The 51,080-nt window shown below is 36.0% G+C and overlaps 3 protein-coding genes, 1 non-coding gene and 1 pseudogene across 11 annotated transcripts; 2 read left to right on the top strand and 3 right to left on the bottom strand.

The window, feature by feature from the left end:
- The first annotated feature begins 1,478 nt into the window (after positions 1 to 1,478).
- On the top strand, positions 1,479 to 6,845 carry LOC103988982 (zinc finger protein VAR3, chloroplastic-like; annotated as a pseudogene).
- A 2,451-nt stretch (positions 6,846 to 9,296) lies between these two features.
- Positions 9,297 to 12,050, bottom strand: LOC135640902 (uncharacterized). Of its 2 annotated transcripts, XM_065155742.1 has the most exons (5): positions 11,525 to 12,050; positions 11,351 to 11,451; positions 11,106 to 11,277; positions 10,905 to 11,024; positions 9,297 to 10,832 (listed from the first exon to the last, which is right to left on the bottom strand). In XM_065155742.1, exons 1-5 carry the CDS (start codon positions 11,711 to 11,713, stop codon positions 9,945 to 9,947), a joined length of 1,470 nt encoding a protein of 489 aa, XP_065011814.1. In that variant the 5' UTR covers positions 11,714 to 12,050; the 3' UTR covers positions 9,297 to 9,944. The 2 variants fall into 2 exon arrangements, with proteins under 2 accessions (XP_065011814.1, XP_065011813.1); XM_065155741.1 differs by having other exon boundaries at positions 10,905 to 11,277; positions 11,525 to 11,970.
- A 16,742-nt stretch (positions 12,051 to 28,792) lies between these two features.
- TRNAI-AAU (transfer RNA isoleucine (anticodon AAU)) lies at positions 28,793 to 28,866 on the bottom strand. Its single transcript has one exon. It is a non-coding gene; the product is annotated as a tRNA-Ile (tRNA).
- A 3,078-nt stretch (positions 28,867 to 31,944) lies between these two features.
- LOC103988931 (probable strigolactone esterase DAD2) lies at positions 31,945 to 33,299 on the bottom strand. The gene is made up of 2 exons (XM_009407621.3): positions 32,719 to 33,299; positions 31,945 to 32,636 (listed from the first exon to the last, which is right to left on the bottom strand). Exons 1-2 carry the CDS (start codon positions 33,135 to 33,137, stop codon positions 32,201 to 32,203), a joined length of 855 nt encoding a protein of 284 aa, XP_009405896.1. The 5' UTR covers positions 33,138 to 33,299; the 3' UTR covers positions 31,945 to 32,200.
- A 12,276-nt stretch (positions 33,300 to 45,575) lies between these two features.
- On the top strand, positions 45,576 to 50,804 carry LOC135585228 (uncharacterized). Of its 7 annotated transcripts, XR_010497240.1 has the most exons (14): positions 45,576 to 45,915; positions 46,119 to 46,284; positions 47,243 to 47,323; positions 47,940 to 48,022; positions 48,106 to 48,221; positions 48,324 to 48,434; positions 48,539 to 48,651; positions 48,736 to 49,036; positions 49,129 to 49,212; positions 49,290 to 49,340; positions 49,466 to 49,537; positions 50,232 to 50,300; positions 50,389 to 50,521; positions 50,593 to 50,804. XR_010497240.1 is itself a non-coding variant. In XM_065154537.1 (13 exons), the coding sequence occupies exons 1-13, from the start codon at positions 45,906 to 45,908 to the stop codon at positions 50,629 to 50,631; spliced, it is 1,296 nt and encodes a 431-aa protein (XP_065010609.1). In that variant the 5' UTR covers positions 45,576 to 45,905; the 3' UTR covers positions 50,632 to 50,804. The 7 variants fall into 7 exon arrangements, 5 of the variants coding, with proteins under 5 accessions (XP_065010609.1, XP_065010608.1, XP_065010612.1 ...); XR_010497241.1 differs by lacking the exon at positions 50,389 to 50,521 and having other exon boundaries at positions 49,466 to 49,526; positions 50,593 to 50,742; XM_065154537.1 differs by lacking the exon at positions 50,389 to 50,521.
- The last annotated feature ends 276 nt before the right edge of the window (positions 50,805 to 51,080 follow it).

The following is a 51,080-nucleotide window of genomic DNA, read 5'->3' as shown; positions in this document are numbered from 1 at the left end:
TTTTTTTTTTTTTGTTCTATGATGATTTATGGATATTTTATATTGAACCTGACATGTTATCAATTTGAATATATTGTTTATTGAAGTTTCTCCAAACCACCTAAAAGTTTTACTATATGACTCAAATGTGATATTAATACTTTAATTTGTTTTATTTTAGGATGATTTTATGGGTATTATTTATCGAGTGTCCTTTATTTTTTTTCCGAGTATGATGACATAAATTTCTCTAAACCACTTGAAACATTCACCATTTGAGTCAAATATGACACTAATATTCTTTTCAATATTTTTTCGATTTTAGAATACATTTTATGTCAAATTTATTGTATTTTTAGGTTGAATATATAGTTGAGTGTATTTCAACCTATCTTCATGTGTAATGACAGAAACTCTCTGTAAACAAAGGTAAAATTTTTACCAAAATAGTCAAGTATAATACCAATATTTATTTCATTATGTTTTACATTTTAGGATGATTTTATGGGTATTTTATGTCAAATTTGTTACTTTTTCAAGTTAAAATGTATAGTCAAGCATATTCCATTTTATTTTCGTGTGTAACTTTTACCATATGAGTCAAATATGATGTTAATGTTACATCCAATATTTTTGGATCATTTTAATGGATATTTTATGTTGATTTTTGTATATTTTCTGATTGAATCTATAGAAGTCCGAGATTACATTCTTGCACTCGATAAGAGTTTGTGAAAATATTATGCTTTTGAATCCATTGTTCTCATCTGAAAGATGAACTTTTTGAAGACTTTCGATTCAAGATCTAAGAACTAAGGAAAAAACAAATCCAACAACTATGCCTTCAAATCTTAAAAATCAAGATTGACATTTTTGACACACTGCCTTGACTCCATTTTGGGCTTCTTGATGGTGGATTGAGGATTTCAGTGATCGACAACGATGGCTAATGGCTAAGAGGAGAAAGAAGAACAAATTATAGTTTTGGAATATGAATTTTTTTTAATGAGATTATAAATAGTAAAGAGAGGATAATAATTTTTTTTAAAAAAATCATATATAGGAAATTAAAATCATATACGACAAATTCTTAAAAGTGTATTAGAATATTTATTTTAGGGGAGTTGATCCTTAAATCACGTACCAAAATACTTAAACTAGAATCAATATAATATACTGGCTATATAAATCAATCATAATCATTGTCTATTTTCGATGTAGAATTAAATGAATTGTTACGTTATCCCCCACTCAATTAGTTTGCCCTCGTCCATACCCAATATAATTCTGATCGAACCCTAGCATAGTACATGTGAGGCTTAACTTAATGGTAGTTTGTGATGAGTTCTCTGACTCTATTCATGGGTAGTCCTTTTCTACTCAAACCTTCTTATCCTGTCCAAATATTAGATCGACTGAAATATTAAATATCTAAAAAAAATCTTAACCAAAAAAAATAATAATAAATAATAAAAACGAAATCTCGACACCCACGAGAGCGGCATAAACCCTACACACCGCTTCCGCTATCCTCTTGGCCGAAGTGTCATGATGGCTCCCGCGTCGCGGCTCCTCCACCTGAGCTCCTCTCCCCTCATCCGTAGTTGCAGGTTCGGTGCCCGCTCCATCTCTCCTTCTCTTCTCCTCCCCTCCCCCTACTACCACCGCCGCTTCCCTTTCTTCCTCCCCCTCGCGCAACCCCCCTCCCTGCGATCCCACGCCACCTGCTCCGCCGCGGCCATCGCGGCCGACGGCCCCGTTGCGAGCGTCGATGAGCCGCCCGCTTCCTCCCATCCGTGGCCCGAGTGGGACCGGTTCCTCGACAAGTTGAGGGGAAAGGGTTACTTTGCGGTGCCCACCTCCACGATTCCGGCTGGAAGCGTGGAGGGTGAGGGCGCAAGCGTGTCGTCGGAGCACGATGACGCGTCCGTGGAGCTCAACCGCGTGAAGAATGCTTGCCTCAAGTTCTCTCGCGAGCGGTTCGACATCTTCAGGTCCTTTTTCTTTTCTTCAACAGCAGAATCCTTCTTTTCCCCGTTTCCCTAAACAGCTAGCTTGGATATTGATGAATAGCATAATCTTGAGTATCTACGAGTTGAATATGAATGTGATTTTGGTGTGTGATATTGTTTGTTGATTTTCTATTGTAATTTCTCGTACTTGTGCTTAATATCAAGGCCATGATTTTGTTGGTTAAAATATGAGTTATGATTTGGTCATCGATTGGGAATTGGTTCTTACTGACTTGTAGGAGAGAATTAATACTTAAGATGTTGTTCTTTCTGGTCTTTATAAATTTCCAATCAGTGAACCTAAACCTCTCAGTTGTTAGACCAATGATGTGAGAAGTGAGGAATCTATTAAAGGAATAAAGTGACAAGATGAATTGTTAGTGATGATTCAATCGGTTGATATTTCCAGTTGGCATTCAATACATCGACTAGATCTTATAACACTTCTATTGATAGCAAAGAACCTTCCATCCATATTCACTAACTGGTGCACCTCTGCCTAGCTTGATCTTGGTGCTTTTCATAATCCGTAAATAGCTTCTCAATATTTCCTTTAGTGTGCTGATCATGTATTTAACTTCCTACCGATTGATTGCATCCTTCTTCTTGACAATAATCGAGTTTGCTTTAAGTTATTTTACCAAGAACTTAATTAAATTATCGTATCTCTTGGGTTCTGCTCTCATTTGATCTCTCTGTGTGAACCTGCATTCTCCTTGTTGAGGCCACCATTACCTATTGACATTAATATTGTGAATTAAGATAAGATGTTCTGATTTTGTTGCATCATGCTCTATGAGATATCTTGAAGTTCTTGAATTCGATAACAGAGTGAAAAGACTGATTGTATACTTAGTCAACCGATGTTGGGATTCACCAGGGACACTTTAGTAGGAAATGAAGTGACAAATACACCCCATTGCCAAATAGTCTATGCCAAAAAGCCTTCTTAGACTAAGATCGGTATCTTTTTGAATTCTTGTTGAAACTTTATAGCAAGATTCGCTGTACCGCGATATACGGCCCGGTACGGATGGTACATATCAGTCTGATAGGAGATCGGTATGTGCAGTATATACTGATCTATCGGTATGTCCTATCATACCAGGGACACTTTAGTAGGAAATGAAGTGACAAATACACCCCATTGCCAAATAGTCTATGCCAAAAAGCCTTCTTAGACTAAGATCGGTATCTTTTTGAATTCTTGTTGAAACTTTATAGCAAGATTCGCTGTACCGCGATATATCGCCCGGTACGGATGGTACATATCAGTCTAATAGGAGATCGGTATGTGCAGTATATACTGATCTATCGGTATGCCCTATCATACCATGTGTCGGTATGTATGTACATACTGTATCGACAGTCGGTTGGTACATCAGTGCGGACTAATAAAGCGAACCATGCTTTATAGAATAAGATCTAACAGATTAAAGGGTAGATACAGGCAGTTCTCTTTCTCATTAAACTTAATTCACATGTTTATCTACTGAACTCACACATTTTGTATCAGCATAAAGAATAGAATTCTTACTTGGATTGGAAGGTCCGAAATTAAGTATAAGAAGGCTTCTTCTTACCACTGTAACCATTATCTTTCCCACTTCCTAATAAACAACAACAGGTTTTTTTTCATATCTTGGCTGGTATGATCTTAACATACATGTGTGTTTTGTTTTCATAAACACTGATAGGATAGCTAAAGACTTATGATTTATCATCAAACTTGTTGGTCCCTTCCTCTCACTTTTGTGCACTGCAGGCCATCTCTGGTGTATCCTGCATCATATGCTGTACTGGTACACGGTGTAATTTAGTCCTTTGATTGTGTAGTTGCAATAATAATATACATACAAAGTGTGATAAGAACGTGCCTAGCACCTTCTAGATAGGCACAATAAACAGGTTTCATGCCATTGTGAGGGTGTAACAATATTTGTGGGCTCTTGCAGAGAGCTTCTGCAGGCTCACAAATCCCATGCTGATTGGTCTCCTTTTGGAAGTATCATGCTCATACTTGATTGCACTTGTGCCAATAAATTTTTAAAATTGGATAAGCATATTGCGTTTCCAAGGTGTGCCTTTGTGTGTTTATGGCTTTTAACTACTAAAGATCTTTTTATGCTGAACTTACAATAAGATCAACTGCATTTTCATGTTGATGTTTTTTTTTTCTAAGTTTTGTTTGATCACTTAATGGTGCAGCTCTCTTCCCAGAGAAGATATTCAGGCTGTTGTTGAGTATGGGTGCCCTAATGTGTTCCGGAAAGCTGTCAACTCAGCAAAAAGGTTGAGAGCTTATCTGCAGCTTGATGAAGGAGATGTATGTCTATCTATCGACACGGTCACTGCAGTAATTCAGAAAATCTAATGAGGGATGAAATTTGGAAAGATATCTATTGTTGACCAACCTTTGCTGAAGTATTAATGTTTGATGATGAATGCAGAATTTAAATTATATTTAGTCAAGAAATAAGACTAGATACCAAACCATTTACTAGTCCAACTGAAGTAACATGGCTTTGATACAAATGTCATTTGAAATTCAGGTTTGCGGTGCCTGCAATCTAAGAGGAGCATGTGACAAGGCATACATAATACCAAAGGAAGATGAGGGACCCCGCACAGTGGATATAATGCGTATTTTGTTGAGCTATGCAGTAAATCTGAAGCAGCTTTCTGGGGGGGCAAATTCTGCTGTCAAAGAGCAAGTTCAAAAATCTGCTCGAAATTTACTCTCTGAGCTAATTAAGCTCAGTGATACAATCATCGATCCAACTGTACCCGGGCCTGTAATGAAGTCTCCTAGTCCAAAAGAACCATCTCAGAAGGTCAGAAGCGGTAAGGATAGCAGAGCATCTAATGTTGAAATGAAGAGAGGTGACTGGCTGTGTCCAAAGTAAGTTCGTCGTACTGAAAACTCTTACATCTTTGATGTCATATTTGATCTTAATTTAGTTTTGATTGAACTGGCCATTGAAATCCTGGTTATTTAGGTGTCTGACAGGAGTGTAGTTAGCAGATATCTGTGGTGTTCTAAGCAAGAAGTTGATTCGGGTGCATTACCTTTTTTGCTTTGTGTTGTCTATTTACCTTCATAAAAGTAACCACTGTTCGGAGTTTTGTGTTTCATCTTGTTGAGCAGACAAGGTGACCAGAACAGACAAGATTGTATGGTATTAACAAAGGATAGTGTGATAAATATTAGAGGCTTTTCCACAAAATGAAGAACCAATAAAATGTCACTATGCTATGTGTAATAAAGATTTTTTAAGATAGTGGCGATTTTCCATAGAGGAAGGCTTGTGAGAGCACGGAGGGCAGCGTTGGAATTTCAAAAGTGGGTTTGCAGTTGTAGCATATAGTTATTTCCACTAATTACTGCTACTATTCTGAAAAGAATCACTACCTGGCATAGCAAAGGGTATATTAAATAATCATGTCAACGCTGACTCAGTGAAATGAGCACTCTCATTTTAGTCAAGACCACAAAGTGAACTAACCTCTTTAATTGGAACTGGCTGGTTGACTTCTCTTACTTAACCAGGAATATTGCTTTCCAGAGTTCATGGGAAAAGATCCATATAGTTGGAACATTATGACTTCTACTTTAGGTTGGTTGACTTCTTCGTAATTTTTTTAGGGAAAAAAAGTATTGATTGACTTATCCATAGCTCATATGCTCAACCAGACCTTGTAAATTCATGTCCAGTTTGTTTTCTGTTCCCCAGTCCTGTCATGTTTTGCCAGCTGACTCCAACAACATTAGTGAGAAAGGATATGATGACTCTTGGAACTTTTGGAGGTACATTTTTAAATGGAGGGCAAGCGTTCGTGTATTGGTTTCAAAATAGTGTAATAGGTATCGTTCATTCTGTTGCTGATAAGCATTCTGTTATTGGTACAATGTGATGTTGCAACAACAAAATGAGTTCTTTAGAATATTCCGTCCGAATTTGTTAATAAGCAAATCGATCTGAAAAGTTCTGATGCATCTCTCTCATGCAGCTGCAACTTCCTCAATTTCGCTCGAAATCTTCGCTGTCTGGAGTGCAAAGAAGATGGGCCAAAGAAAGTACACTTGGGCAGTGCTGAAATGAAAGTAGGAGATTGGACTTGTCCAGAGTAATAGTCCTTTTGAAGTTTTGTTTCCCTTTCTTTTAACTGGAATCAGCATTGTGACATCCTGACACAATTCGACAAATTCTTATGCGGGCTGGCAGGTGTGAGTTTATGAACTTTGCTCGCAACAGGGAGTGCTTTCGTTGCCAGGGAGCGCGACCAAAGAGAGTGTTAAATCCAGGAGAGTGGGAATGCCCCTTGTGAGTCTCTTGCATCCATCCAGATGTTTACCTTTTGCCTTTCAAATTTCTCTCTTCTTATATGAGAATAACCTACCATCAATTGCTGACCCAACAGTTTTTGTTTAGATGTTATTACCTGAACTTCAGGAGAAACAGGGTGTGCAAAAAATGCGATGGGGACCGCCCTGTAGATGAAGGCAATCAGCTTGAAGACCATTCATGGAGGTCACCGAAAGATTCAAAGAAAAACAACCCCATAAAATTTGGAGACAGATAATGGTGAAGTCGTCGATCATGATGACGGCACATTGCCCTATCGGGAGAAAATAAATTTTTAGTGAGCAAAAGGGCAACACCAGGTAAGAAGAGATTTACCTCTGTGAGAAACCGAAGCTATCAATAGGCTGATCAATGTATGTATCATGATAGTGCCACATCTAAATTGTTGCTAGAAGTATATTATTTGGAGAACTTTCTCTCATACTACATTTATTTTGAAATTCAAATGTAGGTTTGGCCAGTAGAAAGTATTTTGACCTTTTTTTCATTTTCCCTCTCATTTTGGAAGCTGGAGAAGTGGAGGAAAAGGATTAGAGTAAATCCATTGCATTACCACATGACATTATCCTCGTCTCCACTAGCAGAACGAAGACTCTATTTGATGACTAAATTGTTTCTCATGCTATGCTATGTATCACTTGGTTTCATGCGTCTTGTTATTATCAGGTGGCAGCCATTCATGTCGGACCAGTGGAGACGATGATCGCGAGACTCCCTCCTGGGATCGAGGTGAGTGCCCCTTTCCTCAACCATCGCTGCTGCTTGAAAGATCCAACAACCGATAAAGAGCGGTGGTAGCATCCATAATTATGCGACCATTGATCGGTTTGTTCCTTTTGTAAGAAAAATGAAACGAACAGATTGATCCGGTCAAATCAAATCTGCCTAATTTTGAAAATAGTTGTTAATATTATGTAAGTATCATCCATTTAATCCTTTTTTTTTATTGTTTATTCTTAAAGATGCTTAATGCCAACTTTAAATCAGGGTTAAGGGGAGACGAAAGGAGCCGATCACTTCTCTTCTTCTCCGTTAGTCTTTCTTCTCCACCTCCTTTTTCTCCCCCTCGCTCGTCTCCTATATCGTCTTTCTCTGTCTCATTTTTCTCCGACTACCCATTTTCTTTAGTCTTTCATCATCTTCTATCCACTTATTTTTCCTTTGACAACTCTTGTAGCACCGACCACTACGATCATGTGTCTCTTCCGTCCATTGCTCTTCCTTCAATTATCGGCCAACAACTTAGGAGAACATGTGGTCCAATCAATCCACGGCCCGACCGAGTCACTCTCCGATTCGATCGAGTCGCCGTCTAGTCGCTCGGCTCTTTATGAGGGTAAATTGACACCATCAGCCGACAACCCCACTCATAATTTTGGAACAGCCGACAACTGAGGGCTTTCGTTGGCCCGATATGTTCTTCGGCATAGGGCTACACCGCACTGCACGGCCCAAGACAGACGGAGGGAACTGAAACAGAGACAGTGCAGAAAAAGAAGACGAGAATTCAGATGCCGCTCGTATCTAATGGCGCTGAAGGTACGCGATCTATTCGTCAACAGCTCTTCTCCACTTTGTTATCTCGCGATCGTTCATCTACTGCGGAAAGGCGAAAATTTTCGATGAATTTTTCTATACTTGCGCAGGTATCGGTCATCTTCCTCGACGAGGTAAGCGAAAGCTTCCATCAACGTTCACGTTTGGGAAATTTTATATGTTGTATTGCTCTTCTTCCGTTTCTTTTACTTCTGGTTGGTTGATCTTAGGGTCTTGTTGGTTGATGCAGTGTCCCGTTTCAGATGCTTTATTAATGCGCGTGCGGCCATCATCGGGTATGCTCGTTGTCCAACTTGGTGAACTTTTCATGTTTCTGCTACACTTGATCAGAATTTGCCACAGCTTAGTTAGAGTGTGCAATTAGCCATATTACAGATCACATTCTTTATTTACAATTTGGCTTGAGAACCTGCTGATCAGTATCACCGATTCCTATTTTGGTTATAGAATCGGAGAACTAAGGCATAATGAACAGTGAAGGATGGTTCCTCCTTCAGAAACCTCTTTCGAGGTCTGCCCGTAAGACCATACTGGCCCAACCCAAAGCGTACAATTCCTCATGGCTTAGAGAGTTCGCACCAGTGTGGATCTTGTTCCTATGTCAAGTTTAGCTTCTTTCAGAGTTCGCACCAGACTTGCTTCTTGCATGAAAGAATTGTGTAGCTTCTTTCAGAGCTTGAGCCCTCAACCGACCAATCATTTCCCAAATGCAAGTTGCCAATGAGTAACATGTCAAAATCTTATACTTTCCATGACCAAATCCAAAAAGTCAGTTACTATTGACATACCTTGCCATCTTTGGCTATTATTGAATTTCGGAAAATTATAAGACTCATCCGCACCAGATTATCGAGCATCTTCCGAGTGCACGGGACACCTGTTCTTGATTGAGGCCCTCCCTGGATTTTCTTTTAAACTACTATTGCTTGGAAGAGAGGGATTCTATGCAAACACAGGAAATTTATTCTGTGAGAGAATTTATAATTAAACAAAAGAAACAGTAAATTACTTTTTTACTTGCAATGTGTATGCGCAATATACTAAGTTTCAAGTGTGATTCACTCGTCAGAATGGTATGCTGTACTGGTGCCATCCAGTATGGAATAAAACTGAAATTGACATCTTCAAGTGCCGTAGATAGACTTGATACAACTCTTTTGCCCCTTGTATTTGACCTTTTTTTCTTGTATTGTCCATTTGACAAGTTCCTTTTGATAGTTATGATTGTTATATCTTTATGAAACCTCATCTTTTGGTCTTTATAAATGAGCGTGAGTCTTGGTTTAGCTGATCATGTATAAAGCCTCTCCATGATCTTCTATGATACCAAACAATCAAGACCTTGATCAAATGACACCTTGAACAAATGATGAACCATACATAGAAAATTACAAAATGGACTTCAAGTACAAATGCTACAATTCCTTTCTGTAACTGTGAAAAATAGTGATTTTGAACTTTACAGTTGAACACAGTTATTTACCATGTGTTGCCTGTCAAACACATCATGCAGAAGGCTCTGGATTGTGCCACAATTTGAATATGCACATTCTGACTGCAGAAATTTGAGTTCTGCAGTTGAAAGACAAACCAGACTGACATTCTTGTTACAGTTGCTCATAGCTTGAAATATCCAAATGTGAGTTAGATCAGAAACTGTTTCATTTTCCAGGTTGACAAAATGAAAGAGAAACTAAGTTGTGCTGTGGAGGTGTTTTGGTAAAACCGGAAAACAACTAGGTTAACTGAAGAAACCTATGAAGATCAGCCAGTAGAGAACTAAATGCCGTAACTGCAACCAATCACACCTTTATTTTTGCATAAGATGACATACATGAGCAAAATTTTACTGCAATTCACAGACTCTCAGCTTGATTTTTCTACAATCCACACCCACTCTAGATTTCAGTTGCCACTAAAACAAAGTCAAAGATGGAGTTTACATTCTCAGATTGTCCAAAGAAAAGAGCCTACTACTTAAATTTTATTTAAAGCTCATTTCTTGTCCTTCAAACCCAAGTGCTTGCACCTAAAGTCCTCTTCGGGTCCTCACTGAGATGGGTTTTTTTCCTGAACTCAAATTCAATGGGCGCATTGTACTTGAGGAATCCAGGTAAGTTTTCTCTGCATTGTTATACGTTGAATAATTGCTCTCAGTTCCTGATCTTGATCCCACTTTGTGCGTCTCTTCATGCAATGAATTGTTGTTCATTTCACTGTTTCTTGTTTCATTTCTTCTGTAGTATATTTGATGCTTGCCAGGTTTGCTGTCATCCAAGGATGCATCAAACTGCCGCTGTGCTTGGACAACATAGCCGATTCTTCCTGCTGGACTCAGTTCTTCATGGCTTGCATATGGTAAATTCGTTCCTAAACCCCTATCCTTCTCTTCCTCATTGTCACTTTCATCAAACAAAATATTCTTTCCTCTGAATCCTGCTGAGTGCTGCTCACTCGAACCTGCATTATCTTCGTCACTGGCATCTGAGATCGACGAAGATGATCTCTGTAGCTGCATCTCGAACCTCTCCCTGATTCTTTCCTTGTGAAGCAAATCATCCTGTTTTGCTTTCATTCCCTCATCTGAATCCGAGCCAGAGTTCTGATCATGGTGGATCTTCTCAAAGTTTTTGCTGTCAGCAGAATTCTCAATCTCAACACTCTCGGATCCGTTGATATCACTTCTCTTCTGGCTACCAGCTTTACTCTCATCAGCAGAGCCTTTTTCTTGGGACTCCGATCGACAGAGTTCCACTGCAGCCCTTGCAGCTGCCGCAGCAAAAGCAGCTGACTCAAAGGCAGCCTGTGCTGCACTGGCCACATCATCATACTTCTGATGGCTCCTAAATGCAGGATTATCATCCGATTCAAGTTGCTCCAGGTTGAGATGAGTTGGTGGGCTGACCATCGAATTCCCCTGAATCAAAGGTGCCATTTTTTTTTTAGTTCGCTTCATTTTGTGCACTCGACACAAAACAAGAATACAAACCTCTGCAGTTTCAGAAGACTCGGAGAATTCCAGCTTGATGCCTATCTCAGCGGCAATCTCCTTTATCACCCTGTGCCTAATTTCCAAGCTTGGTTGCCTGGTTGACAGTTTCTGAATCATCTGCAGGAGATCCAAAAGCAACAAGATGAGATGGGACTGCACAACACCTGAAGAAGTGCGAAGTGTTTGAACCAGAGCTACCTTAGGATCGACACAGCAATTGTTTCGCAGCTCGACGGCAGCAGACACGAGTTCCTTCCCATACCTGGAGGAGAAGATGCCACGGGCCTTATCGAGCTCCGGCAGTTCCGCGCATCTCGACGCGGCGAAGACCAGGCTCGAGATCGCCTCCCGCAGCTCCTCCGGGCACTCCCTGCAGGACATATAGAACCACCTCAACGAAGAATATGGTTTGATCAGCGAGCTGAGATGTAGAGAACACTCACTTGCGATCCAGGAGCGGGGCCCTCTCTGTGAGAAGATGGCAGTAGTGTTCTATCATCACGAACACATCCAACATGTTCTGCTCCTTGATCACATGCTCCACCTGGGACGACAGCAGTGTACGATTACAAAGCAATCAAAAGGGGAGGGGAGGGAACAGGTGTTTGGTTGCGTACTCGGAGGAGGGCGCGGTCGACATGGCCGAGCTGGAGGAGCTGGACGACGTCGCCGCGCGCCTGGTCCCGCCGGACCTGCCGGTGGTTGCGGAGGACGGCGAGGCGGGAGACGGTGAGACCCAGGAAGGTCTTCAGCTTGGACGTCTGCCTCGATGTCCTCCCGAGAAGAATGTCCAGCTTCCTTCCCATCTCGTTGCTTGTCCTCCTCGGCTGGCCAAAGAGGTGACGGGTCGGTTTTGGCCTTCTTGGTTGCGTCTCAGTATATGAACGACGCAGTGATTAAGCTCTTTTCATGTGGAAGGGCGCAAATGGAGATGGGATGACTAAGAGCGATTGCTTTAGGTGGAAGGCTTCGGGATCACGCGGTGGCGAAGGTGAGAGGTCGGCGGCAGAGTGCAGCGTTGCAAGCTGGCTTCGTCTGGATGCGATAAGGTAATTCCACCAGAACCTGCATTTTATCGCAATCATTTATCTAATTTATCGATTTTTATTTAAATTATACCTGCGAGTAATACTGCTTTGTTAGAATTAATTATTACAATAATTTTTATTCAAAATAGTCATAGGTAAAACAAAGAAAAACATAAAAGACAATGACCGCTTGTCGCCACAAGGATGGTATGGCCCAACCATCGGTATATATATATATATATATATATATATATATATATATATATATATATATATATATATATGACCACGGGGTGGATGCTTATGACTAATAACTCTTTGCACTTAAAGTGGTTGTTGGAATCCATCAATCATAGATGAGGCTGATGTCAAATAAGGGTTTGGTGGGTAGCATAGATCAGTTTCAATTACATATAAACTAAAGGAGGATCTGCATCACTTGCAATTAGACTTTGATTGGGTCGAGATTGTGAGGTTTTGTTGTTTGTGTTATGGTAAATTAGCATAATAAGACAGTGGTTATAAGCTAGTTAATGCTAGATGAAATTCTGTCACTTGGTGATCAAAATCACATCTACAACAAATTTGAAAGAGTTATGCTTATCGAATTTATGAGACTGTGACATCATTCTTGATAATTTTTAGGATAAATGATCTTAAGGTATATAATAATCTTTGTTGTCATGTCAAAATCTGTCAAATTGTTGTAATATACATAAATATTTAAATATTTTATTCAATATCAACATCATGTGAATTGACAAGTGATATGAATTATATGATAAAAAATAACTCGATTATAACATTGGCGTTTAGAGTAAGGGTTGAGGCAATGGTTTACCCTAGGGCGGATCTCAGCAGTTGAAGACTTAACCCCTCTGTAAACATCATAAATGTTGATTTAAGAAAAAGAAAAGAGATCAATCTTTCAACTCAATGCAATGGCTCATCTACAGATCACATGAGAAATAAATAAGATCACTTGATGTCATTCTTATTTTTAAGCATTTTGAGGACAGTAATTATGTCTATTGATGTTGATTTTTCATTTAAACAATCTGTTGTTGACTTAAAATGGGACATATTAGAGGCCTTTTTATATCAGGCAGATTTGCACACACAGACTATATATATATATATATATATATATATATATATATATATATATATATATATATATATATATATATATATATATATATATATAACAGTTCATTATTAGAATAATAACGTTAAAACTGTTGGCGTCTAATTTAAGTTTGTGCTGATAAAAGAAAAGGCATTTATTGAGAACTCTGTTTGCGTCTAATTTATCATTCTTCATTGCCTTGACTTAAAATGGGAACAAAACCAAAGTAATCGCTTTCAATGAGTTGGCTACTGGTCAGACAGAACTACTCACGACATATGCTCTCTTGGTCCAATCTTAAGACTAATTTAATTAGAACCTCTTCACTGGTTATCAACCTTAGCTCAAAAAATCCATTTCATAATTGTACCGTGAGTGCAAAATAACAATACAAAACCATCATCATTATCATCGGTGCTAATTATATATTATTTCCTATAATTATTTATGTTTAACATCTTGATTTTTATATTTTAAAAAGTAGTATTAGAATCTTTATATTTACGAAAGTAAAATATTTAATCTCGATCGTCATCAATTTCATTAATGGAAAAATGAATGAAAGGGGTAAAAAATAATTTTATTATTTTATAAATTCTTAATTTCATATAAATTTTTTTTAGTGTGGAACAGAAATTTCTCATCGCTTTCCTCCCCTTCCATTACACTGCTGATAATAGACCAAGGCGTCGACTTGAAGCATTGCCCTCGTCATCCTTGCCTTGGTTGGTTGTGGCCTCGTATGGACTCCATTGGGGCTTATATTTTCTACGTTGGAGGAAGGAATGGTTGGGTGTTGCATCCCTCTGAGAGTTATGGTGATCGAGCTATGAGGAATAAGTTTTACGTTGTTGACACAATTGGTATGTGTTGATCAAAGAATGTTGGTTGTTGTCTATGGGAAGAGTCCTCAAAAGTCTCTTTCCTTCAACTATAACGTACTTCTGTGAATGCTAAGTTGATCCCACAACACTTACATCTACCGAGCTCTATAATTAATTAAGGTATGTCATGCTCCCAATTTGATAAGTATATCGTTCCTTAGCACACTCGATCATTAAGGAACATAGTTTTTCGTTAGCATTTTCATTTTTAAGTTCAATTATATAAGTATAAGTTTAATTCACTACAAAATAGTGATTATATAAAGTATCATATTCATAATATATTTAGAAAATATATTTTGAATGATATAATTATCATGAGCTAAATGTGAATGTATGTATTTTATGTTAGGATCGAGAGCACTAAGAGGGGGGGGGGGTGAATTAGTGCAGCGGAAAACTTTCTACGATTAAAACCGAAAGATGCGTTCGAACGATAAAAACAATTTCTGTGTGAAAGTCGATTCTAAGCAAGATTAAAGTCAATCTATGCAGGCAGTTTGCAGCTATGATGAAAACCAGAATATAGGCGCAAACTGAAATCCGACATTCGTACGAAGAAACTGATTTACGTCTAAATGCTTATTCGTAAATCACTTGATTAGGCAAGACACAGTTTAAGCAAGAGTATAAAGGCAATTTGCAGTTATGGTAAAGCTCAAAACGTAAACGCAATCTACAATATGATGATCGTACGAAAAAGCAGATTTACGTCTAAACGCTGATTCGGAAAGTAAAAGGCTTGAAACCCGACCGTAAAAGCGCAGAAGGCAGTAAGCTTCAGAGGAGGTTTGCAGTAAAGATAATATGCTCAAAGTAAATGCAAACCGAGATTTAGAGTGGTTCGGTCAATCTTGACCTACTCCACTTTTGGCTTCCTCCACCGACGAGGTCACCGACGTCAACTAGAGGCCTTCCTTCAATAGGCGAAGGCCAACCACCCTTTTACAGTTTCACTCCTTTTGATGGGCTTAGGAGACAACCCTTACAGAAATTTTCTTTCCTCTCTTTACAACTCAAAACTTTGAAGAAAAGAGGGAGAAGAACTTTTGGCCTTTACAACAATTTTGAGCTCTAAAAATCACTGAAAAAGATCAAGATTTCGGGTAAGTTCTTACTCTTTCAGTGCTGAATGGGTGGGGTATTTATAGGCCCCAACCCATTTCAAATTTGGAGCTCAAAATTGTCAATTCTCGGAATTCCGGGATCAGGCGGTTGCACCTCTTGACTGGAATGGTTGCACCGCCTGGCAGAGCTCGAAGACTGAGCCTCTGGGCGGTGCTACCTCCTGTCAGGGGCGGTTGCACCTCCTGCCAGAGCTCGAAGACTGAGCTCAGGCGGTTGCACCTCCTGACTGAGGCGGTTGCACCGCCTGGCAGAGCTCGAAGACTGAGCTCAGGCGGTGCTACCTCTTGTCAGGGGAGGTTGCACCGCCCAGTCTCGCTCGGAGACTGAGCCCAGGCGGTGCTACCTCCTGGCTGGGGCGGTTGCACCGCCTAGTCTCGCTCAGAGACTGCCTCCTGGGCGGTGCTACCTCCTACCCTGGCGGTGCTACCTCCTAGCACTATTTCAGGTCCAAATGGGTTGATTCATTCGGCCCAATTTGGGTCTTTCAGGGGCCCGATTGCCCTAAGATTAAGTTAATGGGATCACCTCCCATTTCTAACTTAATCATTGTGCTAACTACGATTATTTCCTAAGACATTTACTGCAACTTGCTCCGGTACGTCAATCGCTTCTTCCGGCGAGCTTCCGGCTAACTTTCGTCGATCATCCGATGAACCCTCGGTGATGCTCCTACGGACTTCCGGCAAACTCCTGGACTTGCGACGATCCACTTGGCGAGTTCCGACAAGCTTCTTTGGCAAGCTCCTGGACTTCTCGGATTTGTTCCCATAGAACCTCCGACGACCGTCCGAACTTTCGTAGAACTCTCGAACTCCCAACGTGATCATTGTCTTGACTCCGGCGCAACTCCTGCTGTATGTCTTTCTTCCATCGTAGTTAATCCTGCACACTCAAAACAAAAACTTTGATCGAGACAATTAATCCTAAGCAATTAACCAAGTTGTCCGGCATGTCATTGGTCCCTCGACGCTTCGTCTGATTCTTCGGCGCATCGTCCTTTCCTGCAGTCTATTGCCCAATCGGTCAGTTGACTCCGCAACTCCGATATCCTTGGCACAATACCCGCTCTTCTTGGCCCGATGCCCGAGTCCACGACCCGAAGCCTTCTGTCGATACGTCGACCGATCCACCGGCCCGACGTCCAATCTTCTGACATGTTCCTCCAGCACAACATGATTTTCTTGCTTTAATTGTCTCATCCTGATCGAAGTATCCTGCGTTACTCAAAACGCAAATTAAATCATAAACATATATCAAGTGGTTTCATAATCAAAATACGAGATTCAACATTTTATAAGCATAAAAATATCTTGTATGCATGGATATATGATGATGTGTAGTGTGTAAGTGCATGTGTTTTCAATGGCATGCGGTATGAGAGTACACGAATATGTTACGATGTGCAATGCATGTATATGCTATGACATGAGGTACGGGAGTGTATGTATGTATTATGACGTGCAATATGAAGTTATACGCATATATTATGACGTGCAGTGTCCGAGTGCACGTATATATTATGACATATGATATAGGAGTGCACGTATATATTATACCGTATAGTGTGAGAGTACATGCATATATTACAATGACGTACGGTATGGGAGTGCACGTATACGTAATGATATGGAGTATATAAATCCATGAATTTGTTATGTTTTCTATATGTACATATAAGTATTTTAAATTATTTTGACATACAATTTTATCTCTTTATTTTACATATGTTATTTTGTAGGGTTATGATTGCTAAAGAAGTCATTTGGATGAGGTGTTTATCATTAGTTATCTTATGTCGATGATTTTGAAATATGATATACATGGTACATACATAAATAAAGTAATGAATGCTTATATTTATTGAGTCATTACTCATTATATACTATATTTTGTAGGTAAAGATAGTAGTACCCCACCCAAGTGATTAGGTAGGGAAGTAAGCATATAAAAGCTCATATCAATAAAGATGTAGACGATGACCTATAAGCATTTTAGGTATATAAATTTTGGATATATTATGTTTGTGTTTCTCTTTGATTAAATGTTATAATTATGTACAGGTGTCAAAGACAATATATAGAAAGAAAACTCTATTATTCTATTTAATAAATTAACATGTTTTAATTTTAAGATTGTCTACTTTCTGTTGCACCATTATCAATAAAAATTAAAATTTAATCATGCATATAGGGTAGGGTATGAGTATAACTAGGAGTAGGATGGTATACTTATTCACCTAGTTAAGTTTTTATATGTAATGCTATTGATGAAAAACTTGATATTAGAGAGAGGGAGATTTTGAATAACATTCACATGTTGCATTGAGTCATATGCCATTCAGACAGTAATAGTGGCCTTAAACGTATGAAATCTTCAAAGTCGCAAATTCTATTACGTGTGAGCATACAAGTGTGAATATCATAACTTAATTCTTTAATAAGATTTTCTTATGTTGCATTGAAATCAAAACCTTCAACAAAAGATTCAATATTTTTGTTTCACTCTTTTTTTAAACAAAAAAAATGCTACTCTTAATATTAGATGATGACATGTTTGTTCCATTCGTATTCAAAGCATGTTAGAAGATTCATAGTTTTTTATTTTTGTTTAATACTAATACTTGAAAATTTATGATAGGATGAGCATTTTCAAATGAATCATTTAATATTTTTGATGAAATGGAGAGTTTCAATTAAAAAACATTTGTCTCTTTGGAATCAAAAGTATTTTTCGAAAATAATTACGATATACAAGACTAAATTGAATGAACTACTCATGTAAAACTTCAAACTCCTAACTTTATTTGAATTCTAGACATTCATATTGAATGTAAATAAAGATAGTTATTATATGTTTGGACATGAATGAGACGAGCAAAGAATAAGTGAAAAAGTTGAATAAGATGATGATTTTAATGTATATACTACCAATTATGTTGTTGATGATATAAATATGTATAAAAATCTCTTGGAGGATATGTTTCGATGACTTTATGCTTAATATTTTAGTTTTATATTTGGATAAAAATGAATTTATCATCATTGAGCTATACTATGAAAATATATAATTTTTAAATGTTAAATTGATGTGATATGATAATGTTACATTATAATAAATTAAATTATTGGTGATATTTTACATATACATGTATTGATGATTTGTAGATATTTTAAGATGTTTTGGAGTTTCAAAGTATTGTACTAGCAAGCTTATAGTTGGATAACATCAAAACATAAATTCTCATGAGTAAACAATATGCTCCCCTAAGATGTTCACCGTAGATATTCGAAGAATGTTTGAAGTAATTGTTTCGTATTGAAAAGCATATTTGGAATGGAAAATATGTAAAATTCGATAAATAATTATTATGTGATGGATATATTCTAAAATAATCTTAAAATATAAACAATATTAAAATTGGTGTTAGAATAGTAATGTAAAAGTTTAAGGTTGTTTAGAGGAAGTTGACTTACAATTGTAAATGAACTGAAATATATTCTATTATGAAATCTACTTTCAAATATGTCAAAATTGATAAATATTTTTTAAAAAAAATAAAATAAACATTACAATTGGTGTTAGAATCATACTCAAGTAGTAATGTGAAAGCTTGATTGAGTTTGGTTGAAGTTCATCTAGTCACATTTAAAAATAAATTTGATGAGATACAACTCAAAACGTGTCAAATTCTATCAATAATTATCCTAATATCATTATAAATAATAAAAAAAATACGACAATCGGTGTTGCAAACATATTTGAGTAATAATGTGAGAGTTTGAGGTTATTTGAAAAAAGTTGATGCCGTTATACTCGAAATTAAACTAAAATATATTCATTTATAAATATATTTCAAAACATATTAAATTTGATAAATAATTATCGTAAATCATCCTAAGATGGAAATATATATATATATATATATATATATATATATATATATATATATATATATATGATAAGTAGATAAGATTTCCTTAAGGCAGTTGAGGAAATCTCTAAGCAGTTGAGAAAAATCCTCCATGCTGAATGTGTATAACCTCCCTACTGAGTGTGTATAAATAGCTATCAAGAGCTCACTATCAAAATGAACTAGACAATTACATCTTATACATTTCATAGTTTCTTCTACAACTTCTATCTTTCTATATTCTTCGTTTAATTTTTATCATGGTATCAAAGTCTTCTTCCTTGCGGATGTAGGCAGCTTTGTCGAAGCCTTCTCTTTTCTCTTCAGTTGGAAAGGGTAGTGCTGCTGCTTACCTCTCCTCCGGTGTCGCGGCCACCTCCTACCCTCACAAGAACCTCGCCTACATTATCGTGGTGGCCGTCGTCCTTGCAACTATTCTTCGGCCAGTGACCTCTCCTCCTTGTTCCCACATCTCACTCGAGCGAGAAGTGCTACTGTCGCCATCCTTACCGCCACAACCATCACTGCCGCAGCAATTTCTCTACAACTGTAATTACTGTAGATTTTTTTTTCTTTCTTTCTTTTCACCTAATCGCTGTAGATTTCTTGCTCATCGCCATTCACTCAAGCTCAAAAATCTTCTCATTGGCGTAAAGTCATGTGTGACGAATATGATGCTCTCCTCCATAACTCTACATGGACCTTAGTACCCTTTCATCACACACAAAATATCATCGGGTGTAAATGGGTCTTTCGAATTAAGCGGAACCTAGACGGATCTATTGCCAGATATAAAGCATGTCTAGTCGCCAAAGAGTTTCATCAACGACCTGGTGTCGACTTCACAGAGACATTTAGTCCCGTTGTTAAACCTACAACAATCTGTCTTATCTTGAGTTTGGCCATCTCAAAGGGCTGGCACATACGACAATTGGATGTTAACAATGCCTTTTTACAGGGGATACTTACTGAAGATGTCTTTATGCAGCAACCTCCTGGTTTCGTTCATCCTCAATATCCGAGGCATGTCTGCAAACTTCAAAAAGCTATTTATGGACTTCGTCAAGCTCCAAGGGCTTGGTATAACGAGCTTGGATCGTTTTTTACCTCAATTGGCTTCATCAATTCCAAGTCTGATACCTCGTTATTCATTTGCCAACACAATGAAAGCATAATATATCTTTTAGTATATGTGGATGATATTATTGTCACATGAAATGATCCTTTGAAGACTCAGGCATTTCTAAAGCACTTGGCCGATCGATTCTCCCTCAAAGATCTAGGAACTTTAAGCTACTTTGGGAGTGGAAGCAACATTTACACCTTCAGGTCTCTTCCTGTCACAAAGAAAGTATATTCAAGATTTATTATCAAAAACAAACATGCAGGATGCGAAAGAGGTTACAACTTCTCTCTCTACCAGTGAATCATTTAAATTATGTGATGGAAGTCCTACTACAGATTCGACTCAATATCGACAAGTCCTTGGCTTCTTACAGTACTTGGCTCTCACCCGTCCAGATATTTCATTTGCCGTCAATAAATTATCGTAATTCATGCATCGACCATCTACTACGCATTGGTCTGCGGTCAAACGAATTTTGCGATATCTTAAAGGGACTCTTAATCATGGCATTTTTCTTCGCAAAAATACTTCACTCCATCTCCATGCTTTTGCTGATGCTGATTGGGCAGGGAACTTTGATGACAGAACTTCTACGTCCGGATACATTGTTTTCCTTGGAGCTATTCCAATCAGTTGGAGTTCAAAAAAACAAAAGACGGTTGCACGATCTACAACTGAAGCTGAATATCGTGCCATCGCCACCGCGGCTGCTGAACTTAATTGGGTCACAAATCTGCTCAAGGAACTCAACGTCAACTCCACAGTTATTCCTACAATATATTGTGATAATATTGGAGCTACCTACTTATGTACTAATCCAGTGTTCTATTCCCACATGAAACACATAGCCATTGGCTTCCACTTCGTGCGAGATCAAGTTGTCAGACATCAACTTCGTGTTTCTCACGTACATACAGCTATACAGTTGATCAACTAGCAGACTCACTCACAAAGCCTCTGCTGAATGTGTATAACCTCCCTGCTGAGTGTGTATAAATAGCTATCAAGAGCTCACTATCAAAATGAACGAGACAATTACATCTTATACATTTCATAGTTTCTTCTACAACTTCTATCTTTCTATATTCTTCGTTTAATTTTTATCAATATATACTACAATTGATGTTAGAATCATATTCTCGTAGTTATGGAAAAATTTGAGGTCATATGGAGGAAGTTTGACTATGTTATAAAAAATGGAACTTAAACATAATTGTGTGTTCGAATCCGAATATCATGGGATCATTAATGACTCTGTCAATTCAGATGTCCCCTTTATTATGTGTTATTGAGATATTGGGATCATTAATGCATATTGTTGAGGTGAGCTGAGATGTCGACAACCAACCTGCAAGATATTATAGGCCGTATGCCTTTGAATTCATCAACTTTTTATCTGTCTGAAAGCCCCCAACAGAAAGAAAGCGGGTTGAAATTTTTAACGGTTGTCGACAGGTTGAAGGAACAATTATTGGATGGTCGAAGACTGCTTCTCAAAGTCTTTTCAGTAGCACTATCGTAGGGTCTCCTCAAATGGTGGTGGCGGTGGTGGTGGTGGGAGCGGAGCGCACCGCTGCACAGGTATTTGGGTGCAAAAGGGGCACTTCTATGGGGGGGCCCTGACGATGTTGTTGTAGATAAGAGAGGACAAATAGGGTCTCGGTGGTATTGCTATAGGGTCTCGGTAACACTGCTGCGAGTGGAAGGAGGCCGCACGAGATTGTCCAGAGAAAGGCTTTGGGCCCTGTTAGAGATTCCAAGGGGACGAGGGAGGAGGAGTTGTCACCTGAAGGCTTCACCCAGGAGACTTCGCTTAGGCTTCACCGCTACCGGCGACATTTTAATTGAACTAGTTCACATTGAACCACTTCGATTTCGATCGTTTACGAACAAATGTGCCCTTGATAGTTTCTAAACAGATAAAATCAATAGTGAATTGATAGAACAAAATCTTTAAAGGAAGAAAACATAAACAAATTAAAAGCTAAAACAAGCAAAACAGAAAGAAAAAAAAAAGGGTTAATTAATTAATTCACTAGTGATTTTTTACTTTAAAATTAATTCCTTGTTTTAATGATTTTGTACAATAATTTGTCATAGTAACTACTTCATGACTGATGATGCACAAAAAAAATCTTTATAGCAAGAAAATATTAATAAAAAGCTAACAGAAAAAGATTAATTCACTAAATCACTAGTGATTTTTGTTATAAGCCATTACTGTCACATCCCGAATTTATAAAAATAATAATAAATCAATAATTTATTATTCATAATTTACATGATAATTTTTTTTTTCATCTCTGAATTCAAATCCTTATCTTTACAATAGTAAATATTTTATTAATTAAAAAAATGATTACATCTTTTTCGTAGGGTCATAAGTTTCTTCCACCCAAGCTTCAGATCTATTACAAAGTAGTAGATTACTCTGAAAATAAACCTAAGATAAAAACATATCAGCAACTACACATAGGAACCTCAAAAAATCAAAACAATAATCTTCAATGTTCATTAAATAAAAATAAATATTAATAATTCAATAAGAAATTATAATATATCGATTCATCATAAAACTTATGTATAAAAAAAAACGATGATAATTTCTTACATAATAAACAAAATCATGCATCAGCCATATGTAACACATACATAATAACAAAGGCGTACATCACCCGATGGTGCACTCTCCCAACAACGGATGGAAAGGCATATTTCACGGGATGGATTCCTCCCAATAGCGGATGGAGTGGTATCTCTCACTTGCCCAAATGGAGATACGTTACTCCCAACAACGGATGGAGGAACCGTCTAACCATCATGTCTGACGATCCACTAATCCCTGAAATGAATCGTCATACCTGCCCTCGATAGGGACACATAAACATCTATGATAATTCATTTACACTCATCCATTCACTCACGCATGCATCAAGAAATCAATATGATTAAATATTATGAGAGATCATACTTGACGTAAATATGCTAAACTATATTCATTAGTAGCTCTGCACTATGATGGGCCTGCAACTCCTTTCACATGTTACACTTTCAATGTGAACTACTAGCCCAGCTACTACATGATAATAATCATATCAGTAGAGAAAGTAAAAAATCAATAATCATTTTCAAATGATATCTCTAGATAAATCCTTTAAATTCATCAAATCATAAAGGCATGAAACACTGATCTCTTAATAGTCCTCAATCAAACAAAACTCTAATTAGAATATCTCAATTGACTTAAATCAAACTCAATTTGATTATTATCTAACGAAACCAACCTCAAATCCTTATAGAACCAATCTAGAATCATTCTAGACTAGTTTAATTTAGATTTGATTGATCTCGATTAAGTCAAGTAGGTTTGAACTAGTCAAGTTAGTTTAGAATCACCCTAAACCGGCTTTAACCGATCAAACCTGTTTGATTTAGTAAATTAACGAGCTCAAACCAATAAAGGGAAAAGAAATTAAACTATGTCGTATAGTGCTAGCCCGGATCGAACCAGCCCACTTGAGTCTTGGGCGGGTCACATGCGCTGCACATGCTTGTTCTAAGTAATAAGTTGAGTTGAGGTACAACGGGCTAAATAGAAGAGTGACGATGTGTCTAATGCTAATCGCATAGTTGGACAGGTTTACCTTCATGGACTAGGTTGAGTCTCACTTATAAGTTAGGCTGAGTCTTACCATTGAACTAGGTTATACTTGGCTCGCGAGTTGGTTGTACTTAGACACATAAGTTGGGGTCATATCTAACAACATGTATTGGGTCGTACCTAATCGCATGAGCTGGCTTATGCCTGGCCACGTGGTTGGGTCGTACCTTGCCACATGGCTGGGTCATGCCTAGTCACACGGGCTAGGTTGTACTTCGACATATGTACTAGGTTGTACATGACCATATGGGCTAAGTTGATCAGATCTGACATATCAACCTGACTCAAGTCGGACCTCAATTAGACTTCTCTTGTCAAATTAAATTTTAATATTTAAAATTATTAAAGAATAACTCAAATCAATTAACTAAAAATTTAAATTCATGATCTTAAATTTAAAACTAATTATATTATAGAATTTCACACATAATTCTTAAAATAGAGATATATCTAATGAAATAAATTAGAACTATAATGCTAATTCAAAAATAAAAAAAATTTAATAATTAAATCAATATCAAAATTCACATAAGCTTAATAGATCAATATAAATCAAATAATCATTCTAACATCGCAAATCAATTATTATTGTTTACTAATCATGAAATTTTGAAATTAAAACATTATAATACATTATAAAATTATAATAATCTTAATGTAAGATTTCAAAACATAAATCAAAACTAACTAAAAGGAAAAGATCCTACCTCTCCTCGACTATCCTTTCCTCGATAAAAAATTCTCTCTTCAATCCTCTCATTGTTAGTCCCCTTTATATAAGAGAAGATGAGATCTTCCCAGATGATAAGTAATAATTTAATTCTTATTTTTAATTTATTTTATTTTTTTTCACACACAAAGAGAGAAATATAATATTAATTTCTTATAGTTCACATACGAAAATGAAATGTAAATTATTTAATCAAATCACTCATTAAGAAATAAATCAATTAATAATTTAATTGATTAATAGAATTCCTAACTTATTCACATGATTAAAGAAATCAAATTTAATCATTTCCTTAACAATAGTACACAAACATAGAAATTAATAATAAATCAATACATCTAGTAATCTAGTAATTAATTTATGTTAAAAAATTATCGATGATTACAATTACACATTTAAAACTAAAAAACCAATTAATTTAATGACTCATTCAAATCTTGAACTATAATCTTAACAATATTAGCAGCTAATGCTCTAACCAATTGAACTAATAAACTATATGATTATTCATTCTTGCAAGACTAATCTTAAACATAGTTTAAAAAATTAACTCAAACAAAAATAACATGTGACCTAAGATCCAAGTGCAAGTTGACAAATGGATAAAACCACAGGACAGGAGATGGACAAACGGTTCCTTAAGGATCACAAAGGGACAAGATTAAGATTTGTTGAAGAGAAGGCTTAAGTTACCTGTGTAACCATGGAAAGTAATGACATTACAAAGAGTAAGAAGAGATCGTCAGTTCCGAAGCTTTCAGAAAGTTCCCAGGTAACAAATATGGTAGACTTTGAATATGTTAATGGAAGAGAAACCAAATCTGCAGCCTTCCTGCATTGAGTATGTCTGCAACCACATGTGAACTTTTTCCAACCCACCAGCCCAAGTTGGCAAATATAAAGTGAATCAATTAAGGTGAGTTCGAGACAGACAGGTCATAGTAATCCCAAGTTTCCTCGTCCTCAAAGAAAGTTTTGGGATGCAGGGAGGAGAAGATATTTAGTTATGCAAGTCACCAACATTATACATTTCTTCCTTTCATTTATACAAATTTTGTGTAGTTCAAGAACATATACATAAATTCAAGTTGCCGATGGTTTTAGTTAACAGTGTATCCCAATTTAATCACTAATATAGAATTCAGTAAACAAAATCAGTCATGAACTTAATTATTATTGTAGAAGCTGTTACACAAAATCACTATAATCAGAGAGAAAGAATAACAATTTAAAATCTAAAAAGCTGATGCTAAATAATTTGAAAGAAATAAAGGCTGGTGAACCAGCCATCACACAAAATCAATGCTAAACTTTTAGTCACTAGTTAGAATGTTATTGACTGTAATCACTGAAACAAGAACAGAAACAATTTAAGACAAAAACACACTAATACAAGAAAAGGTTAAACGATTAAAACTGGTCATGAAGTCAATTACTTGTGAAAAAGAAGATTGAACAAGTGAAAATGAGTCATGGAGTTGTTTACTAGAGAACAAGCATTTACACAGAATTAGTGAAACAAGGAAGAAAAAGGTAAATGCTGAAAAATAAAGATATAATATAATAGAAAAAAAATTTCACTTAAAATTTTTAAAAAATCAAACAAGAAAAGATTAAATAACGAAATTTAGTCATGAAGTTTATTACTAGTGACCAAGTTATTGCACAACAAGACCAAAGCAAGAAAAGAAAGACCATGCTAAATATCTAAAAGACTATTTCCTAAATTGCTAACAGCATCAAACAAGAACAAGTTACGCAATCAAAAATCAGTCACCAAATTCATTATTAGTGAACAAGCTATTACTAATTTAAGGTTAAATACAATTAAATTTCAGCCATGAATTTAAATATGAGTGAAAAAGCTAATATGCAAACAAAGTAAAAGAAAATGTTAAAAAATTAGAATCAGTCAGGAAACTATATACGAGTGAATAAGCTATTAAACGAAAATAGTAAAACATATAACAATCTATCACATGAAAAATACTAAAATAGAAGATTAAACAAATACAAGTAAACATGAAAGTAATAAAATTAAAGGTTAAACAAAACTGAGCAAACAATTTATTAAACAAAAATATTAAAACATAGAAATAATCTATTACAGGAAAATAGTTAAATAGAAAAGAATCTGTAGCCCATGCAAATAACAAGCTATCACAAGAAAGTAATAAAATGAAATGTTAAACAAATACAACTGAACATGACAATAGTAAAATGAATGGTTAAACAAATATCAAGAGACAATTTATTAAATGAAAATAGTAAACCATAGAAAGAAACAATATCTATGTTTTCAACTTTTTCCCAGATTGTGCTCCTGTTTCACTTTTTCCCAAACGATGCCCCCTACTTTTTCTTGTAATACCAGTAATGACTTTTATTATTGCCCGTCGCCTCCACTCTCACCCTCGTTTGTCACTGTCGTCATGCCCTCATCCGCTGCCTACACCCTCACCCTCGAACACACCCTCGCCCTCGTCCAATGTTGTCATTGCTAAGGACCTTCTCTGTCATACTCGCCTCCACTCTCGCCCTTGTTTGCTACTATCACCCTTGCCCTAGGTTAAAAAATTAAAATCAGTAGGGAAACTATATACGAGTGAATAAGCTATTAAACGAAAATAGTAAAACATATAACAAGCTATCACATGAAAAATACTAAAATAGAAGGTTAAACAAATACAAGTAAACATGAAAGTAATAAAATAAAAGGTTAAACAAAACTGAGCAAACAATTTATTAAACAAAAATATTAAAACATAGAAATAATCTATTACAGGAAAATAGTTAAATAGGAAAAAATCTGTAGCCCATGCAAATAACAAGCTATCACAAGAAAGTAATAAAATGAAATGTTAAACAAATACAACTGAACATGATAATAGTAAAATGAATGGTTAAACAAATATCAAGAAACAATTTATTAAATGAAAATAGTAAAACATAGAAAGAAACTATATCTATGTTTTCAACTTTTTCCCAGATTGTGCCCCTGTTTTCACTTTTTCCCAAACAATGCCCCCTACTTTTTCTTGTAATACCTGTAATGCCCCTTATTGTTACTCGTTGCCTCCACTCTCACCCTCGTTTGCCACTGTCGTCATGCCCTCGTCCGCCGCCTACACCCTCACCCTCAAACACACCCTCGCCCTCATCCAATGTTGTCATTGCTAAGGACCTTCTCTATCACACTCTTATTCGCCGCCTCCGCTCTCGCCCTTGTTTGCCACTATCACCCTTGCCCTAGTTTGTCCCTGTCGAGATGCCACCAAGGCCTTATTGCGAGATCCTCACCCTCCATCTCCACCACAGCTTATGCCCATTCTATCGTTTCCCTCCTCGCCTCCACCTTAGACGCCTTCCATCACACTATCTTCAAGGTGGGTGTCCTCGACCCCCTCCTTCGTCTTTTGGATTCCGAGCTCCCTGCACTAAAGGAGCTTCCATAATATGGGAAAAATGAAAACAATGGTATCTTCCAGAAAAAAAAGCCCAAAAAGATATGCTTTTTCAAGAAAATCGTCTAAGAAACTATATCACATAAAAATAAATGCCCCTATTTTTAGTTTTCCCCAAATGGTACACCTTACTTTTTCGTGTAATACCTATAATGCTCCTTGTTGTCACCCATCACCTCCACCCTCGCCCTTGTTTGCCACTACTGTCGTGCCCTCGTCCGCCACCTCCTCGCTCACCCTCGAACGCGCCCTCGCCCTCATCCGATGTTGTCGTCGCTAAGGACCTTCCTTTTCTATCACGCTCTCGTATGTCACCTCTCTCACCCTTGCTCGACACTCTCCCCCCTGCCCTCGTCTGTCGCTATTGAGATGTCACTAAGGCCCTCACCCTTGTCGTCCATCTCCACCACAGCTTACGCCACCACTATTGTTGTTTCCCTCCTTGCGTCACCTTAGATGTCTTTCATCGCACCATCTTAGAGAGGGTGTCCTCAACCCCCTCCTCGCCCTTATTCGCCACTCTCACCCTTGCCCTTGTTTATCGCTATCGAGATGTCATCAAGGCCCTCACCTTCCATCTCCACCACAGCTTGTGCCACTTCTGTCGTTTCCCCCCTCGCCTTCACCTTAGACACCTTCCATTACACCATTTACAAGGGGGGTGTCCTCGATCCCCTCCTTTATCTTTTGATTCAGAGCTCCCCACGCTAAAGAAGCATGCATAATATGGGAAAAATGAAAACAAGGATACCTTCCAGAAAAAGCCCAAAAAAGATAGGTTTTCCAAGCTGTATTACATAAAAATAGATAAATAAAAAAATTTAATGGCCCATGCAGGTTTCGAACCTGCGACCTTCGCGTTATTAGCACGACGCTCTAACCAACTGAGCTAATAGGCCATCTGATATTTAAATTAAATTATAACATATTATTGAATAATCAGAAATAGTTCCAAGGTTTCCCATGAAAGACAAAGATTTATTTTAACACCTAAAAGCTTTTGAGGTATCCAAAATTATCAGAGCAATGGAGAGAATCAAACACTATACTAATAAAAATAGAAACGTGCAGTCACATCAAAATTTCCAACCACAACAATCACTATCCAGATCAGGATACTTGTTACAAAGCCAACCAACAGAGCCATGGACAATCATTAATAATTAATATCAAAACATGGTTTTCAAGGTAACTATGGGCAGATCTAGTCAGAAAAAGCCAAAATACAAAACTTAATATAGAAGGATATGCACCAACGAAAATAAATGTCACAGTATCCAAATTGACAAATGAAACCACAGAAGATGGATAAGAAGATCAATAAGAAACAAAAAAGGACAAATCATGATTTATGTGAAAATTAATCTGCAAGTTACTTGTATTACTATGGAAAATAATAACAGAGACTAAACAGAGTAAGAAACCAGTTCCCAAGCTCTAGGATAGTTTCAATGTAATAAGTGCGACAAAATGTAAACGCATTAAAGGAAGAGAAACCAAATCTCCAATTTTTGTCTTTTGAGTATATCTGCAGCATAATTGAAAATGTTACATCCAACCAGCCCAAGCTTGCAAAGATAAAGTGTATTAACTAAAGATGAGTTCAATGCACATCATAACAATCTCAAATTTTCACTGCTGATCTACAGATTCTTCAAAGAATGTTTTGAAACACAGGAAGATTGTCAGTTATGGAAGAAGCAAATATTTACCAACATTAAATATTCCTGTCTTTCTACTTATACCTAGTTTTGGTATGTCAAATGTATATTCGTCATTGGTGGTTTTTGCATAAATATTCCCTAACAGCCTCAGAGTGGTTTTAGTACAAAACAAATATAGCAAACTTAATTGGCTGCTTTTGGCCACATAAATGAGTTTGACCATGATGACAACAAGTCAAATGACAGCAGTTCATATGTACATAAAATGAAGCACACAGAACTGTAGAAAAGCCCAACATACAATTTGCAACGATATTCAAGTGTTAATTGCAAAATTTTAAATTTTCATCAATCTTGGTTTATAATTAATGCCAATAAAATGATATGTTGAGCTACAATGAGAAAATAGTAAACAATAACTATAATCTCCACAGCATCTTGTAATTTACCTTCTTAGAAGTGGCAAGTACATTCAAGAAGAAAATATATACCATATCATTCCTCAAAAAAACCATTAAAATCAGTGAACAATCTTAAAATATAATTTGAAGTACTGCAAAACAGAAAAGGAAACTTATATTTGTTGAATCATTTATCCTTGATGATTTCCATTAATCATTCATCATAGGAACCACCTGCAAACACAGACCTCCAAAAGGATGAGCTTAAGTGAATCATCACACTTCCAATATGCTTTGACTAAGGTTGATCGGACACTTCACCCTGACAAAAGAAAGCCCAATATACTGAATCAGTACACTTTTTGAATGCAACAGTCTTCAAAAGTTGTCTCCTACAAGGATCCTAATGTCTAATGTATCACTTTTGGTCCAAAAGAGGTTCGATAAGGCAGTAATTACTGGTTGTTCTCTAGTCAAACATCTCGATTATCTCTCTTGGACAGAAAGCACGGATATGCTCCAACTCACTTGTTCCCATGTAGTCAACTGCAAAACCAAGATTCAGTACCACCAAGTTGAATTCTTAGCCGCAATATAAACATCCCAGAAAGAACTAAGTGGGGCATTAGGTATCCAGTTTTGAGTGCTTCAACCGAGTTCTACAACATCCTATAGAGATATCGTCAAAGAGAAAGGTAATTTCAACTTTCGTCATCTAGCATTGAGATTTAGAGGCTTTCCTTGCGGACAATAAAATTGTTCAGCAGAAATGATTTCCTATAAACAGATATCATAATGTCACAACGTATCCACTAGGCAATCATAAACCCTAGTGGATACCGCCGTATCGAGGCCAAACGTGAAGGACCCAAAACCCTAATCTGCAAGAAGACATCCATAAGCAAAAAGAAGCTGTCATTCATGTCAATTACTATAAAAACTTCGCCGGAAACGAAAATGAGGACATATATCGAGAGTCTGTCGGTCAGTGGGACCCTAGGATCGGCATCAAATCACCAGAGAAGAGCTCAATAACTCAAATTGCAGCGTCTAGCTATAATTTGAGAGGACGAGAAGACGGGGTAACCTGGGCTCCCTTTCCTTTCCGACCGGGAGTACAGGCGCCCGCCATTGAGATCGGGTGGGCATCGATCTGCCTTCCCTTCGCCTTAGCCCTCGCTCCATCGGCACTTCGGCCCGCTAGCGGGAACCAAGGAACAGCTTACTGGTTTATATGGCGGCAATTGGTGCGTCGGACTGCAACCGGGTGGCGCCGGACCGGTTCGAGCGCGAACCGTCTCGGACCGGAGTGAGGTGTATGTTGGACCCAAGGGGTCAGTTCGGCTTGTGTGGTGCGCTTTCGGGTTCGCGCGTTGCGTAGGTGTATATTGCCTTTGTGGACGGAAGATAACAGATCACAGCAACAGATTATTACAGCGACACGGTTCATCAATGGCTTTGCCTTCTCTACGTTCTGGCCCACCTATGAGAGGACGCCACATCACATGGGTCCCATGGACATTCTGTATCATGCAACACGACTGCTTCTCACGTAAGAGCATCATCATCCATCGACTTTTATTTACGCCCACCTTCGGTAACTCTGACTGAGTTACCCACACTGCGGGGGCCAGCAGAACAACTATGGCCCCGAGGAGCGGGACCTACAAAAAGCTAAGCCTCACGTCAATGTTGGCCCCTTTTTCCGTCCGGTCGCCATTCATCTCAAATCCAGGCTCGTTTTAACCCTTCTCCAAGAGAAGAGACCCAAATATGCCTTTGGCCAACTCTTATCCAGTTTGGCCTGTCAAAATCACAAACAAAATGATGCGCACATACATACATACCACACCCCCGCGTAGTTATCGATCGATAGTGGAAGCAAACAGTGCGTGCACTATAATGAAGAGGATGGACCGTAAAGCCTCGATTCGTTTGCCCCGTTTGCCCACTTTATTTGACAGTTTCGTGGTACAAAGGTAGGTACACAGAACAAGGAAGATGAGATCACGTGACCTCCACGTGGAATTCACTTGGCTATCCTCGATGGATAGAGACGAGTGACCAGATTTTGATGTCCACGTGTCATAAGCCATACATGAAACCGGGACTCGATCCAATTGTAGTGGGCAGCGGGAGATGGTGGGCTCCCTCGGCAGCGGTGGCGGTCAGCGGTGAGAGGCGAGGGCGCGGCGGAGCACCGGGACGAGGGCGGCGGGGGCGCTGAGGTGAGGGAGGTGGCCCTCGATGGGGAGGAGCTCGACGGTAGTGCGGCCGCCCAGGTGGGCCTTGAGGTAGGCGGCGACGGAGACGGGAACGGAGACGTCCTTGGCGGTCTGGATGACGACGCAGGGGGCGCGGACGAGGCCAAGCACGCCGCGGAGGTCGCTGTTGAACACCGTCCGCGACACGAACAGCGAGATGTCTGGCCGCATGTTGAACAGCGTTCGGCTGAACTCCCGGACAGCCGCGGGCACGTCAGCCCCCACCGCCAGCGGCGCGAACCCCCGCACCCACGCGTCGTAGTTCGCCTCCATCGCCGCGAACACTTTCTCGATCTCACCCCTCTCGAATCCCCCGTGGTAGTCTCTGTCGTTTAAGAACCTGATCGATCGCGACGAGCTCACTCCTATCAGTCGCAAGAACAGGATGGCATACATGCATATGGAGGTGCATACAAACAAACCTGGGGGAGGCGCCAACGAGGATGAGCTTGAGGAAGAGCTCAGGGCGGCGGATGGCGGCGAGGATACCGATCATGGCGGAGACGGAGTGACCGACGAAGAAGCAGCGGTCGACGCGGAGGGCGTCAAGGATGGCGAGGAGGTCGTCGACGTAGGCGTCGAGGGTGGTGTAGCGGCGGAAGTCGAAGTGATCGGGGTTGACGCTGCCGGCGCAGACCAGGTCGTAGAGTACGACCCGGTAGTCGCGCTGGAAGTAGGGGAGGACGCGGTTCCACGCCGACTGGTCCGTGCCGAAGCCGTGCGACAGCACCAGCACCCGCTCGCCACCGCCCACCACCCTCACGTTCAGAATCTCTAGCAGCTTCCCGCTGCCGCTCCCGTTGCCTGCCGCCGCTGCTCTGACATTGCTGTTGCCACCCATGCCTGGCCTCACCTCGCGCCCTCCCTTTTACCTAATAATAATGTGTCCCTTAGACCAAGTAATACTTATGTATGATTGGCATTCATATCGCTGAGAATAGAGAGAGAGGAAGATGGTCTATATACACACACTTGGAGATATAATACGGTACATATGTGTTTCTCAAGTGCTTTGGTTTCTATGTATATATAGACAAGTGGGGTTAGCGATGGAGAGGGAGAGACAGAGAGAGAGAGAGGTTGGAAAAGGATGCTTCACCCTCTTCTTCTACTCCATGGATTCTGAGGGGATGATGACGGTAATTATGGTCACATCACAAGTAACTTGACTCTTATTTGTCCAAGGAAAATATGTTACCACTGTATCATACAAATTTATACTTAAACAAGTAGTCTCATAATAGTTTATTTTATTGTTCTTAGTTGGAGCTTTTGAATCCTCCTCGGTCTATAATTTTTTTCATAAATATCATTTAGTACATAACAGCTTAGATTATATCCAATCTTTATATATGTCAATCATGATTAATTTGATTCTAACTTTCAATAAATATAAAATACTCATGTGTGAGATGAAGGTTGATCGAAGATAAAAGAAATAATCTCGCAATCAAGGTGTAACAGGTTTACCCAAATCAGTAAAAATATTAGAGTGGAAGTCACATTCAGACCACATATACACCAAATAAATGTGCAACACTGGCATTTTCCAATCAAAATTGCAGCACATATCCACCATAAGCAGCTACAGGAAAAACCACAATTCTGCAATTAGCTTCTGAGCTCTTGCATCACAGTTGTCTCTGACCGCAAACAAGCAGAAAACAGAGGAAGAAGAAGGGAGATCATATTGTCTTGCTCTCACAGTTGTCGTCCCTGACTGTAAACAAATACAAAACAGAGGAGGAGAAGAAGAAGGAGGATCACATTGTCTTGTTTCCAACGTTCTACATTATTATATATGTTTGTCAGTTTCTAGTTTTGGTCTCAGATTTGTTTGAATGATTATTTGAGCTAAGTTTGCTGATGTTAGCTGGGATTTGTTGTGCGCTATGTGTCCCAGCTCTACATTGTCCCAGCTCTTGATTGCTCCCATCTTTTCTGATGCAACTGTTGCTGGTGAGCTATGTGTGCCATGAATTTTGTTGGCAAGCGAAGCCCGGGATGACACTGCTGATCGATATCTGGCAAGAGAGCAATGATGGTTTGTGGTAGCAGAAGTGGATAACTTCACCAAGAATCTGATTCATAGCCTATCTCTGTTCTCCACTGTAGTGCTGCTGCTGCTGCTGCTGCTTTTGGTCCCTCACTATCTTGCAGCCGCATCCACCTAATTCCTCCCCACATGCAGCCGGGCCCACCCTAACCTTTGCTCAATTTCTTCCCCCATTTATCTCTAAGAAATTGGATGGGGATTGACCAACACCTCATTTTCTATTCCTATTTATCCACCCCCTGTACATGATTTGTGTTTTGAGTAAGGATACAAACCCGGCAAAATTGTTTTTTATGGTAGAGAAATGATGAGATGAAGAAAGTAGCAAAATAAGTGGCATAAAAAAGAATAATAATCTATAAGTTTGATAGCCAGTCGTCAATTTGAATTATAAAGATGATCTAATCTGACTTATATGAAATTATACTGCACTCTAAAAAAAGATCGATTTGATAGCACAAATCTATGGCAGGTGTGATTCATTCATGATGTCTATTTTCCCTACCATCATCACATTTCAATATAAAAAGAGTATGCCAGATGTTAGATGGTTATTATCTGAGATCTTAAAGAGTTGTAGAGCGAAGAAGAATATGTCATTGCTCCAATCTTTCATGTCAAAGCTTTTCATTTCTTCATCTGCACTGAGCTATTACATCTTTTTTATCTTTGCCCTTTCCTTTTCCTCTCCTGCTTTGGCTGGGGTGGGGTGTCACATGGACCAGATTCCCAGGACAACATCTTTCACCCTTTCGAGCTCCAATAGCACTCTTTCTTTTTCCCCTTCTCCTGACAAGGGATACATAGCACCATTGCTTCGTGGCTCAATTGTTGGAGTAAGGACAGGAGAACATCCTTTTCCTGCATCCAATTCATGATCTGTGGTCCTCCTTGTAGTGAGTTTCTAAAAGGTAGATCAACACCATGCATATGTTTTACTTGGAGAAACAATGACGTCAGTTTCTGAGACAAGTTTTGTTCATGTATTTTGATGGTAATAGTGCTTAAGGGCTCATTCATTTCAAATTAAGATGAACAAGTAGACAATCCTTGCATTCGTAAATATTATTCTTTTCCTATTATAAGGTCCTGTATTGACGAAAGTGTGATCGACTAATCCGTCCTAGTAATCAAAGAATGACAATTGATCTATTAGGATAATGTAATGACAAAAATAAAAATTATTGTGTATGAAAAAACTTAAAAATTATATATTTTTCTCAATCTTTTATCACCTAAATCGAATAAACAAATCTTATAACGATTGTCTAGATCAAAAATGGATGATGAGACCCTCATTAAATTCGAAAAAACTCATTCCAATTCAAATCACCTGACATTATGATTTGAGCATCCTATATGAACTTCTAAGTTAGATCTTAGAATTAACTATGAATCATATGTCTGTTAGATAAGGTTTTGGCACCCACAAGGGAGGAATTTGTGAAGGTAGATGAAAAGAAAGGTTGTGACAGATGCTGCAGTGAAGTGGCCATACTGAAACCAAAAACCTTGATGTAAAATTCAGTCTTTCTTTAGGTCCAGTGCCTTTGAAAACAATGCAAGAAATAGACAGCTATCTTAATATTCTTGTGGCCATGATCTCTGGGTCCCTTTCACCATTTCTGCTCATCTTTCTTGACAATGACTTTGTTTGAGGGAGAAAGAGATGTGTCTTTATACAAGGTGCAAGAAATTGGTAGTGGGATGATCGGATGACTCGTTGGCCTTATCCTCTACGCAAGTGCAGGTTCTGAGTGTACCAAGTATTATGCTCGGGCTCAGGGAAGAACACTCCTTGAATGATCACTGGAAATGGCTCTCTTGTTTCTTGGGATCTTTTACCTTACCTTTTTCCCTGACATCTTCTAAATGAGTGAGTCCCTGGCCATCTCAGAAAGGATTCCAAGACCTAACACTGATGAATGCACTGAACCTATGGTTCAGTCATGGACACCATGATTTCAACCACCACCTTTATATGGAGATATTTATGTAGTGTGTGTGTGTGTGTGTGTGGATCAAGAGAATCCTTTGCTCGAGGTCCCATTGGTAGGATATTTCATGTTTATTTGGCTAGGATTCTCATGAGAAATGGAATTGGATGGAGTAATGTGTTAACTCTTGATATGTAAGATTTCAATCAAATATTATGTGGCTCCAACCCAAAACCTCTTTAAACTCATAATTCATGATCGATCGGGACTCCATACGTGGAGCTCGGTCGACCCAAAAACGATGATGTGCCAGATATATCATACTAAGATATTACATAAGATGAATGCTTTCTCATTGGTTCACTTACTGGTTGAACATTTTAACTATGAAAGAAACCTGCAAAGTGTATGATAAGCTGCTATCATAGTAAAGGTGCTGATCTCAATAAAAAAAGCTAAAAACTTCTTCCTTTGTCACTGTTCTTCTTGTCCATTTCATTCTTACTTAGTCTTCTTGGTTGCTGTTGTTTTTCTTGCTCATCTCCTTATTCTTTTATTTTTTTCATTTCTTCTTGAATCAATAAAATAAAAAAAATCATATAAGTATATTGATGTCTTTTAAACAAATATTCGTTTCATATAGTACTTTTATGAAAGGCAATGTGTTATAACCTATTTTATTGTTATCTTAGTTCATTGATTCTAAAAATAATTTTTTTAATTCTAATAATCCCGGAGGATTCTATTCTCGCTAAAGTATTTTTAGTTTGTGATGATATTGATAGATAGGCATTAGGTGAGACATTAAGTCAAAGTGAAAATCATTTGCTAAATAATATATGTTTTGAGACTCTTTTCATAGACTTGAATAAATAGTAGTGATATCTTCGAAAATTAATTGGCTGAAGAAAGATTGTAAGAAAAGATTAAATGTGACTTAAACCATAATATTTATGATGCATTAGATGTTGTTACTCAGAATAAATAAATATGGTTGTAGCCAAGATGATGGTGTGTTGAAGATAATAATTGTTCATACAATGATTTGTTTATTGGTCAAGTATGGTATTTGAATGATATTAGAGTTATTTTATTATATATATTATTGTATAATCTAAATAATGTCTTTATACAAGTGTTTTAAGATAGGACTAAATTTTAAAAAGCCTCAGAAGACTAGGTTATTTAAAGAAATTTTAAGATTAAACATGTTATAACTAAAAGTTATAAGATAAAAGTAAAATGCAAGTTTCCGATTGCCAAGTGCATGATAGTAATTTGCTAAGATTGAATAGGGGTCATAAGGAATGCAATAGTTCTTTCATCAAATAATAAGTTATGATAAATATTGATTATTCTCCAAAGATGATTATTACTAATATAAAAAAAATTAAGAATTATTGTTTTATACAAAAAAAAAACTTATGTTACATTGGAGATTGCACTTAATAAGGTTTGTGGTAACTTTGACCAATCAAATATAATTCTATTTTTAAGGGAGTTAAAATTGTATAATTACGAGACTCGTGTCCAAATGATAGTTTCATTAGGAAATTATTTTTAAAAAATATTTTTAGACTTTCAGAGTTTGTTTTAGAAGTTTCAAATTATAAACGTGACTTATTTTTTATATTGATGTTGCATCTATTATGCAAATATCTCGGTGTTTTGAAAACCAGTGAGACATATCCATTCAGGTCCGATGTAAATTTTTTCTAAAAATTTCAGGTCATTTTGACTAGTTCCACTATGCAATGCATTATTTTTAGGCTTGAGGCAAAATAAATGCATCACATAGGAATTATTTTCTATGATCTAAATTTTTACTAGGTTTTGGACCAATTTAGAATCTTATATGTGAAAAAAAATTGCATGGACCCATGATATTTCTATGAAAAAAGAAAATAAAAAATAACACATAGTTCATAAGCTAAATAATTTATAAATATAAAAAAATTAAATGAAAAACCAGTGACAATTGTCGATTTGGATCTAATCGGAGTGTTTCCAAATATTTTCAGGTTCGTTGAACCTGTCCTTCTTCCTGATTCCATAATATAAAATTTTACTAAGTATTTTGGATCAATTTAGAAGATCAAATGTCAAAAAACATTATATAGATTTATGATATTTTCATGGAAATAGAAAAAAAATTAACCAAAAATTTAAAAAGCACATAGTTTATAAGCTAAATAATTCATAAAAATATCTTTAAAAATTTAAAACAGAATATCAATGACATATGTCTATTTGTATCCAATGCAAACTTTTTTTAAAAATTTTTAGATTTATCGCACCAATCCTTCTATAAGATGCACTATTTTTTTGAATTTTGAGCAAAAATAATGCATCACATATTAGAAATTATTTTCTCTATTCTGGATTCTTACCAAGTGTTTTGGTCTAATTTAGAAGATCTAATGTCAAAAAACATTGTATGGATCCATGATGTTTTATGAAAATAAAAAAATAGCTAAAAATAAAAATTAGCACATAGTTCATAATCTAAATAATTTATAAAAATATCAAAAAAATTAAAATAGAGAACTAGTAACCTACATTCCTTTGGGTTGAAGTCTTTCTAAAATTTTCAAGTCTATTATATCAGTCCTTCTATTGGATGCACTGTTTTTGGATTTTAAGCTAAAATAGTATATCTATCACATATTAGAAATTAGCTCAAACTTTTCCAAAGTATTCTAGACTAATTTAGAAACTCAAATATTAAGAAACATTACATGGATAAATGATATTTCCATGGAAATAAAAAAAAATTTGGCCAAAAATAAAAAAAGAAAACATATTTAACAAGTTAAATAATTCATAAAAATAAAATATTTTTTTAAATGGAAAAACAGGGACATATGTCCATATTGGTCTAATTGAAGTTTTTTCTAAAATTTTCATATCTATTGAGTTTACTCTTTTTGAATCTTAGGAAAAAAATAATACATTGCATATTGGGACTATTGTCTTTGTTTCAAATTTTTGCTAGGTATTTTGAACTAATTTAAAAAATTAAATATCAAAAAAATTATATGGATCCATGATATTTCTGTAGAAATTGAGAAAAAGTTGGCTAAAAATTAAAAAATGATGCACAGTTCGTAATCTGAATAATTCATAAAAAGATTAAAAAAAATAAAATAAAAAACTAATGACATATGTTCATCTGAGTCAAATGCAAACCTATTCTAAAAATTTTAGGTCTATTGGAATAATCTTTCTATTTGATACACTATTTTTAGGTTTTAGGTAAAAATAGTATATCACATTTTAGATTATTTTTTTTCTCAAATCTAGATTTTTACTAGCTGTTTTGGTACAATTTAGAAGCTCAAGCGTTAAAAAATATTATATGGATTCATGATATTTCTATGAAAATAAAAAATCACACATAGTTCATAAGCTGAATAATTCATAAAAATATCAAAAAAAATTATAAAATGGAAAACCAGTGACATATGTTTATCTGAGTCCAATGCAAAACTTTCTTAAAACTTTTAGATCATTTAGACTTGTCCAATTATGTAATGCATTATTTTTTAGTTTGTGACAAAAATAATGCATCGCATATTATGAATCATTTTCTCTGACCTAAAGTTTTATTAAGTATTTTGAATTAATTTAGAAGCTCAAATGTCAAAAAAATATTGTATGAAATGACAATATTTCTCTGAAAATGAGAAAAAGTTAATCAAAGGTAAAAAAAAAAAAACATATAGTTCACATGTTGAATAATTTATAAATTTATTAAAAAAATTTTAAAATAGAAAACCAGTGACATATATCCATCTAAGTCAAATGCAAATCTTTTCTAGAAATTTTAGGTTATTTGGATGTACTATTTTTAGATTTTGGAAAAAAGAATATATCTCATCTCATTTTGAGAGCCAAAGTTTTACCACGTGTTTGAGATATAAGTAAAGGTTAAATATCAAAAAACATTGCATGAGTATAATATGTTTAGACACACATTACAGCTGAAAACATAAATATAGAATTGCTCTTTATTTCTTAAAACACTAGAATATGTCTATGATTTCTACAATACTAGGATACACATTACTGAAATGCTACCAAAATTTTAATAATGTATATAATTTTAAAATATAAATTCTTTTAAAGAATCATATTTCTTCATAAAATCGAACTTATACACTAACATTCTATATCATATAGGATTTGCAAGACTATATATATAATTATGACTAGATACATACAATTCTGATGAAAAACTAAAAAGTAAATTGTCCAAAAAAATATTTGTCATCCAAAAACCCCATCATTTTTCTTTAGAAGAATAGCACAGAAAATCTATGATGTACTTCATACCGAATACATAATAATCATTTGTGGAACATGCAAAAGTTATTAATTGGTTAATTAATCAACGACATACTATTTATGATATTTCATAATGTTTATAATAACTTATGATGCAACTTGCTTTAGATAACTATATTTTTCCTATAACCATCCCTTTACTTTGATGATTAGTGTAATTCTGGGATACAATAATTTTGTATTTGCATCACTCAGATTCTTAAATATGTTCACCTGCAACATTGGAAACAAGCTTCATTAAATTTATTTATTAAAATAAAAATATTTAAAAGGACTCTACTGAACATTTACTGCTTTATAATATTTTAATCTTATATTTTACATTAGATATTGAATTATAGTGTGCCCAAATCATCCTATATATATTGATAAGTGTCAATGCTTCATTTTCTTACTATACAATGACATGAAAATATATTTAATCAGCTCTTTATGAGTCTTGCTATACTATTTAAATAATACAAGGCCATGTACATTGAAATGTTTCTAAAATAATAAGAAAAAGTTAGTAATCTATAAATACTATTCTAAATAAGAAAAATATTAATAATACTAAATACTAAATATATTTTGAATCTGGAATACATTACTATTGATGGCATAAAAAAGAATTCAAGTGATGCCATTGCACATGCCTTTCTAATTAGAATGTCGGCATATATATATATATATATATATATATATATATATATATATATATACATATATATATATATACATACATATATATATATACATACATATATATATATATACATATATATATATATATATACATACATATATATATATATATACATACATATATATATACATACATATATATACATACATATATATATACATACATATATATATATACATATATATATATATATTACATCTTCGTTTATTGAAATCGATAACTTTATAAAGCAATGCAAGTTGAGGTGACGTACATCATCTCTTTATATTATGTCAGTTGATAAACTATAACACCAAAGAAATCAAATAATTTGATCAATTGTCTTATATTTAATAGACAAATGGAAAAATAATTATATATAATAAAACTTTAAGTAAAAACGAATATTAACTAATGATAAGTGCTTCAGCTTGCATTAGATTATTGTTGCTTCTTCATCTGAATTAATTTTATTTTTCTCAATACTCTAAAAGATAAAAAAAAATTCAATACAAACACATTAGATTATTGTTGCTTCTTCATCTAGACTAATTTTATTTTTCTCAATACTCTAGAAGATGAAAAAAAAATCAATACAAACATCCTCTTTACTAGTATCTTTGATATCTTATAAAAAAATATTAAAAACTTTCTTTTAAGATGGCAACTATCTACTTATTCCAAGTTTAACCTTCAATTGGTCTTTATTACATTCAAGTTTAACCTTATTCTTCTCTAATTTCTCATCTAATTTCTTCTCAATGTTCATCTTCAATGTTTCTTGTGGATTACATATTTGAATTATCGATGCAAATGTCTTTTAAGTTTCTTGGGCATCATTTTAAGAACTGCATAGCCAAACCATGTTCCCACAATAAACACTATGAATATCCTAATAATCTTGAGATGTCTCACAGATTTTACATTCAAACTGTTGAGGCTCACGTTACTTCAATTGTTCTTCTGTGATATCATCCATACATTGCTTACTTTATTATCTAATTATCTAAAAAAATTACAATTAATGTAGTTTATGAAAGAAATATAGGTAAGTAGTCATGACTCCTCAACTGCTAGTACCTTAACATTTAGTACCTCAACTATTAGTATCTCAGCTATCTATTGGTATCTCAACATCTGGTACCTTAACTGTTGGTACCTCAATATCTAATACCTCAACATTTGGTGTCTCATAAGAATATAACCATGCCTCATTTGACAGAGGATTTAACTCTTTCATTATCTATAAATAATAAAAAGCGATCATTATGCTATTTTTCAATAGAATTTATAATAATAAATTTATATTTGATTTCAAAACAAGGTACTTACTTTATCATATGATAATGTTGATATCATTCTATTAATTATTTTTAAATACAATGTGGAAATAGATCATTTCTATAATATTGGAGATTCTACTTTATTTGATGGCTTAAAGCATGGAACATGCTCACGAAACCACCCTTATCAAATTTTAAATATATGTTAAGATCAAATCATATTATACAATAATAGAATACAATAATGTGTAAACTATATACCTACACATAAGTTATGTAATATGAATAGATATTCTTTTAAACAGCTGACAGTCTCTCTCCCACTATTGCACCAATTATACTTGTTCAAAAATTTTAAATTGTCAATAGTTGATGCTGAGGACCACTGCAATCTGTAGGTGATTTGACAAAATAATATACAAACAAAAGTATATAACATATATATTCGACAAAAGTCCTGATCCATTATCACTTGAATGTAAATTTATTGTCAATATTTTTAAATCGTTAGTCATTTAGATTAAATAATACTTTTGTATAAGATATACCCTATGGATCCAAATGTCTTTAGATCAATAACTTCTTTCATAATTATCAATATTAATCCACTAGATACGAAAATACCAAAGATATTTAAGAAATAACCAGATATAATACTTCTTATAACATGCAAGTGACACTGATAATGAGATTAATTTTGCTGGACTATACATTATATGTGTTTGAAAAAAGTGACCAAAATTATCTACAAAGCTTTATCCTAAATTATTCAACTATAATAGCTTTTTCACCTCTCTTCATCATAAGAATGGCATGATCTACGGGAACAAACAAATAAAACTGTAAAGCTAAAATTTAAAAAATATCAATGATAATTAAATATAAATTAAATAGAAATTTACATAAACAAAAATATACCTATGCTTAAATCAACATTCTTGCAATGACAGACATTCTACACATATGACAAGCGTTTTATGAAATAATTATTTCCTATTTAAAGCCAAAAGGTATTATAGTTAATAATTCAATGAAAAATTATCTAACTAGAAAAAACAAGAAAAAAATGACACACTATGCATATGCTCAGAAATCTATAAAAATACAAAAAAAAATTCTAAAATAAAAAACCAATAACATACGTTAAGTGTCCTATTCAAAGTTGTTTTAAAAAATTTAAGATCATTTTAAATAGTACATATTTGTGATGAACTGTTTTTTTTTTTATTTTTTTCACAAAAACAGGGCATTACCTATTAAGAATTTTTTTTCTAGATATAATTTTTTATATATTGTTGACCTATTTAGAAGCACAAATATGAAAATTTATTACATGGATGTATTATAATTCAACCGAAGTGATTACCAGATCACTTTAAAATACTGATAAAAATATCATTAAAATACATGAAAAAACAAGCTTAAATGTTCATTAATTATTGTAGGATGGCTCTGATAACAATTGTTGGGTTCTTTTAACGTATCAAATATGGATCAAACAATTGTTTTATAGAATCATAACTGAATTTTGGTCCAAAAATAAACTTAATAGATCCAAAACAATGGATTAAGAATGTTTCCATAAAACTTATTAAATCCATTATAATATACATAAAATCCTATAATAATTAAGAAACATATTAACACGGAAGCATACTTGATAAATCCATTAGAGTATTTTCTGAATTAATTGGTGACTTAGTCTTCCAATTGCAAGTATCCTTAAGAACTTTAGATTTCTCCTTAACGGGTGAAGAGAAACTTCATTCAATACTGCAACCGGGGACCATAACCTTATTTATAGTCATAACTGATGAATCTACAATTATGATTATATTCATAATTGATGAATATACAATTATGCTTCAAGAGTTTCATATTCCTAACTTATCTCGTCATTAAGTTAGAAATATGACTGATGGTATCCACATAATTAATTTTCATAATAATAATTATGTCCCTTAGCCAAATAATTTTACTTTAATTGGATCACTTTAATTTTTGGCTAATAAAAATAATAACTTAACATATTTAATTATACATGTGTGACCCTTAAAATTCTAACACTTATTGCTCCCTCGATGTTGGCTATAACATCTACGGCGTAGATTTGTGGTGAGTCTACCTCCTCTACGCTTCCAACTATCCCAATCATGTTGGCTCCCCTTCGCACTCTATAGTCTTCTTGTCCTCTAGATCTCGTCTCTCCACCTCAAGTTCACGATGACACCTTAGGTGAAGAAGCTCATAGATCCTTAATGGGAGGCTATAAAGCAATAGCGTGGGTGGATGAGGAGATGGTGGAGGTCATCCTACCAAGTTGGAACCGGAGGATGGGGTTGCAGAGCGAACAATGATATGTGAAAGCAACAACTTGTATGGTTGGCCGGAAACAACTACGACCCTGCCACTACTAAGTGAACCTCGCAACTATGTTGTGGTTCGCCATCAAGCTTTAGGAGCAAGACGCAACAATAGAAAAGGGGTAATTGGGCAATGCTCTAACGATTAGAGGGGTGCTCCAGAGTGCTTGTGAGGCTAATCATTGCCATCATATCATGAGTCGCATAGGTCACCAAGCACGAAGCTCGAGTCGCCAATGCATTTACCGAGCGATATTGATATAGTTGCAGAGTGTCGACATATGTGTCGTTCTCTTTCACCTTTTCATTTTGTCTTAATTCTCGTCACCACCCTCCCTCCTCATCCACAACAATCAGCCACGATTCATCGTGGCATTGTTGTTTGTCAACATCGAAAATATAATTGAGACGTTAAAATTATTTTTTTTATCCATCGAAAATTATTTTTTTCCCATCATTTCATACTTCTATCATTAAAATCGATACCATTAAAATAAATAAAGTTAGATATTTTACTCTCATAATTATAAAAGATTCTAATATAAAATTTTTAAATCTGATCAAAAATAAAAAAAACGTCTAACAACAACACGTGGTTAGCCTCCGAATCGAACGCTTACAAACTAGGGCTTTGTTTGTCTCTTCACCGCACCGCTTCTACAGTGAAATCCATCCCCTACTCTTGTCTGTCTCTCGTTTTCGTCCCTCCGTCGTCGGTTTTCCCCGTTCGCCAAAGGATTTCTTGTGCAAACTGCCTTCCCTAGCCGAGCAGCTTCAATCCTCACATGGCTCTACCCTTATGCCATCGAGTTGATCCCGTGGGTTGCAGCTGCTTTCTCGCAAGTCATTCCTCCGAGTCATCTATAGCCTCCGATTCCCGCTGTTGTTTTGGTTTTCGCTCCGCTTCGATTCGGATTCGTCGCTAGAAGCGCTGGTTCTGACGCTTTAGAGCTTCCGCCATGGGGAAGAGTAAGCTGCTGCGTCAAATATTATGTCATATGTTCGGCCTTTACCTCGTTAATTGTTGATTTGTGAAAAAGATCGAATCATGTGGTTGGTGCTTCGCCAAAGTCGCATTTTTTAATTGGAATTCGGCGGTTGATTTGCCTGAATCTCCACTATTAAAGATTAAAAATAAAAGAATTGTTTTGATAGATATCTTGATCATGCAGGTCACCGGCGCAAAGCAGGTGGTGATCAGTTTGATAGCAGCGATGCTGACAGCGTGAGCTCCGTCTCAACGGGCTTCTCGGAGCTAACGCTGGCTAACGACACTGAGTACGTGAACTCCCAGGAGTTCGAGCTAGAGAAGTACATCGATGCTCTCTATGAAAAGAGGTACCTTTGTATCTCTTATTGTATATAGAACACAAGAAAACAAATCCCTGGACTCTGAGTGCCTTCGTTTCTATATGCAGAGTTTTTACCTACTTTACTTTGAAAAAGTTGTTTGAAACTGCCAATCAGTACATCAATACTTCAAATTAGCCGATATGAACTTAATCTTTAAGGATTTCTCTAAAAGAATATTTCTAAGGGAATTTATTCTTTTGATAAAGATTTTTGGTTTACATCAATCAATAGAAAAAAATAGAGAAGCAGACTGAAAGTAAGGGAACTTAAGGTGAAAGATTCAATGTTGAGGGCGTACGTCCTGGACAGTGTCATTCATGAGAAATGTCTTAATGGCTCAAGACATTGATATGTACTCTCTTGTCCAGCTTTCCTTGCAAAGACCGAGGAAGATAGCTTTTGTTCTCCTGCTTTATATCATATCAAATAACTATTTAGAAAGTAGAAACTCAGGGTTGGTACATTTATTATATTAAATTATGGTGACCATGTAGAAAATTTGTGAAGAACCTTCTGCTTCTTAAAAGAACCTGGATGCTTTTTTCTCCATTAAATCCTGATAAATTTTTTTCGAAAAAGAATAAGCATGAGTTCTGTAAATCAGATTGAATTTGTCTTAATTTTTGTGATGCTAATTCCGGAAGAAAATAACTTCTGCATTTTGTGTATTTGCTTAGATCTCGAATGCTTATGTATGCTTTTAACATCATTATATCAACTGGACATGTTGTCTATTCTGGAATTGATTTTACTCATTAGGCAATTTTTTTTCTTTTGGTGGAAGAGGTTAAATGATGATTGTTAAATTTAGTAAAAAAAATATCTCATTACCATTTCACCTATTTTTATGTTCCTGTTCTTTTTTTATTTGCTGATAAACAGTGTTACCTATATGCTGAGAATTTCAATAAACTGAATAAAAATATCCTATTTCATGCTAAAGGGGATCTACAAGAGAGATGGCTTTGTCCATGCTTGTGAATGCATTCGAAGGAAATGTGCTTCTTGCGTTTGTCGAAAACAAGTGAGTTAATTCAACAGGCTTGCTTGCTATCTTGGTTGGGCTGTAAAGTATGTGACCATATATTTTATTTATCAGGTTCTTAATTACCTGAAATTTAGAAGTTTTTTTCGTTTGCTTGTAGAAAAGGCAGTTGGAAAAAAAAATGCTAATATATATACTCTTACTACTGCTACTTGTGTTTCACTAGTTCAAGGTTGTCTGATCAACTGACAAATGTTCGTAGCACCAAAATATGTTTATTGATTCTGCAGTTCTTTATACATTTGTACTATTGGCTAGGCGGTTCTTTTTATTGTTTGCGTAAAGAAATTATTCCCATCGTAACATATTAAGATTTTTCAATGGTCTGTGACCTCTTTGTGTCTCCATATTATTTACCATTTTATTCACTTGATTCTGCAAAAGAAATTCTTTACTCATGAACTTTTGGAAGTGAATTTATAATGTACTTGTGGTGCTTTGACCTTCAAACACTGTTTATTTTGTACTACTATAATAAAATTGACTTCAACTTTACATAGTCCTAATTTGATTAATTGAAGTAATCATATATATGATGTTACATCTGAGTTGTCTAACTCATCTAACATATCTGGCTTGCTTATGGTTGTTGCAGGTTTATTACATTACTAAGTCAGTACATCAATTCAGTCAAGAGGGGTTCTACAAAAGAGGCTTGTTTAGCTTCTCGTGCTATTGGTACTATTTAGTCCTTCATGAACCATGTATTTGACGATTATCTAGCTGATGTTGCAACTAATTTGCTTCTTTTTTGTTTCAAGGACTGCTTGCCATTACCATTGGTGCTGGAAGTAGTGCCCACGAGATAATGGAAGAATCGGTGTCCCGACTCTCTCAGGCCCTTATGTCTGGGTCTGATTCACTCAAGAAATCATCTGTATGGTTTAGTTTTCTATATTCTGTGTTATATAACTGTCTCTCTCTGTTTCTTTGCTAATTCGCAGACTCAATTTGCTGAATTTGTCATATGCTATTCTAGGTACTGGATTGCCTTGCTCTTGTAACTTTTGTAGGTGCAAATGACTTGTTTGAAACTGAACTATCGCTGAAAACAATGTGGCAAGTGATATATCCAAAATCAGGTCCTAATGTATGTGAGCCTGTTCCTGATTTGAAATGTTATTTGAGTTTAGTTCATTTTGATAATTAAATCCATGTTTTAAGATTCATGAAATTTCTTGCTTATACATTCAGGTTGGGCCAGTGAAAAAACTTCCCCCTACTGTACTAGCAGCAGCAATATCTGCGTGGTCATTTCTTTTCACAACTGTTAGTAGTTGGAAAATCAATCCTGACAATTGGAAGGAGTATGTGAAGTGGAAATGAATTCTAGTTTGTTGTTCATGTTTTTAATAGTTGGATTCTAAAACAAATTTTCTCAATCTGTCCAGGGAAATTTCTTTCCTTTCAACTCTATTAGAAGATAATGACCGTTCTGTTCGTATTGCTGCTGGAGAAGCAATATCCATTTTCTTTGAGTTAGGGATATTGGACCAGAATGAGCAAGTTGATACTGACAGTATCAACCATGAAGATTTGAAACATGGAGTGCTTGCATATATGCAATCAATGAAGGCAAAGATACTGTTTAAAGCAAATGAACTCTCTGTTGAAGCAGGAGGTAAAGGAACTGACAAGAAAAATCTTAATGATCAACGAGACTTGTTTCAGAAAATCTTAGATTATGTCCAGGTGAGCTTTTTTTTTGCGTTGAGGCTACGTAGCTTGTGATATATGTAATATCAACCAATATTATGTTTTTGAAACTGGTTTTTTCATTGTAGACTGGTGAATGTCCAGAAATTTCATTGAAGATATCAAACAAGCATGGTTTCCTCAGGGCCTCAACATGGACCGAAATAATACAAGTACTTGATTTTCTTCCTATTGTGATTTTTGTAAACAAGAAGTGCAGTTCTTTAATGTGATTGTTTATGTTGAGCAGCTGAACTTTTTGAAGCGTTTTCTTGGGAGAGGCTTTCTGAAGCATTCCCAGGTCGGTGATAAACTAAGCTGTTTAGTCTCATCACCTTCAAAATAAGACAATTAACTGTTTTACTTGTTACTTATCTGTCCTCGATTTTGTCTTCAAATGAGTGACTTCTGTTACTGGTAATGCAGGATAATGAACTACTACATGATATTTTTGATTTTGCACGAGATAATTCAGAAAGTCTATCAAGTAAGGAAAAGGTGAACTTCTGATATTCGTAGGCACTTGAGATTATCTTCTAGCGAATTTATTTCTTATTATGTCGTTTAACCTACGTAAGTTCTTCCTATTTCTTTTTTCTCTGTGAACAATGTTGCTAAAATGTTTTAAGTTCTGTTCTATGTTAATCCTCTGAACCTTCTATATTATTTGTATTTGGTATGGTTTTGAAATTATTGCATCATGTAGTTACAATGATGAGAAACATCAATGTTGCAGCATGATCTTTACTTGCATGCTGAAAAATGTGTGGTCGTGGTTCTTGGGTTATTAGAACTACGAATTGGGGCAAGGATTTTTTATGATGATATGTTTCTTAGCTGTGTTGTCTCACTTAAAAAGCATGTAAAGCACTACCTAATCGATTGACATGCTACTATATGAAGGGGATGCCACTCAACCTTTTGTATGATTATGATGAAGTTGCAAATTAACTGTTCTTTCTTGTCTAATGGCTATTTTGGTGGTAAAACTTGGACTGATTTTGATCGCACCCATCAACTTTGTAATGCACATATATAGATAGCTTGACATTCTTTGCTCTTTTTCCCATTCCGGACGGAAATGTCGTTGACATAAACAATGGCATATTGACAGCTTCATGCTGTTTGCAAATTAGTTAATATATGCATGAATGCGAATGTTGCATAACTTGTCAGTTTTTTGTTTATGCAGAAGATCTCTAGGACAGAAGGTGACAAAGGACGGACTCAAAAGATGAATAAGGATCGTAAGTTGGCTCAGGTATATGATTTGCTATGAAAAATGAACTTGTGCCTTTTCTCATCAAACCGTGCCCAGAGTGGATCTATATTTTCCCCTTTCTTTCTAGAGATCCTCGGTTGCACATAGGTGTTTGCTATTAAAATCCTATCGGACATTCTATACTGGAGATGGCTTTTGATGTATTATGTAATTGTATCTGCTTTTTTGATGTCAGTCATCAAGGACCCTTCAAAACTGAGGTTTCATTCATTTGCTCTTTGATCATGCAATTCAAGATGTTCATTGGTTTAACCATGTGGTATGCTTACAGGAACGAAAACGAGGCCACTTCATCCCTCGAGAGGAGTAGACCACATGCAATTTTCAATCATTACAAGTAGTAGTGGATTCAATTTGAAGGAACTGCCTTTGTTTGACAGACATATTATCTTGTAATCTTAGGCACTTGATATTAAAATGAGACGAATGTAACTTGTTTTTATCGATGCGATGCGATCTACTAGTATATTTATTTTTGCACAAGTTGTCTCTTGATCGAATAATTAAGCAACGCTGAAATGAGCTTTCAGTTGACTTTTTAAGTATTATGAGCTTTCATTTGACATTTTGATGCAAGCATCGATGCTGCTCAACGTGACTTGTGCTTAAAAGCTTGCTTTCTTCCTCATGCTTAACCATTATCTGTTCTTTTCTTTTGATACAAAGGTTTACTGGCCTCCAGTGAAATGAATCCATGCATCATCGGTTGACTGCCCTTTGTTCAAGCAAAAGAGAGAGAAAAAGAAAGAAACCTCAGCA

This window comes from Musa acuminata, chromosome BXJ3-6 (assembly GCF_036884655.1).
Source record: "Musa acuminata AAA Group cultivar baxijiao chromosome BXJ3-6, Cavendish_Baxijiao_AAA, whole genome shotgun sequence".
In the NCBI taxonomy this organism is placed as follows: domain Eukaryota; kingdom Viridiplantae; phylum Streptophyta; class Magnoliopsida; order Zingiberales; family Musaceae; genus Musa; species Musa acuminata.
This window is presented reverse-complemented; position numbering and strand designations above follow the sequence as displayed.

Excerpts from the sequence above, each read along its gene's own strand:
- LOC103988931 (XM_009407621.3), bottom strand. The coding sequence starts at position 33,137 with ATGGGTGGCAACAGCAATGTCAGAGCAGCGGCGGCAGGCAACGGGAGC. Across the intron at positions 32,637-32,718 it reads CTCGTTGGCGCCTCCCCCAG|GTTCTTAAACGACAGAGACT; the intron begins GTTTGTTTGTAT and ends GCGATCGATCAG.
- LOC135585228 (XM_065154536.1), top strand. Across the intron at positions 49,037-49,128 it reads AAATCTTAGATTATGTCCAG|ACTGGTGAATGTCCAGAAAT; the intron begins GTGAGCTTTTTT and ends TTTTCATTGTAG. Across the intron at positions 49,213-49,289 it reads CATGGACCGAAATAATACAA|CTGAACTTTTTGAAGCGTTT; the intron begins GTACTTGATTTT and ends TATGTTGAGCAG.
- LOC135640902 (XM_065155741.1), bottom strand. The coding sequence starts at position 11,713 with ATGGGAAGGAAGCTGGACATTCTTCTCGGGAGGACATCGAGGCAGACG. Across the intron at positions 11,452-11,524 it reads TCGACCGCGCCCTCCTCCGA|GTGGAGCATGTGATCAAGGA; the intron begins GTACGCAACCAA and ends CTGTCGTCCCAG. Across the intron at positions 10,833-10,904 it reads AGTCTTCTGAAACTGCAGAG|GGGAATTCGATGGTCAGCCC; the intron begins GTTTGTATTCTT and ends CCTTTGATTCAG.